At 42.9% G+C, this 71,101-nt stretch overlaps 3 protein-coding genes across 7 annotated transcripts in view; 1 reads left to right on the forward strand and 2 right to left on the reverse strand.

Moving 5' to 3' along the window:
• Window positions 1-3,690: 3,690 nt before the first annotated feature.
• LOC310839264 (uncharacterized protein) lies at window positions 3,691-10,924 on the reverse strand. Of its 2 annotated transcripts, none has more exons than XM_083727867.1 (4): window positions 10,740-10,924; window positions 8,619-8,697; window positions 6,401-6,601; window positions 3,691-4,299 (listed from the first exon to the last, which is right to left on the reverse strand). In XM_083727867.1, exons 1-4 carry the CDS (start codon window positions 10,794-10,796, stop codon window positions 4,130-4,132), a joined length of 507 nt encoding a protein of 168 aa, XP_083583993.1. In that variant the 5' UTR covers window positions 10,797-10,924; the 3' UTR covers window positions 3,691-4,129. The 2 variants fall into 2 exon arrangements, with proteins under 2 accessions (XP_083583993.1, XP_083583992.1); XM_083727866.1 differs by having other exon boundaries at window positions 6,401-6,610; window positions 10,740-10,892.
• Window positions 10,925-13,303: 2,379 nt separating this feature from the next.
• On the reverse strand, window positions 13,304-32,461 carry UTP6 (UTP6 small subunit processome component). The gene is made up of 19 exons (XM_083727574.1): window positions 32,258-32,461; window positions 31,066-31,150; window positions 30,216-30,257; window positions 30,040-30,132; window positions 29,053-29,100; window positions 28,473-28,536; window positions 27,937-28,055; window positions 26,156-26,233; window positions 23,925-24,006; window positions 22,319-22,400; window positions 21,523-21,704; window positions 19,535-19,614; window positions 19,339-19,416; window positions 19,013-19,192; window positions 17,539-17,619; window positions 16,363-16,472; window positions 16,179-16,245; window positions 14,731-14,803; window positions 13,304-13,564 (listed from the first exon to the last, which is right to left on the reverse strand). The coding sequence occupies exons 1-19, from the start codon at window positions 32,347-32,349 to the stop codon at window positions 13,407-13,409; spliced, it is 1,794 nt and encodes a 597-aa protein (XP_083583700.1). The 5' UTR covers window positions 32,350-32,461; the 3' UTR covers window positions 13,304-13,406.
• Window positions 32,462-47,847: 15,386 nt separating this feature from the next.
• The window catches only part of SUZ12 (SUZ12 polycomb repressive complex 2 subunit), a 30,513-nt gene continuing 7,259 nt past the window's right edge, over window positions 47,848-71,101 (forward strand). The window contains exons 1-12 of one of the 4 annotated variants that reach the window (XM_083727513.1): window positions 47,848-48,370; window positions 50,006-50,052; window positions 50,136-50,200; window positions 57,531-57,599; window positions 59,449-59,498; window positions 60,653-60,738; window positions 61,385-61,616; window positions 62,412-62,514; window positions 63,994-64,099; window positions 64,802-64,949; window positions 69,891-69,982; window positions 70,112-70,255. In XM_083727513.1, coding sequence (XP_083583639.1) covers window positions 48,025-48,370; window positions 50,006-50,052; window positions 50,136-50,200; window positions 57,531-57,599; window positions 59,449-59,498; window positions 60,653-60,738; window positions 61,385-61,616; window positions 62,412-62,514; window positions 63,994-64,099; window positions 64,802-64,949; window positions 69,891-69,982; window positions 70,112-70,255 — 1,488 coding nt within the window. In that variant the 5' untranslated portion in view covers window positions 47,848-48,024. Of the gene's footprint in view, window positions 48,371-50,005; window positions 50,053-50,135; window positions 50,201-57,530; window positions 57,600-59,448; window positions 59,499-60,652; window positions 60,739-61,384; window positions 61,617-62,411; window positions 62,515-63,993; window positions 64,100-64,771; window positions 64,950-69,890; window positions 69,983-70,111; window positions 70,256-71,101 lie in introns of all 4 variants that reach the window. The other 3 variants (XM_083727512.1, XM_083727515.1, XM_083727514.1) reach the window with 3 other exon arrangements.

Below are 71,101 nucleotides of genomic sequence, written 5' to 3' on the forward strand. Positions count from 1 at the left end.
CACCTCCACACAAAAAATACAATATTTGGCAGGTGCTTCACTAAAGCGTGCATCACTTACAAGTATAATTTAATTGTATCCACAATGTTGATGCTGTTCCTTGGATTCTACCACATCAGCAGCATTTTATTATTTGTACCCCGCCCATCTGACTGGGTTCCCCCAGCCACTCTGGGCAGCTTCCAACATATGTATATAAAAACATTTAAAAATTGCACATTAAAAGACTTCCATATACAGAGCTGCCTTCAGATGTTCTCTAGAGGTTACACAGTGGTACCTCGGGTTACAGACGCTTCAGGTTACAGACGCCACTAACCCAGAAATAGTACCTCGGGTTAAGAATTTGCTTCAGGATGAGAACAGAAATCGTGCAGTGGGAGGCCCCATTAGCTAAAGTGGTACCTCAGGTTAAGAACAGTTTCAGGTTAAGAACAGACCTCCAGAACGAATTAAGTTCTTAACCCGAGGTACCACTGTATAGTCAATCATCACCTTGGGCATTCCACAGGGCGGGCGCCACTACTGACAAGTCCCTCTGCCTGGTTTCCTGTAGCTTCCATTCTTGTAGTGAAGGAACCACCAGAAGACCCTCAGAGCTGGATCTCAGTGTCCAGGATGAATGATGGGGGGGGTCGAGACACTCCTTCAGGTATGAAGGGCCGAGGCCATTTAGGGCTTTAAAGGTCAGCACCAATAACAGACCCTCCAAGTGTCCCTGTTTTACAGAAGCCGTCCCGGTTTCTGATTTGATCCGGGAATGTCCTACTTTTCCTTAGGACATCCCTATTTTCATTGGAGAAATGTAGGAGGGTATGGAGTTATCCAACCCCTGAGCCGCCTGAAGGCAATCCTGTATAGGGAAGGTTTTTACTGTTTAATGTTTGACTGCCCAGAGTGGCTGCAGCAACCCAGTAAGATGTGGGAGCCAGTGAATATCCTTTAGGGCTGGTGTTATATGGTCCCAGGGGCCACTCCCAGTACCAGTCTGCCACATTCTGCATTAGTTTTAGTTTCCAAGTCACCTTCAAAGGTAGACCAACATAGAGCACATTGCAGTATTCCAAACAGCAGATAACCAGCACCCGTAGCACTCTGGTAAGACAGTGCACAAGCAAGTAGGGTCGGCCGGCATACCAGGTGGAGCTGATAGACAACCGCCCTGGACACAAAATTAATCTGTACCTCCATGGACAGCTGCAAGTCCAAAATGACTCCAGAATGCACAATGGAAGGGTTGCCTCTTTGGAGCATTCTCTCATCAAATTAAATAAGCTGCCAAGAGTTATTTTTGCTTCCTCTGCAGCTTCCTATTCTTGGGGAAGGTGATCAAGCATGTGGTGGCAGGACAACTCTGGAGACTGTTGCATAATACTGATTGCGATAATTTATCGGTCTGGCTTCTGGCCCAGTTTCCGCGTGGAGTCTGCCTTTGATGACTATCTCTGGAAGAAGAATAGTAAACCCCAAACCTCTCAGTAGCTTTTTCTCCCATCAACCATAGTACCCTTCAGGACTGGCTCTCAGAGTTAGGGAACAGAGGCGTCTTTTCCCAGCCATCCCTTTCTCACCTGTTTGACAGGTTCCAGAAGATGGTGCCTCAGGTTAAAGCAGCTCCATCTCTTAAGCGTTGTCTCAAGCAGTGCCACAAATATTCATCTCCCGCACCATCTTAACATTTGCTTCAAATCCCCAATGGAGATTTGCCAGAGGTTTGAGCTCAAGTGCTACTGTGCTGGTGACACCCAGTTCTGCGTCTCCTGATAATAATAATAATAATAATAATAATAATAATAATAATAATAATTTTTTTTTAAATGGGGGGATGTCTGCATATGACAATTATTTCCAAGTAAGGGGGAGTGGCAACAAAATGTTGCAGTGTGGGGTGCTCCTGGTCAGGGTTCTGACCAAGCAGAGAGCCAGCAACACTTTTCTGAGATACTTTGTTCCATTATTCTTATCCCTGGGTCCACACCCAAAAGTCAGCCGGCATTTTGTGGCTACTGAGTAGGCTTCAGTCCTTATGGGGCTTGGGGTGAGGGGCTCACCCGGTTTTATTTTTTTCCTAAGCATTTATCGTACTTCTGCAAACGTGGGGTTTTCCCCAAATGAATACTTCCTTCTTGTGCTTCAGCTATGTAAGATCCACACGCAGATACTGAAATCATTGTTAGCAATGGGATGGGATAGACCAGGGACGGTCAACTTCCAAGAGACTGCGATGATCTACTCACACAATTATAAACTGGCAGTGATCTACCCCTTGGGGGGGGGGGGGTTGGGTCAAAGTTGTTGAGCTTTTTTTATGAGGGAATGTGCAGTCTAATTCTCTATGTATTAATTTTGATCCCTTGAAAATGAGAGTAAGGGCAAGGCAATATTCTTTCTGAGCTCATAGGAAAGGGCATCTCAATTTGTTTTCAAATATGGCAGGTGCAGCTGGATACCAATTAAACTGAACTAGAAAATATAAATCATTATTGGTTTTTAAATTATTATTCTGATAACTGGCAGATAAAATATGCGAGTTTCAAGATGTTACAATTTTGGGGGTGGGTGGGGGAACCTCACTGGCCCAATTAAGCACAATTTCACCTGCACAGTATCACCTGATCAACACTTAAACATGTCTCGGACTATATCACTTTGCCGCTGCACCCTGTAAGAGCCTATTGTCTGAGGAAACAGGCCATAAACTATGGGCTGGGTTGGTGCTGCCCTCTAGAGGCTGTCCTGCATGGACTGCAATAGCAGGTGTCACTCAAATTAATCCTCAAAGGAGGAATCAGCCTTCACACACGTACACAGAAGTGTTTCAAGAGTTTCGGCATCAACATCAAACACCAGGTCACAATGTTCTATTTGTATCTCTGGGAAATAACCAGAGACTCAAGGCAACAGCTGACAGGAAGCATCTGGTGAACTCAATTCAGTGCCAAAGTGCGATATACGGAAAAGGTGCCACGTTGCACAGATTTCTGTGAACGTTTTCACCATGTAAATGGCACTGCATATGCACAGGCAGCAATTGCTATGAACTACAGGAACAAAGGGACGCGGGTGGCGCTGTGGTCTAAACCACTGAGCCTCTTGGGCTTGCCGATCGGAAGGTCGGCGGTTTGAATCCCCGCGACGGGGTGAGCTCCTGTTGCTCGGTCCCAGCTCCTGCCAACCTGGCAGTTCAAAAGCATGTCAAAGTACAAGTAGATAAATAGGTACCACTCCGATGGGAAGGTAGACAGCATTTCCGTGCACTGCTCTGGTTTCACCAGAAGTGGCTTAGTCATGCTGGCCACATGACCCGGAAAAACTGTGCGGACAAACGTCGGCTCCCTCGGCCAAAAAAGCGAGATGAGCACCGCAACCGCAGAGTCATTCATGACTGGACTTAACTGTCAAGGGTCCTTTACCTTTTTACTGGGGAAAGGCACAGGGTCAGCACAGGAGCTCCTTGGCTTCTAGGAAATCAGGTGCATGGAAGCAAGTTTGAGGCTCAATCCAAGACAAGGGGATGATAGCTCTTGAACTAATTGGGGATTATCTTGTGTTTGCTGATAAGAGCCCCATTGTGTTTGCATATTAAATCAATGGAAGGCAAGCAAAAGAATTCAGGTGCTAGAGCAGTATGTTGCATCAGCCATTTCTCCCACATTTATATTGACAATCACATTAAATGAAACACACACATTGTACACACTCAAAAAGCCTGTATTCTTCAGGAGCGACCCTGTCAGAACACCAAAGTCTAATAAATAACATTTACAAGAAAACTGAAGTGCAACAGTTACGATGTAGAGTTTGTAACATGGATACAAATATGGATTGGCAGCTCAATGAGGTCATCCGTGTCAAATCAAATAACTAAAATTGCACACGAGACAAGGGGAAAGTAATAAGCAGCTCAAAGTAACAGCATGCTAAACTGAAAAATAAAACCTATACCATTTCCAAGCCAAAGCAAAAAGTGCTACAAAATTGCCATCCACCTAGTTTCTGATCTTCCACTTCTCTAGTTTCCAAGTTTTATAAACTATTCCATAAAATACAATAGGTGTTCATGTTGAGTCTCAAGTAAGTTTCAAGGAGATATAAGTTTAGAAGTCCACATTTTTACCCCAGTGTCACCTCAGTCAACAGCGTCGTCAAATTGGCCTTCCACTGGCATAGTCTCTACCTGTCTCCAGGTCACCGGTGCTACATGGTGTAAGCTTGGGTCATACAAAGGCTTTTCTCGAACTGAACATGCCACTGGCTCTTGATCCAAGAAACCTCCGCAGTGAATCACATCTTCAAAATCTAAAGTGTTGAGTGATTTTAAATCAATATGATTATGTCTATAAAGCTGTTTTCAACAGGCTGCAATTCTAAGAACCCACGCTAGGGAATAGGGCCCTCTTGACATCAGAGCAAATTATTTTTGATAACAATTATTCCTCTCATCCCACCCTTCCTCCAATAAACCTAGGGCAGCATACATAGAGAGGATATCATTTTATCTTCCCAACAACCCTTAAGGCCATGTTGTCAGCTTTCTTCCTTGAGCCAAGAGAACAGAAAGCTAAATACAGTGGTGCCTCGCAAGACGAAATTAATCCGTTCTGTTAGGCTCTTCGTATAGCGGTTTTTCGTCTTGTGAAGCAAGCCCATTGACAGCTTAGCGGATTAGCGCTATTAGCGGTTTAGCGGCTTTTAGCGATCAGCTGTTAAGCGGCTTATCAGCTTAGGAAAAGGGGGGTAAAGGGGGGGAAACCCGCAGGAACTCGCAAGACATTTCGTCTTGTGAAGCAAGCCCATAGGGAAATTCGTTTTGCGAAGCGCCTCCAAAACGGAAAACCCTTTCGTCTAGCGGGTTTTCCGTCTTGCGAGGCGTTCGTCTTGTGGGGCACCACTGTACATGCACAAAATTTGATCTCAGAGTGTTTATCAATGTGTGCTTATTCTGCAATACAGTTGCAATCCTCATCAAAGGATATCAACTTACTTAAGCAGTATGTCAACCACTTTAGCCTTATAAAGGTCTATGCTGAACACAATGAAATTTGGATCCAAGTTGTTAAGTAAAATAACATGGCAAGAAAATTTGTTGTTGGTTGTTGTTGTTGTTGTGCCACTGAATAATTAATTTCCCCTTCCTTCACCACTCCACACATATTGCAATAAGCATGTCAGCAAGTCATGCAGAACAAATGGGAACTTCCTCTATTGATTAGAACAAGTTTCAGGAAGATAATATTCTCCAGCGCTACTGCTCACAAACTGCTCAAACCAATGCTGTAATCCAGAAGTGGTAGCACCAGAGTACATCATGTTGAGTAGAGCAATATGTGCATACGTCTGATGGCTGCTAGACTACAAGCCCTGGCCTGTTTCCCTCTCTGCTTGCTTTCTCGGGGGCTTTTCCCAACCATCTGTGACGTACTGGGAGAAGGTAACTAGGCAAGACAGTCAGCCAACCCAGACCAACAGCAAAGAAGTATCGCTGCTTCCAGAGCACCAGTTCAGAATGTGAATGGCCAGAGGGTTCAGGAGAAACGGCTCAACAAACTGCTGCTGCCGCCACCACCCTACAGCACCTGCTGCCAGAAGCGGCTGATTTACTCTGCCTCATGACAGAGCTGGCCCTACAAGGAGATGGGATGTACGTTTTGTCAATGTAGTCTCGACAACCACTGCATCTAGGTGCCAAGTAGATTTTGATCTTTAGCTGTCTTACAACTACTTTTTCAAAAGACTGGTGCATATATCCGGCCTACTCTCTTCTCCCAGACTGCTCTACTCTCTCACACATCTAATGCTGTTGCTATGAACTGAGTGACACATGTAGTCTTAGACTGTGTATCTCCAAAGTTTCACAGATTAAAAGAGATACCTTTGTGTTCTTGAAACATCCCTATTTTTACACCACACTTTGTCCTCTATGGACGGGTGGGTTAAAAAAAACATGTCCATAGTAGCTTCCTTTTAAACACTCACCCACACCCCTTAAGTTTTAATCTCATACTCAATTTGGCACAACTTATTCAAAGAATACTTTTTAAAAAAATTCATGGATATGACTATGAATGGCTAATAGTCATGAAGCTATGTACCACCACAGGCATCAGAGCTGGTATACCTCTGAATACCAGCTGCTGGGAATCACAAGTGCTACTGAACTTACGTCCTGATTATGGGATTCTCACAGACATTTATCTGGCTGGTCGCCATGAGAACAGCATGCTGGACTAGCAATACAACAGGCTCTATTTATGTTCTTATGACACTTTTATTGGCCTATTGCAAGAGCAATTCTAAAGAAATCTTCCCACAATGCACCTCTCCCTAGACACCTGGCTTTCTAGCATTTCTTTTCTTCTTTTCTTTTTTTAAAAAGAACCATGTTGAAGCATCCACCTACCATAAGGATTGCTATTGTTTTCGTTGTCTTCCAACTCTTTATCCCAGTCCTCTTCTACAAAGTGAGATACAGTTTTCGTCTCAATAAAAGCTGCATCTGTGGGCATGCTTAAGTCTTCGCCATCTGACTCAGAGTCTTCGTAGGGTGACTCAAAGTCTTCCAATTCCTCAAGGGCACTTTTTGCTTTCTCCACCACATGTTCTGCCAAACCTATACAGAAAGAAGCCTTCGTTGATTTATTTGAAAAATTAAACAGCAAAATGGATCCAGAAACCTAGGGAGTTTGATAGGTTAAGGCAATAAATCAGCTTAGCCATTTTCTCACTTCATTGTACGTGGCAGCAGAAAACAACTGCTGTTGTTTGAGGCGATCTTTGAATATTACAAATTCCCACCTGGTACAGTGGTGTCCCACAAGACGAATGCCTCGCAAGACGAAAAACTCGCTAGATGAAAGAGTTTTCCATCTTTTGAGGTGCTTCGCAAGACGAATTTCCCTATGGGCTTGCTTCGCAAGACGAAAACGACTTGCGAGTCTTGCGAGTTTTTTCCCTTTTCCCCCCTTTTTCTAAGCCGCTAATAGCGCTAAGCCGCTAATAGGGGTGCTTCGCAAGACAAAAAAAACCGCAAGACGAAGAGACTCACGGAACAAATTAATTTCGTCTTGTGAGGCACCACTGTAATCATTTAGTATCAAATATTGTCTGAGGTTTCCCTTTCAGTTTTAACGGATATTATTTCATAAAGCTAGTTGACTGAGGAAAACAAGGTAGTAAAAACGTAACTAGTTGGGAGGCAGAAGCAGTTCAGGGCAGCATTGGCAACTGTTGCGAAGGGAATCTGAATGTTGGTCAAGTGGCGGTTGGGGCAGTTAGCGCAGAGAGAGGAAGGGATGGTGCGGTTAAGTGAAAAAAAAAGAAAATGTTGTCATGGGTTTGTGAAGCACATCCGTGGAGGGAAGACTGGTCATTCTAGGAATGACTGTGGCAGAGAGACGGAAGAATGATGGGGTGCAGAATGACTGTGAGGTAGCCAGCAACTTCCATGGAATAGTGTGAAATGCTGGGTGACACCGCGTCATCCAAAAGGGATGCAACTGGGGGACAGAACAGAAGTGTTAGTCTCATTGTACAAGAGTGGATCAGGGGTACCAACTTGGAATAAAATATTGCGGGGGGGCAAGTAAGCCTTGCATAATTGATCACATTGCCATGGTGCACAGACACCATTTGAATGGAAATGCCCATCAGCTGGGGGGGGGCCTCAAATATTTTATGGGGGGGGGAGATGCAAAGACCCCTTGGCCCCTAGGAGCTAGGGGTTACTCCATCCAACATTTATAACAAAAGTTGTTTCAGCTAGCAAAGGTGTTTGTGTAATCTTCCAAACTCCCTTCCCAGGTTGCAAACTTGGGAGCATGGCTTTCCAGCTCTCATGGTAGCACTTCCTTGTTCAGTTTATAGCCTATCAGCTCTCATTGTAAGAGTTGGAAGGGTCCCCAAGGGTCATCTGGTCCAACCCCTGCTGTGCAAGAATCTCAACTAAAAGCTCTAAGGAAGGAGAGTCCACAACCTTCCGAGACAGACCATTCCACTGCTGAATGGCTCTTACTGTCAGAAAGTTCTTCCTGATGTTTAGTCAGAATCTCCTTTCTTGGAACTTGAAGCCATTGGTTTGAGTTCTACCCTCTAGAGCAGGAGAAAGCAAACTTGCTCCATCTTCCATGCGACAGCCCTTAAGATATTTGAAGATGGCTATCATATCTCCTCGATTCCAGGCTAAACATACCCAGCAACTTCAACTGTTCCTCAAAAGGCTTGGTTTCTAGACCCTTGATCATCTTGGTTGTCCTCCTCTGCACACGTTCCAGTTCATGGAGATAAAAACATAGCCACAGCAGGCTCCAACAGTTTGACTTCACCCCCCGAAGGCGCACTCTTCCACTGTCTCCCGAGAGGGCAGATCCCAGCAATATATGTATGTAATATTATAAGGAGCTACCATCTATTGAACTAGACCAGCAAGGACTAGCAGTGGCTGTCCTCTTTCCCAGTTCTGCTACTCAAAGTCTCTTACAGGGATTGAGAGCTTGGGAGATATACAAGGTATGTATTCTACTACTGAACTACAGGGCCTTCTCCCAGGAATATGCGAATCTCTGGTATTCAAAGCTAAGATTGTACTTCTCAGCCATTTCCTCCCCACCCCAAAAAAGTACCTTTTCCAGGCCTCCAGCTTAAAGTCTTCACCACTTCAAATTCCTCCTGTCCAGCAAATGCAGATGCATCAGCCTTTTTCTAGAGGGGGAAAACATTTAAGAAGTCAAATGATCCACATCTTTGATTGGATTCCTCATGAGACTGGCTGTTACTGGACAATAAATTATCTTATTATTGAGCTTTTGGTAACCATCTCTTTATTTTTGAAAGATTGTGTTACATTACCTTTTACAGTGAGCAAAATGTTTGTGACCTATTTGTGTATATTTTTAATGCTGATTTCACTATTATGACCTATTTAGTTAACTAAATTGTCAGATGATGATTCCTAACGTATGTTATGGAAATTATTAGCCTCCTCGTGTAACCTCACTTGTCTTAAGAAAATGTTTCCTTCTACCACAATATACAATATTCCCTGGAATCAAAAAAGGAAGCCATATAAAGAGGTACACTCTCCAACCCTCCTGCTCAGAGGTTGGAAATTTTATTTCTAAAGAAGGGTGTCAACAAGTTTATCCAAATGAACAAAAAACCTCTAAATCTCCACCCATTTGTTCACCTGATAATGCTCATTCTTTGTCTTTGTCAGGAGCAGAACAACAGAAGATATAGGATCAACCACAGGGAAACACTCTACAGATTTTTTTTAACCCTTCAGAAAGTAAATAATTTATCCAGCGATCCCCAAAACAATACAAAATGCCTCAGATGCAGAAAGGCCCATATTAATTTCCACTCCCTCCCTACAAAACACAATAATAATTCTGGAGTACTGTATAGAAGTTTGAACTCCACCTTACTTCATCCAAGAAAAAGTCAGTACCCTGGGAAGCTGTTCTTTACAAGAGCAGAGGAAATGTGAGTCTGCAGCAATAAAACCACTAGCACATTTGCAAAGCTCAGCAGGGTCTGGTATGGTTTCAAGTGGGATGAGGAACCTCATGTTCCTGCATTTTAGGGTTGCCACCTGTCCTGTATAATGCAGGACTGTCCCATATTTAAATGTCAAATGCTAGTCCTGTATTGACAAGAGTTTTGTCCTGTATTTCAGGGCTCTTTCTCTGCCCAGTTAGGGATCCTCTCCAAATGCATGTGTTGGAAAGGGTGTGCGAAAGGTCATGCATTCAAGTTGTGCATAGCCAAGCACAAGGCAGATTTACAATTTCATGTGTATGCGTGTGTGCACGTCTGTGCGACAAACTTCAGAGCAGCCATCCTGTTAGGCTGCAACAGCTTGCAATGGATTGCTTTGAAGAGTGACAACTTGAATAAAACATTGGGGGACCCACATAATCCATCGCTAGACACGGCACATACAATCTGAATGGCAATGCCCAACAACTTTGGGGTAGCCCGGCCCCCTCAAATATTTTATTTGGGCGTGGACCTTGACCTTAGGAGTTGGCTCCTATGCTTTGAAATCACTTCAGTATCATTTTTTTTATTTAAAAATATTTTAAAATATAACCTCCCCGCCCCGCATTTTGCCAGAACAAAAGTAGCAACACAATGTTGGACTCGATGACCCTCACAGGATTCCTTCCAATTCAGCAATTCTCAATTCCCCCATGTTGGGGGACATGGGCATAACCAAGGAGGGGCAGTTCCCCCCCCCTAAAAAAAAGTATTAAAAATTAATAGAAACACTTCAACAAACTGAAGTTCTGCTCTTCCTAACAGAAGCCTGCCACACCCCCACCTAATGTGCTCTTTTTTGGGGGGGGGGGGGACAAGGTTTCCTTTTACATTTTAAAGCCGTGGTTCCCAACCACAGGGGGGCAATTCGAAAATAATATCTCCGTGAATGGCATTTTAGGCTCCCTCCACGTGAATAGGAGTTCACCTTTTGAATAATAAGAATTTGGGAAGCATTAGGATATGGGAAGAATTAGGATTTGAGAGATGCTTAGGTGGGGCATGACCAAAAACAAAAGTTGGGAACCACTGTTTTAAAGGACCCGCTCGACAGCTGTTCGTGAGACCTCCCTTCCTCACCCTCCCCAAAAAAATAGCTGGACATTTCGAACGTGAGCACAAGTTTAACACGTGTTTCCTCCTGCACGTGAACTCCAGAGCCTCTCTCCCTCTCTCCCAGCCCGTGGCCGTTTTCCCCTCACCCGCTGCTCTGGGAGGAGGAGGCGCCCCGGAGGCTCGCGCTGCCCGACCGCCTCCATGCGCGCGCTGCCGCCTCCCCCCCCGCCCCGCGCGGCCAGAGTCCGCCCCTCAGTCACAGAGTCATCCGGACGCAACCGGCGCCTGCCCCGAAATGCAGCAGCGCCGCCACTTACACCGCGGCCGCAGGCGCGCGTGTGTCACGTGGTCTACCCTCGGGGCGCTCCCCTTGAGCAGCCGACCAATCCGCTCCCGGAACCGAGAAGCTGATCCTTTGGGAACCCTCCCCCGCGCGCGCCCCTGCCGGCGTCTCGCCTGCCCACCGCGAGTGTGGGCGAGGGCGGAGAGCAGGTTGTGCGCTGCAGCTCGCCTTATTATTATTATTACTATTTAGAAGTTTGAACTCCACCTCACACCATCCACTATTATTATTATGATTATTAAATAAGTTTGAACGCCACCTCACACCATCCATTATTATTATTATTATTATTATTTACTGTATAGAAGTTTGAACTCCACCTCACATGATCCATTATTATTATTATTATTATTAATGTGTAGAAGTTTGAACGCCACCTCAAATCAACCATTATTATTATTACTGTATAGACGTTTGAACTCCACCTCACATCATCTATTATTATATTACTGCATAGAAGTTTGAACGCCACTTCACATAATTTATTATTTATTATTATTATTATTATTATTATTATTATTATTATTATTATTATTATTATTACTGTATAGAAGTTTGAACTCCACATCATCCATTATTATTATTATTCCGGTGAGTATTTATTTTTGGGTATGCACGCGTACTCAGGAGGAATTCACTTTGTCCCGTGTCCGAAAGGATTGTTGGCATGCGAGCCAGCACTGCACAAGTTTTGCCTTATTATGCTTTCTAAACTCGTGTTTATGCTTAAAACCTATAAAATCATTTACCGAGAGCACACTACAGGTTTCAATTGGGCAGTGGTGTTATGACACCTGTTTGAAAACATGGGCCAGTGGAAACATTTTATTACATTTGGAGTCTTGACACAGGACAGTGGCACAGTTTTGTTTTTCCCCTAAAATAATGGATGCAAGAATTCAAGACTGCCTGGAAGTCATAGTAGTACCCTATATTTTGTATTTTAGCTTTCAACTGTATGCCCGCAAACTTTGGGTTGCATCTATTGAAATCTAAATGCAAGTGCACTGATGAGCATGTTCTGTTAAATGCATTCTTGTGCAAACTCTTATGCTAGGACTTGGAAGAATGTGGAAGTGCAGCCAATATGCCTGCAACTGCATGTCTGTTAGTGGAAAGCAATAGCTGGAGTGCACTTTCTCCCTTAAAATATGTTTGCAAGCAGAGTCTCTTGAGATCTCAAGACTTGGGCAAGCCAACGTTGCTTTCCAGCATGTGTCTTCCAGCCACTGGGGTATCGTTTTGCAGTGTGCAACTGCATGGGACCCAGCTATTTATTTGGGCTTGATCTGCCCTAGACAAGGTGTTTATAAAATAATCAGAACAAAATAAATCCAGACAGGAGGAAAAACAGCAAAGGATTTTGTGCAAATGGATGTACAGCGGTATCTCTGGATGCAAACGGGATCCGTTCCAGGGCCCCATTCGCATCCTGAAGCCAACGCAGCCCGGGTCTGCGGGTTGCAAGTCACTGCTTCTGCGCATGCGCGGGTGGCGTAACCTGGAAGTAATGTGTTCTGTTACTTCCGGGCCGCCGCAGAGCGCAACCCACAAACGCTCAACCCGAAGCTACTTCAACCTGAGATATGACTGTACTTGGATTTCACATTGCTTTTCAGTGCAATGCTAAGGCAGAAGTTTGAACTGGAGAGGCTTTCTGCTTGCAGAAGGACATCTTTAGATTCAATCTATTGGCACATTTTAAATTTAAAAACTTCATGAAACCAAACTGACCAGTCAGTCTTAAATCCCTTGCAACTTGAGTAATATCAACGCATTCCAAAAAAATCACTCTGATTGGATATTAGATTGTTAATGATACTTTGGACACCACTGTTACTGCTCTATATGCACTGCTAACTAGTTAATGTCCAAGAGTTAGAAATCCTATTTATTTAAATACTCTTTATTATTGTACTTGTAGACCACTCTTCAGTGTATGTCACAAGGTGGATTTGAAAATTGTGACAACGCAAATGAATTTTACAAAAAACACATAGTAAAACCACAAAACAGTGTTATGGGATGGGGGGGGATTTCTCTTAAGCACATGAAAGCTTATACTCAGAACAAAATTAGTTGGTCTCTAAAGTGCTACTGGAGAATGCAATAAATTTATTTATTTGTTTGTTTGTATAGCGCTCTTCATCCAAAGATCTCAAGGTGGTTCATAGCAATGTCAGCTTTTCTTTCTGTGTCTTCTGTTTTATGGATCAACAGAACACACACAACAATGTGCCAACTGTTTCCTCTAACTCCACTCTCATGTTCTTATAGTTCTTTTTTTTTCCATTGGAGTACGCCGTATGAACGCCAGTCAGAATCTTTGATCCACCCATCAAAAAACCAACAATGAAGAGAGAAGGCCCCCCCAAAATATATATTTATTTGCCTTTGGGTTTACAAATTTACAAACAACGTTTAAAGTAGGTTTAGCTCTTGAGATAAGACACATCTATGATTACATTTCTCACAGGTGTCCAGTTTGCAGCAATGTGTACTTTGAAATAAAAGTTTCCACTTGTTCTCCCTGCAACATTTTCATCGCCCTCCAGTGAATGCTGCCGCAGTTCTCAGGTTTGCCTTGGGACTGAGTCAGTTCCTCTCTGATGTAATCCAGCCAAATATCTTCAAAGGAAGAAAAAAGGCTAGTTAATATTGTGATAATGGAAATGCCCCCGTGAGCCCAAAACTTAGCAACACATGATCCTATGTATGTTCCACCATTGGGGTATATGTGTGGAGTGTTTTTTTTTTTGTGTTTTTTTTTGCAAAATCTGGGTCTAAAAACTTAGCAGTTGCTGTAGTACTTACAATAGCTCCTTTTTAAAGATTAGGTAAAGGTAAAGGGACCCCTGACCATTAGGTCCAGTCGTGGCCGACTCTGGGGTTGCAGCGCTCATCTCTCTTTATTGGCCAAGGGAGCTGGCATACAGCTGCCGGGTCTTGTGGCCAGCATGACTAAGCCGCTTCTAGCGAACCAGAGCAGCACACGGAAACGCCGTTTAACTTCCCGCCAGAGCGGTACCCATTTATCTACTTGCACTGTGACGTGCTTTTGAACTGCTAGGCTGGCAGGAGCAGGGACTGAGCAACGGGAGCTCACCCTGTTGCGGGGATTCGAACCACCAACCTTCTGATTGGCAAGTCCTAGGCTCTGTGGTTTAACCCACAGCACCACCCGCGTATGTACTCTGCATCAAAGAGGAGAAAGTGGTTCCAGCAGTAGTGACAGCTTTACATTTCGGTATATGTTGAACAATTGATGATGAGCAACCTTTGGAACAAGTCCAGAGCAAAATAACTTGTGCACAACTTTTTAAAAGATTTCCTTTTCCTGTACATTGGATGGCTCTGGCTACCACAGCCTTATGGCCAGCCCCCAGGTTAGCCAGATACTTAATTCTGGGGATTTGAGGGGTGGTGTGGGGATTTCATCTGAGGGACATTGCTATTTGGGCTGCCTGCTTATTTAGCTGCCGACTTCATCCTTATTACCAGGCATAGGCAAACTCTGGCCCTCCTGGTATTTGGGACTACAATTCCCATCATCCCTAGCTAACAGGACCAGTAGTCAGAGATGATGGGAATTGTAGTCCCAAACATCTGAAGGGCCGGAGTTTGCCTATGCCTGCTTATTATAATTCTGGCCTAAGTAGGTTCTCAAGATGATACGCAATAAAATCCAGTTTTTTGTGTGCGTGTGTTTAAATTTACTCTAACCAAAATGCAGAAGGAAGGAACTGAAGATCTCTGGTTATACCCACAACACTTGAAGAAATAAAACTTCTTACCAGGGTCTGTGGCACCGAATTCTCTCAAGGCACGTTCATAATATTCTCGGATATTGGACATTTTACAGGATTCCTTGGAGGTAGAAAAAAAGGGGGGATAACTAAGGATGCTGAGCCAAAGGTTACAGCTGTTAAATATACTTGCCAAGTACATAAAACAGTGTATTGCTATTTAGTCCTTCAGCCCATGAATTAAAAGGACACAGGAATAAGAGCAGAAGCTGTGACAGGCTTGGGCAATAAGGTATTGAGAAGCTTTCCCCTCTCACATGGCACTTTTCCTGACTCACCACCCAAACCCATAGCCTTGAATGCTCCCCCTGCTATTCCTTCTCCACTACACCCCCTGGAGCTCCCTGAAAACTATACGTAAAACACACATACAATGGTACCTCGGGTTAAGTACTTAATCTGTTCTGGAGGTCCGTTCTTAACCTGAAACTGTTCTTAACCTGAAGCACTACTTTAGATAATGGGGCTTCCTGTTGCTGCCGCGCCACCAGAGCACAATTTCTGTTCTCATCCTGAAGCAAAGTTCTTAACCTGAAGCACTATTTCTGGGTTAGCGGAGTCTGTAACCTGAAGCGTATGTAACCTGAAGCGTATGTAACCTGAGGTACAACTGTATTCCTATCCAACCAGATACAACCATGGGCAGCAACTAAAGTGAAAGTTAAAAACATTCAGAGCGCACACAGGGACGGCTGCTTTATTCCAAGACAGAACACAAGTCAATCCAGCTCAGAACTGGCTGGCAGTGGCTCTTCAAAGTTTGGGGCAGGGTTATCTCTCAGCCCTACTTGAAGCTGCCAGGATTTGAACCTGGGACCTTATGCATGCAAAGCAGCTGATCTAACACTGAAGGCAGCCCTGTATAGGAAAGCTTTTAAAGGTTCAATGTTTTGCTATGTCTTTATTACATACGCTGGAAGCTGCCCAGAGTGGCTGGGGCAACCCAGTCAGATGGGCAGGGTAGAATTATTGTTATTATTATTAACTATCAAATAGGCAAAGTAGGCACTGATCTATGGGCCTTTTAGCGCCCCCACGACAATGTATCCAAATTGGTTTATTAAAATTGTTGGTTGATAAAATAAAAAATGTACTGGGCATCCACGTTTAATCTGACACTGTGGAGCTATGACCTTTCCCCCAAACAAACAAAAAAAGTATAAAAAATAAGCAACATCTCTAGCTGTTTAGGGCTTTCAGAAAACAACACAACATTTTGAGTCATGTCAGGAAACAGAATAGCAACGATGCACTTGATATAGGTCAAATCCTTTAAAGAAGTTTCCAGATGTTTTCTAAAAAGGCACCTTATAGTAGTCCAATCCCAACATATTCCAGCATATTAACCACTGCTCCCTTTAGAAAATTCAGTGGCACATGCCTCTAATGATACAGAACACCCTAAAACTAAGTTTGTCCTAAGTTACGTTACTTACTTGCTCCTTTTCAATCTGAATCATCTTCTTGAAGAACTCAAGGGAAAACGGACGGCTTTCATGTAAACTAGGAAATAAAGATGGTGTGTGAGGGATTCAGTTTTTAAAAACCATCAGAGAAAGCAGAATAAATAAATAATTGTATTTCTGTATATGTGTGTGTTTCAGAAGGAGTTCTTCTTACCTGGTAAAGACTTTCTTTGCTTTCTTATAGCCACCAGCCCTGTACGCCCATTCGATATACTTTTCCTTCATGGTTACCGAGTCAGCAGGCAGCGTGGCAAGCAAAGATCTCTGCAAGTTAAAACGTAAAAAGAACCTGAGCACATTCAGAGAAGACCTGTGAAGCTCTTAAGCACATGTCATGGACTATGAGGAGCCAGCATATTTTGATCCGAAGTGGGATATTTCAACCCAGAGAGCTAAGGATTCAAATAGAGAGCAGGACTGGTGTACACAGATGGAATAATTCTGATTCAGCTAACTTTAGCAAATCTGAGTACATCTTGTAATTTCGAGACTGTCCTTTCCAAATCAATATACAGTCATACCTTGATTTTCAATCAGCTTAGTTCTTGAATGTTTTAGTTCCCGAATGCCACAAACCCAGAAATGACTGTTCTGGTTTGTGAACTATTTTTGGAAGCCGAACATCCGACAGGGCTTCCAACTGGCTGCAGGAGCTTCCTGCAGCCAATCAGAAGCTGTGCTTTGGTTTCTGAGCGTTTTGGAAGTCGAACGGACTTCCGAAACATTCGAAAACCGAAAACTCAACAGCTGACAGCTTGGCCTCAGGATCTTGCACTCAGCAGAAGCCACGTGGCATGTTTGACTTCCGAGGCATGTTTGAAAACCGAAATATTCGTCAACGGAGACGTTCGAAAACTGAGGTACCACTGTATTTAGAAATGGAGATTGTGTCTGAATGCATTCATACACACATTTATATCTGGGGTGCTTTCAATAGGTGTGCGCCCCCCCCCCATTTGAGTATTACTGTCTCCAGTCATTCCCCTCCTTCTCCCCCTTTCTTGCACCCCCCTCCTGCTTTGCTTCCACTTCTCTATTGTCAGAGACAACTCACATCTTCAGCAAAGGCTTTCCCCAAGTATGGCAGCCAGATCGGACACTGTCTTCCCTCGCCAAAGCCCTTGAGCCCAACTTAGTCTGGCTCCTGTACTCTACAAGGCTCTGTCTTGGGATCACATGATTTCTTTGACCTGCAGATTACCAAGCACAGTGCTGGTTCTAAAATTAATGCTAACATGTTAATGTTACTAGTAAGACTATTCCCATCCGCTTTCCTGAATAGTTCTACCCATGCTGAGCTGTAGTTGTTTTCAAATAGGATATGTAATACCTGATAGAGTGCTTCCGTTTCAGGAGTGCTATTGACATTCTCGCTCCATTCTGTACATAGAATCCATAACGGCAAGCTGTCCTAGTGGTAGGAAGAGAGAAAAATTAATGTATTTTTTAAAATAATTTTTATTGAATGGTTTTATGTTATAAAAAACAATACAGCCATACTACCACTAAATATAATTAAGAAATAATCATTACATTCATCGATATTTAGTTTGTTATTTGTTATTTACTGTCTTATTTCCTCCCAAAAATTGCATACAACAACACACATATGTGCAGACACCCACACCGAAAATGATAATAATGAAAGTTAATATTTTTTCCCCTTTTTTCTTCCAAAATCTTTTCTTCAACTATGACTTCCTGTCAAGTCCCTTTGCATATGTTTTATCTTACATTTGAATGTACTCAAAACAATAAACCTTTCTAAATACCGTATTTTTCGCACCATAGGACGCATCGGACAATAGGACACACCTTGTTTTAGAGGGGGGAGAACAAGGGGAAAAAATTCTTCCGCTCTCTGTCCAGCGCCCCTTCAGCGAAGTGGCAGGAAGCGCTGTGCAGAGAGTGGGAGAATTTTCCCCCTCTTGTTTTCCCGCTCTAAAACAAGGTGCCGTTCAGGCGTTCTTGGAAGCCTGGAGAGCGAGAGGGGTCGGTTCCTTTCGACCTGCTCTTTGGGGCTGGCGGGGGGAAGCCCACCACCAGCCCCAAAGAGCAGGTCAGGGAGCAGCGGAAAGGCGCAGCGGAGAGGCTGCTGCCATAGTCACGCGTCACTTCTCCAGCTGGGAGAGGATCGCGGGGCTATGGCTTCTTTAGCCCCGCACGTGCTCTCCCGGCTGGAGGTGACGCACGGCTATAGAGGCTCCTGCCATAGCTGCGCCTCACCTCTCCAGCCGGGAGAAGGTCGCGGGGGGCTGCTCCAGCCGGGATGACCCTCCTAGGATGGGTCATAAGGAAAGGGTTAAAATGGGTGTGATGTGCTTGGCCAGTGAGAATGCAAGGGGGGAATAAAAGTTAGACTGGGAGGTTTTGAAAGTCAGTTGAGGTTTGGGAGTTGAGAGTTGAGGTTTGGGAGTTGAAGAAGGAAGAGGGAGGTTTAGGTGTGGGTTGGTAGAATTGTATTGTGAGAGAGTGAGAGGAATTGTTAGGTGGAGTCAGATAGATAGTTGGAATAATCAGTTTGGAGTTGTTAGGAACTAAGATTAAGAAACTGTCAAGAAAAACTAACTGAAACCATAAGCATTTAAAAATAAACTTGATTATTTGTTTATGTTAACAACTGACTGGACTCCGTGTGTCCCCGTGAGATACGGGGTGGTGGCAGCGGAAAAAGCAATCGCAGTGGCGGCACAGGGTCAATAGACCGCCAAACATCCGGGGGCCCTGTGTTTGATCGCTACACTGCCCCTCCACCATGAGGCTTGCAAACAGCAATCCTTTCATTCCAGGGGCTTGTCGCTTACCTTCGCCTTAACTGCTCTAAATGCTTCCTGGAAACAAGGGCCTACTCCATCCGTGTTCAGCTGGAGGAGCAACTTCAGCCTCATCTCCCACATTTCTACCAAGTGGCTGAATCGTCTCGTTGCCGCTGCTGCCACCTCTTCAGCCTTTTCTCGGAGGTCGAGCCCCAGTAAGAGCTGGAGCTGATGAGATGCAAATCAAAGACAAAACGGAAGCCTTTATTGAGAAATGTGTCAAGACCCAAAGTCAAGTCTTCTCATTTCATGCGATGTGGTGCTTTTATATATATATATTTTAAAAACCCAGCAAGAGCCATATACATCCTTACCCATTGCTGATAGAGAGAAGCTGGCAGCAACTGTAATTCATGAGCTCGGCTGCAAACACTTGATATCCTTTCCAACCTCTAAAAATACAAGGAGAGATAAGGAAAAAAGAATGAGCTTCACTGCCATGCAGACTAGCCTCCACAAAAACAAAAGTAAACTTCTGAAATTGTCTGCAGGAATACTTAAAGTGTTTACCTTCTGCTTTAACTCTTCACTGTTTGTCTTCCGGTTATATCTTTCTAAGCAAAAAGCGACGTACCGTTCCCACATGGCCTCTGGAGGGTTAAAAATGTTTCATTAAATAAAAACAGCAGTCACTCCTTCTGAATGAAAACAACAACAACACTGCTTTTCCAAGACCCGCTAAAGAAAAATTCAACTCCTAAGCAAAAGCTATCAAACCAACAATTAAAAGGGGGGTGGAACCACCTATTCACAAGATTTGCTACAAGTTTCTTTCCTCCTTCAGTCTCTTTATTTAGAAATTTTATAAGCACTTGATCAAAGAGCTCACCGAACAGTGCACGAATAAAATCGTAGATAAAACACAGCTAAAATCCACACGGTACAGACACCGTATAAACCTCAAGGCAGCTCTGGTGCTTTCTCCTGCTTCTCTGAGTCAGCTGAGGATGAAAACGTACAAAATCTGACTCTCTTGGAGCACATCATGAGGGAAAAGTGGATTGCAGGACACCAGAAAGAAGACACACATATTCTGCCCACCTCATGGCTCTTTTCCGTCACCAAAGCAAGACAACGGTAAGTGGGCGGTACTGCCTTTTGAATATGACTTCTGAGGCGTTTCATGGGAGGCCTCTGGGAAGGTTGTGCATGAAATAAACCCTTGCTAACCAGCCTAGCCGGGTTCACTCAGCTGTTCCCTCCTCCATGCAAATTGCACGATGTACGTTAAGTCCCTGAGGTGAAGCGGTTAGTGGCGTAAGACCCGCAAACCCTTGTGCTACATGAAGGTACAGGAGGGCCCTGCTCCCTCCTGCCACTGACACTCTGGCCGCCTTCTCAAATTCGGCCGAGGTGGCCATGAAACGGTTTTGGACCATACCACTTCAGACTGCAGGCAAAGGTTCTGAGGAAAAATCACTCTCTCGTGAGCAGCAGTACACTCCCAAGCATGGAATATGTCCTGTAAAAGTTTAGCCTGGAAGCTTGCTCCTTAAAATCTAAATTTCTATGTGAAGGGATTTTATATGAAGGTGCTGAATGGGGGAACATTCAGTCATGCGAGTCTCTACCTGCAGTCTTGAGGTGGTCAAATCCAGACATGGCTTCATCACTTCATCTGCTCTTAGAACTAGGCCAGCAAGCCTCCAGTTCACCTTAATAGCTTAATTAGTATTTTTGGAGGACATAAATCACCACTGTTATTATGTAAAGGTAAAGGTAAAGGACCCCTGGATGGTTAAGTCCAGTCAAAAGTGACTCTGGGGTTGCGGCTCTCATCTCGCTTTTCAGGCTGTGGGAGCTGGCATTTGTCTGCAGTCAGCTTTCCAGGTCATGTGGCCAGCATGACTAAACTGCTTCTGGCACAATGGGACACGGAAACCAGAACGAACGGAAATGCCATTTACCTTCCCACCGCAGCAGTACCTATTCATCTACTTGCACTGGTGTGCTTTCGAACTGCTAGGTTGGCAGGACCTGAGACAGAGCAACGGGAGATCACCCGTCGCAGGGATTTGAACCGCCAACCTTCTGATCAGCCAAGCCCAAGAGGCTCAGTGGTGTAGACCACAGCGCCACCCGCATCGTGAAACCTGATTAACAATTGCAAGCGGATGAGAAGGACAAATGGACAAGCACTAGGAAAGCTTGCTGCCTCTCTTGCATTTCCAGATGGGTGTTTAAGCGTGGGAAGGAGGCTCATCGCGCATGCAAATTCTTCGCAGCATCTGCATGACATCATTGGCAAAAACAAAAGTATTGCCTTCCCATTTTCATTCAAATATACCCCTTTTGGGGGAAATCTGAACACTTAAAAATTAAAAAATAACCACACACACATATTGAGCTCTTCAAGTCCATCAGTTCATAATTAATTTGGGAATCATGACTACATACATCTTCAAAGCTCTACCGCAAGAACTGGAAGTATCGTTTATGTTTTAGAGATTTTAAACTTTATAAATGCTGATATATATATTAGAGGCACAAGTTCTAACCTGTGGGAAGGGAGGCGACTGCTTCATCAAACACCATGCAACACCGTTCTTCTTTTAGGGCTGCTTCCTGTGCCTTTGACTGTTTGGACCGATGTTCTGTTGTGGGCAAGGAGTCCTTCTCCAGCTCCTGCCGTGCTATGTAGTCCCACATAAGAGGATCATTGGCGTATTCTGCCTGCAGGCTAAGAGGAAAACTATCATGCTATTGTTCCATGTGCTACCCTCTTCTTAGGAGGGAGCATTAAGAGTGCTTTGCTCTCCAAACAGGTGGCTATATCACAACAGTGACATTTTATTTATCCTGAGATACTCTTGGCACCACTTCAGGTGAAGCCACGTCAGACATGCCAGAGTCTGCCAAGTCACAGTCTGGTCTACACAGGCTGAAGAACAGAATGGGGATGAGGTGGTAGACTGAGGAGATCACACCTGAATGCTTTCCATGTTAAACAAAATAATACTTCTAGCACAGTGGCTTCCAAACTTTTCTTTCCCACAGACCACTTGGAAATTGCTGAAGGTCTTGGCAGACCACTTAATGATTTTTCTGCCTGTTGTAACAATTGCAATGCACTACGATAGATGATGATAATGATGATGATAATTTATTATTTATACCCCGCCCATCGGCTGCATTTCCCCAACCACTCTGGGCGGCTTCCAACAAAACAGTAAAATGCAAAAGATGCTGTATGATTGTTATTTTTAAAAACTGTATTTTTACAGACACGCTGCAGACCACCTGAATGGACCACACTAATTGTGCTCTAGTTCTCCACACCCACCCCAAACTTACTTTTCCAAAATTTCCTTTTGAAGGTCTTGTGTAAAATCAAAAAGTTTTGCAATTGACAGCAGTGACAGAAGAAACTCGGCACCTAGAATGGAGTCAGACAGACAGACAGACAGTAATTTGGGGGGTCCAGAACCTCATAAACAGTCTCTCTTAAGCCAGAAAATATTTAACAAATAAAATATATGTACTCTATAACAAGAGGATTAATTTTAAAAATAAATAAAACCGTAAGAACTCTCCAAACTTTGCTTGAAATGCATCTCTTTAATGTGGAGTCAAATTTTGCTGCAAGGCTTGGATTGACTTGTATGTGAACTTGCCTACACAATTCATGAATGCTCAGTACAGCAGCTGGGACAGATCAGTCTGTAGATCACGAGGCTCTTAACCTCAGGGTCAAAGGGTTCCGGGCCCCATATTGGGCAAAAGATTCCTGCATTGCGGGGGGTTCGACTAAATGACCCTCAGAGTCCCTTTCAACTCTTATGATTCTATGCAGGTAATACCAGGTCAGAGACAGCTATCCCATCAACACTAGCATCCTGAGAGCAGCCAAATCCAGACGCTACAAGAAAGCTGAACAACTCATCCTACATACTAGTAGTGGTACCTCGGGTTACATACGCTTCAGGTTACATACGCTTCAGGTTACAGACTCCGCTAACCCAGAAATAGTGCTTCAGGTTAAGAACTTTGCTTCAGGATAAGAACAGAAATCAGGCTCCAGCGGTGCGGCAGCAGCAGGAGGCCCCATTAGCTAAAGTGGTGCTTCAGGTTAAGAACAGTTTCAGGTTAAGAATGGACCTCCGGAATAAATTAAGTACTTAACCTGAGGTACCACTGTAAATATATTTTTTAAAAACCTAGGTGCCACTTTTGAATTTTAAATCAGTCACAATATTCATAAAACCATTCGAAACAATAAATAACAGTGAAAACATCCATATAGTCAATTTAATTTCAGCAACCTCAGCAGCCAGAACCAAACCAGAACTCGGTTATCAACAGTTGTGGAAAGCTAGGGTGAGGAGAGGTCTTTTAACTGTCTGTGAAAGTACCCCTTTGTCAGTAACACCTTCAGGGTTGTAGCCATCCCAAAGCCATTCTGTTAGAATGGGTGCCACAATATTCACCCCAGCCAACCAAACTTCAGTCACCAGTGGCCTATATTTATTTTTAAAAACCTAAGGCAGGTTGCTGGGACGCGGGTGGCGCTGTGGGTTAAACCACTGAGCCTAGGACTTGCCGATCAGAAGGTCGGCGGTTTGAATCCCCGTGACGGGGTGAGCTCCCGTTGCTCGGTCCCTGCTCCTGCCCACCTAGCAGTTCGAAAGCACGTCAAAGTGCAAGTAGATAAATAGGTACCACTCCAGTGGGAAGGTAAATGGCGTTTCCGTGCGCTGCTCTGGTTCGCTAGAAGCGGCTTAGTCATGCTGGCCACATGACCTGGAAGCTGTACGCCGGCTCCCTCGGCCAATAAAGAGAGATGAGCGCCGCAACCCCAGAGTCGGTCATGACTGGTCCTAACGGTCAGGGGTCCCTTTACCTAAGGCAGGTTGCTACTTAAAACACACACACACAGATGAGAAACACAACATGCAGTTACCTTTGATTTTCTGAACAGCATTTCTGTAGACAACTCGGGCCATTGCACCATTCAGTATTTCCTCAGAATAGCTGAATTCACCCTAAAATTGCAGGCAAAAGTCAAGCTTTCATGTCCTAGACCCTTTTCAGATAAAAAAACAATTCATGGCACACAACCAACACTTTTTCTTCCACAGGAGTTGCAGCTGGAGCCCCACTGCACATATGAGCCACTGCACTGCACTGTCAGAGAAATGCTCCACATATATTGATAGGTGGACATTCCCCAATATTGAAAAAGCAACAATAGTGTGGCCTCTGGTTAGCTTTGTTGGCATATATTTTCCATAAGGCACAGGTCACAAGAAACTTGCAGCTTGTCAACGTCTTCTAGAAGCAACACAATACACTTTGGCGGGCAGGGTCAGGGAAGGTCAAGATGGAATAATTTAGCTTTTTCCTACCCACCACAAGCCATTTGGATGGGGTGGGCTACATGTTCAACAGAATACATAAATTAAAAAGGAACTTGGCAAAGAACCTTTCATAAGAGGCGTGTGATCTCTGGAAGAGTGCAGTCACTCAACAAAACACAATCCGGTGTTCGCCTTGCGTTTGTTAACAGCTGTACAAGTTACTAGAACTGTTCCACAGCACATGTCCCAAGTTGATGACTCGCCACTATTACAGGAGCACAGAAACATTGCTCCACAGGAGAAAGCTGCCCCAGCGACGTTCCTCGAGTCATGTAGACTCTGAGCTGCACTTAAAGGACAAGCACAAGACCAATTAAGGGATAGCTGTTTTTGCTTCAGATGTCTCAAATGGACACATAGCACAGTGGACGCTCGGGTTGCGAACGTGATCTGTGAGGGATGCACGTTTGCAACCCGCAGCGTTCGCAACCCACAGCTGCGCACACATAGTTGTGATTTGGTGCTTCTGCGCATAGCGTGATTTACTGCTTCTGCGCATGCGCGACGACCAATTCCTAGAAGTAACCCGTTCCGGTACTTCCGGGTTTCGGCGGTTCGTAACCTCAAAAAATGCAACCTAAGGCGTCTGTTAACTCGAGGTATGACTGTACTGTATAAGCATGTCGTAATTTATTGTATCACAAACACTTCAAATGATACAACTTAACTGTCTAAGTCAGAGGCGGGAAAACATTTTCCAGATTAAGGTTCCCCGTTCCCTCCTGGGCCATGTTTTGGGGGATGCACACCAGTGATGGGAAGGGGGCCAGAAGCAGGCGCAAAGTGAGTACAGCAACTGTTGTGACACTTTACCGTACAAAGTTAAGTGCATCCCAGTCGCCAGGGCTGGATTTAGGTTTGATGAGGCCCTAAGCTACTGAAGGTAATGGGGCCCTTTATATGTCCAGCTGTCCTTTGTCAACAACAAATTGTCGCTGTTTTTTGGGTTGAATATATGCTATATGGTAATTTATGGACCTAATGGGTATCTAAAGCCATTTACACGTAACAAAATATGTATTTTATCAAAGTAATTGTTGAACTGAAATACAATTAAGAACAAGTATATTAATAGTGAAATACAATTAAGAAGAAGTATATTGGGGGGTACAGAAGTACTGCTTTGGGGGGACAGGAGACAGGCGGGTGTGGAGGTCCTGAATGGGGTAACTGTGCCCCTGAAAGACCAGGTGCGCAGCCTGGGAGTCATTCTGCACTCACAGCTGTCCATGGAGGTGCAGGTCAATTCTGTGCCCAGGGCAGCTGTTTATCAGCTCCATCTGGTACACAGGCTGAGACCCTACCTGCCCGCAGACTGTCTCACCAGAGTGGTGCATGCTCTAGTTATCTCTCGCTTGGACTACTGCAATGCGCTCTACGTGGGGCTACCTTTGGGCGGGGTATAAATAATAAATTATTATTATTATTACGCAAGAGAATGGGGCTCTGAGCTATAGCTTGTTTAGCTTATATGTAAATCCGGCAGTGCCAGTCACACAACGCTCACAGGTTTCCACAAACACACACCCATCTCCACCCAGGGAGGAAAGAGGCACCTGCACAGTTCAAGGACTTATTTCAGCCAAGCAAAAGCACTTGAGAAGGGTGTAGAGACAGGCAGAAGAGGAGAGTGGCCTGGGGACAGGAGATGTAGCCTGGAAAAAAATCCCAAGGGCTCAGCAGACAGGTCTAGATTTTCCCCACCCCTGACCCAAGAGGAATTGTTTCTGGCACAGGCAGAAATTTTCCGTGACAACGGCATCTCATTTCTTACCAGGTCCATCTTTGCTTGCTCAAATTCTTTCTTCTCTTTCCTTTGCTTTTCGGCATTCATGAGCTCCATCCTGAAATACTGCAGAAACAAAGAAAGGCAAAGAGGGGAAAATGAGGTGGCAAGGGCTTCAAACGCCAGTGGAGAAGGATTCCTTGTTACTACTGTGGTTAATAGTGGTGCTGATGTAAAACGTAACTGGAGTAAAATCTGGAATAGGAAATCAGCCATTTTGTGGCACGCTCCCAATTAACCATGGTTCAGGGACTCCCAGCATTATAACTACTACTAAAAAAAAAAAATTAGCAGTCTTCTTCTTAATACTTTGCATTCGTGGTTCTTTTGACTTTTCCCTCACTACTGTTCTTGAAACTGTTGAAAACTTTGCCCGGTTAAGCGCTTCACCAGAAACTGACGCCGTGATTGTGGATAAAAATGTCTGTTTCACAACAACAGAGGCTACCATTGACACATAAAAATAATGACAACAGTGGCGATCAAGTTGGCATGTTAAAATTTTAGAGAGAAATTTTAAAGCTCCCCTTGACTTTTGATGATTTTAACAACAAAAGCAATACTACAAAATTGCATCACTTTCAGGCTGCAAAGATAAAACACAAAGGACTTCACAACAACGATTGCATATCTTACTTTCCCACCTGTGGTAAAGACAATTACATCTGAAGTTTTTCCTGGCAGACACACTCAGAGTCAATGCCTACCATATTTAACTATAGCTTTGAGAATGAAAAAAGGGCATCATACTATTAGCTCAAAAGTTATACGTATATAAAAAAGCAACAGTATGTCCAACCAGGCACACTTGGCCCATTCATTACATCTCCTTAGGCACTAAACAAAACCATTTCTCTTCAACCAGGTCTTTGACTGATTAGCATTACTGAAAAGCAAGGGAAAATGTGTGTGCGTCCTATGGAGCGAATGCAGGGGGGAGGCAGGCGGGAAAAGCCCCCAAGAGCTGCACACAAGCTCCGTGCACTCTTGCGGGCTTTTCCACAGGAGGGAGAAGGGACTGACTGGCCGCATCAGTCCCTTCTCCCACCTCCCAGAAAAGCCAGGAGAAGCCGCGATCTCTTTAAAGGAGTTGCGCGGCTTCTGCCGGTTTTGCGGGAGGTGGGTGAATCCCCCCACCACCCAGTAAAGCCAGGAAAGCCCTGCGCAGCGTCTCCTGGCAAGGAGAGACTGCACGGGGCTATGGATTCTTTAGCCCCACGCAGCCTCTCCCAGGAGGGAGAGGCTGCATGGGGCTAAAGGGGAAGCCAAAACAGTGAGCGGGATCCATCCCGCTTGCTGCTTTGGCTTGCTCCATAGCTGCGCGCAACCCCTCCAGCAGGAAGAGGTTGTGCGTAGCCTGTACGCTGCTCTTTGGGGCTGGGGGGGGGGATTTTTTTCTTGATTTCCCCCCCTAAAAACTGGGTGCGCCCTATGGTCCGGTGTGCCCTATGGTGCGAAAAATACGGTATATGGCTTTTTAAATGCGTCTGAGGGAGAGCGGTTACTGGTTTGTTCTGCTTTCGTTTTATTACGCATTTTGTGTTTTCGTTTTGTATTTTTCTGTTGTGAACGGCCCTGTGATCTTCGGAGGAAGGGCGGTATACAACTAAAAAAAAGAATAATTTGCCAGTGAGGATGGAAAACCAGAATGGCATTCTGTCCTTCAGTTCAACAAACCAGCAGTCAATGAACAAGCAGATCTTAGCTGAAACGAACTAGTTAAACATTTGCAGCGGAGGGAGTGGGGAAGCATCAGAATCACATATTACCTCTTGATAGAGTTTGGGACATTCTGGATGGAAACGCAACGCACGAAGGAACAACTGCCGGGCACTTTCAGATGAGAGACGGTCCTCCATTTCCCATTTTGCAGCCATGATCCAGAGAGCTACAACAGAGAGAGAGAGAGAGAGAGAGAGAGAGAGAGAGAGAGATATGCATGGTGCTGTTTAAGACAGCCACTGCAAAACCAGCTGACAACCAAGAAGTCATTCCAAGTAATGGTTCTTATGCCTTGTTCTGCTAGCCTCGCCTCCCCCAAATTGGTACCTTCCAGATACTGCTAGACTACAACTCTCATCATCCCTGGACATTGGACACACTGGCTGGAGCTGATGGGATGTGGAGGCCAACATCTGGAGGACACAACATTGGGGAAGGTTGCTCTAGTATAGCAACGTAACCTGTTCCATCAGCTTAAATGAGCCAGATCAGGCAAACAAATTGTGCCACTGCCAGGATATCCCATCCATCACTCCAAGACTGTCTACCCTACTCACTTCATTTACAAGCTTAAGTACCGTACCTGGTTTGTTGGGATGAAGAGCTAACATGGCTGAAAAGACCTTGCTCAGCTGTATTTTCCTGTTCTATAAGGAAACAGAAAGCATCATATCACTCTCTTATATTGTGTACCTTTTCAAGTGAAACAGATTCACCTTCATTACAGAGGACTTTGATACTGTTTGGTTTGCCATCTTACAGGGAAATATATCTGGATCTGCACAGAGGGAACTTAGTTTTTAGCACCTGCATTCCCCTTAACAAAAGCTTGGGGTGGTCAGGCAGAACAACAAAGCTCAAACAGCAGCAAGACTGTGAATATTTATTTAGTATTTATTTATTTATCACAAACTCCGGCTGTTGTAAACTCTGTCATGCATACTCATATATAAGAGACAGAGACTAACTCACAGTCCTCTGATAGTACTGGCAGGTAAAAATATCAAAAGCAAGTCCGGTCGTTCCAACAAATCCGGTCATTTCAACAAGGTTCTTCCAAATTATCACCATGCAAAGACCACATCCCGTGGCTCCCTTGAAAGGAGGTTCAACTGCTTTATAAGCTCACAGCTGAAATGAGGAAATTACACTCCAATACTCACCCATTTCTTGCAAAAGGCCACATGAGACAACCACAGCTGAAGATCATCCTATGGAAGTGAAACAAAAAGGAGGGTACGGGTAAGCTAAGAACACAACAAGTACCATTAATCCAGAATTGTTATCCTTTTTACAACAATGGCGTAAGGAGCAAGATATGGGAAAGTCAAAGCTTCCACAGCCAGCAATTGAGAAAAGAAACTATGGAATGAAGAAGTGTCTCAACTAGCAGTCAGTGATGGACCTGTCTTTCAGGAGGAGGAAGAACCAGTATTCTGAAACAAGCATTTTAGAAACTAAAAAGGTAAAGGTAAAGGGACCCTGACCATTAGGTCCAGTCGTGGCCGACTCTGGGGTTGCGGCGCTCATCTCGCTTTATTGGCCGAGGGAGCTGCTGTACAGCTTCCGGGTCATGTGGCCAGCATGACTAAGCTGCTTCTGGCGAATCAGAGCAGCGCACGGAAACACCATTTACCTTCCCGCCGGAGCAGTACCTATTTATCTACTTGCACTTTGACGTGCTTTCGAACTGCTAGGTTGGCAGGAGCAGGGACCAAGCAACGGGAGCTCACCCCGTCGCGGGGATTCGACCTTCTGATCGGCAGGTCCTAGGCTCTGTGGTTTAACCCACAGCGCCACCCGCGTCCCTATTTTAGAAACTAGAAAGCTACAAATTGCAACTGGTTTGTTCTTGGCTTACCACTCATGGTTTGTTTGGAGCAAGACAACCCATGAGCCCAGGTTTGAACATAACACTAAGCCAAACTCTGTCACAGCTCCAAGAAAAACAGCAGCAGCACCAGGAGAAGAGTGAAACAGTTGCTGTTTTCTAACTATGTCGCTAGCACACCTGCTCATTCATACTTAGCTGCAGTTTGGACAAATTATGGACAAATAAGGTTTGGAATTATGGACAAATAAGGTCAGCATCATGTTACACAAGAGGTTATACAAAATCATCCAAGTGCTATAGAATAAAACAGTCTTACACTCCATTTTGTTGTGGCCCGTTTGAAGACACCATGTATTCTCTGCAGAATGGAGTACTCAATCTCATCTTTCTTGAACGAGTAGCCAGTGCGCTATGGAAAACAATGCACAACTTTACAATCCTTGGTAAATTCCATAAGGACCCCTTCAAGTTTTCAGTTACATGTCAACTTACCGCTCTTCTTTTCTTAATCAATTCCAACAGATTGATTTCATACTGAAGGGGAAGAAAATATTTAGAAGGTCAACAATACTTCAAGGATGATAAAAACTGAGCAATAGCTAGCACAGAAAAAGCCATGCATTTATTGCTTTATATAGATTTTATATGCTATTATATAATAACAACTGCAATTAAGGCCTTTAATAATGAGGTGAATAAATCAAAAATTATCCAGTGCCCATTCATCCTAGCTACTAAGCATGGAGAAACTCTCCTCCCCACTCAATCAGTGGGCTGAATCCTCTTGGATTTTGATGGAGCCAAAACATACATTTACCTCTCTCTCTCTCTCTCTCTCTCTTTCACACACACACACACACACACACACACACACACACACTCATTTCTCTATGTAGGGTCCAGAAAGACTTCTGTCTATTCTTAAGAGCTGCTGCTAACCAGGGATGGGGAACCTGCGAACCTCCAGATGTTGGTAGTCCAAACCCCATCAACCTCAGCCAGCATGGCCAATTGTCAGGGATTATGGGACCTGTAGTCCAGCAACATCTGGAGGGTCAATAAGTTATCTACTCGTCTGGTGATATAAGGCAGCTTCCTCCGTTTTTAAAAGGCCCTCTCTACATCTTTATAACTGCATTGTATTTAATGTATAGATCTGCTGCATCAAAATTTAGAACCAAGAGATATACCAGACTGTGCATTTGACAACTAAGCCATGCTTTATTGCATTATGTTTTCAGTTCACATTTTTAAGAAACACCACAAGATATAACGCTTGTTAACTGAGATAAATATCAAGAGATGAAAGCATACTGAAAATGAATCTTCTTAAGAAACCTACCTGAATGTAACTGATAAAATTCTCCTTATGGAGTGCTCTCCGTTGTATTTTATATTCAAGGGCTAAGGTCTTCTTAATAACTGCCCTGCATAAATACAAAAAGGCAACACCCTTCCATGGTTCCCTATCCACAGAACACACAGGTATCACAACATTTTTGGGACAACTCAACTTTCTCCTTATTGTCCATGTCTGGAGAGGGACATGCAGGTTCTAGATGGGTGCCTGGCTGCTAGAATGGGCTGGGTGGGGGGCTGATAAAATCCTGAAAAGATGTTACTGAATATATGGAAAGTAACTGTGTACAGCTGAAAACACTGGCAGCATTAAGATAAATTCCACAGTGTAAATAAGTTTTGATGGATACAATCATGGAATACTGAATGGTACATTGTAAAATATGCAGGGATATAAGATATGTAAAATGAACCATGGAAAGAGAAGAAGAGAAGTCACTGATATCTTAAGTATATTAAATGTTTCTCTGAAATTGTAAAAATTTAATAAAAATCATATATATGGTATGGCTTGGCTGCTTGCAGGTCTGCCAAGAACAGCCTGTTTCCTACTGCCCTTGAAAGAGTAGGACCAGGGCCGGATTTAGGTTTGATGAGGCCCTAAGCTACTGAAGGTAATGGGGCCCTTTATATGTCCAGCTGTCCTTTGTCAACAACAAATTGTCACTGTTTTTTGTGTTGAATATATGCTATATGGTCATTTACGGACCTAATAGGTATCTAAATCCATTTGCACGTAACAAAATATGTATTTTATCAAAGTAATTGTTGAACTGAAATACAATTAAGAAGAAATATATTAATAGTGAAATACAATTAATAAGTACATTAATAGTGAAATAATTATTAAGCTCTAACTTAAAATGGTTGGGGGCCCATTACTTACATCACAGGAGCCTACACAACACAAAAAACTGTTGCTGTATGTAGGTTTTATTTGATTTGTTTTTTATCTTACATTTTGGAAATGTACATCCTGGTTGTTGTTTTTCCTTTAAATTTTTTAGGGGCCCCCAAGAAAGTGGGGCCCTAAGCTAGAGCTTGTTTAGCTTATACGTAAAACCGACCCAGAGAAACGAGGCTCCCTTTCCCCACCTTCCTGCTTCCACCCCCAATCCATGGGGTCGTTCCCTCCGTAGATCCCCGGGGATCGCGGAGATCCCGCCTCGCCCAACCTGATCTCTTTGCTGGTAAGGAGCCCGACCCTCCCCAGCTCCTCTAGCTCGGGGATCCGGTCCTCGATGCGCTGCTCGGTCCTCTCCGCCATGACCGGGAAAGGCGACCAGCCTCCGAGCGCCGGTCTCTAGCTAAATGCACAGCAGCAGCGAGCAACACATGCCCGCGCCAGGAGAGAGACTCGGCTTCCGCTTCCGCCGGGGGGGGGGGTCGCCGCGTTTCCCTTCCGCGCAGGGCTCGCTGCCTCCCTGCGGCTCCCAGGGGAACTGCAGCATTTCTGGCTCCGGCCGGGAAAAGGGGTCAGGGCAGATCAGGGCCGCTTTGTCAGCCTTTCCTCCTCCGCTCCTTTGAAAGGAAAGCCTGGTCCAGACGTGAGGTGGCATGAGGGCCTGGTGACAACCTGAGTTGCTAAGATGTGGAATATACAATTCATAAATTCAAGGAATATACACTTCATTAATTAGAATTTACCAATTTCTGTGACACCCCCCCCCAGCAAATTCCTACTAATCTTGTCTTCCAAACTACAAATGCTGTCATTCAGGATCTCCCTCTTTGATATATCATCTGCAACACTCATCTAAAATCAAAGCAGTTGCATTTATCTGGCGCAGATAGTGTGAAATATCACGAAAATAGTGGCATTGAGTGCCAGCTATAAAATACTAGATGTACCTTTCCCACAGAAGCACCCAATAAAACAAAACAAAAATCCAACCTGCAATCCGAATGTGTAAAGGTAAAGGGACCCCTGACCATTAGGTCCAGTCATGGCCGACTCGGGTTGCGGCACTCATCTCGCTTTATTGGCTGAGGGAGCCGGCGTTTGTCTATAGACAGCTTCCGGGTCATGTGGCCAGCATGACTAAGCTGCTTCTGGCGAACCAGAGCAGCACACGGAAACGCCGTTTACCTTCCCACCAGAGCGGTCCCTATTTATCTACTTGCACTTTGACATGGTTTCAAATTGCTAGGTTGGCAGGAACAGTGACCGAGCAACGGGAGCTCACCCTGTCGCGGGGATTCGGACCGCCGACCTTCTGATTGGTAAGTCCTAGACTATGTGGTTTAAACCACAGCGCCACCCACGTCCCAATCTGAATGTGTAGGATAAATTATTGTTCACAATACTATCTATATTCAGGTAGGTAGCCGTGTTGGTCTGACGCAGTCGAAATATATAAAAAAAATTGTCCAGTAGCACCTTAGAGACCAACTAAGTTTGTTCTTGGCATAAGCTTTCTGAAGAAGTGTGCATGCACATGAAAGCTTATACCAAGAACAAACTTAGTTGGTCTCTAAGGTGCTACTGGACCATTTTTTATTTTTATATATATTAATACTATGACAGCAGATGTTCTCCACTGGGGTCAAAGCTAGGTGGAAATGTATCTATTTAAAAATTATTATTATTATTATTATTATTATTATTATTATTATTAATTGAATTTATATACTGCCCCATACCCAGGGGTCTCAGGGCAGTTCACAGAATAAAATCAAGATATAAAACTATTTTTTCTATAAAAAGAGGTGCCAGAGCTCACCTAAGAATGCCTCCCTCTTTCTCTTAGAATGGCAATGGCGCCCACCTGAGAGGGGCCAGAACTGAGTTCTGCCAAGTTCCCCCTGAGAGGAAAAAAACCCTCCTTTTGACCAATTTTGAGAGCAGCTGCACCAGGAATTCCCTTCATCCTTCGCAAACTGCAGTTTGTTTGTTTCCCCAGCATGTTTTATTAAATTTCCACAAATTTCCCTCATACATTCCAATACACAATAGATTTTTTTCTTTGTCGACTTCCCATCCCATTTTTCCATGATGTTTTTTCAATTTCCCTCCTTGCTGCACTCTGTCTTCTCTCTCTTATATCATGGCAATAAGACAATAGTCTCTGAATTCCTTCTGTTGCTCATAGTCCGGCTCGCAAATTCGTCATGCTATCATATTTCTTTAAATTGTTTGAAAAAGACCTCCATCCTTCCATAAAACAATCAGCATTAGGTTCTCTTTTTTCAGCTGTTAATTTTGCTGATTCATCACTTTACTTATTGGTTCTTCTTTGGTGAGAACTTCAGCCTTCCACCAAACTACAGTTTCTCTGGATTCTTTGACAGAAGGCACTGCTGTTAAACAATATAGAAGACCAATATAACAAACAATATAGAAAACCAATATAACAAACAATATAGAAAACCAATATAACAAACAATATAGAAAACCAATATAACAAACAATATAGAAAACCAATATAACAAACAATATAGAAAACCAATATAAGGTTTGTTTTAGATATGCCTTAAAAGGCTTTTTGAGTCTATAGTAGGAAGGCTAGAAAGGGAGTAATTTCCATGTCACAACAAATACATCTGGAATTTGAAATGCTCAGATTGAGCCAGAGTTTTCTAGGGCTTTGCTCCAGAGTCCAGAACCTACCGTACTTTCAATGCCAGGGTTCACTAACCAGTACATATAAGAGAGGTGATGGAGCTTACATCTTCTTGGAAACTATATCCCCTGACCTGAAATATTTTCCCTATCTGAGTACAGTATGTTGAAGATGGGCTGTAATTACTTTCAAGTTCCACTGAACACATGTCTAAGTAGGATCAGACTGCAAGTACTGTGGGAAATGCACTTTGAACATGGCTCAGAGGTACTATACTATCATTAAATCTTGTTCCAGGATTAAGCCTGACACAAAACTAGGGCTTGGCACCTGAGCCCTGGTTCCAATTAAGCCCTTAGGGACTATTTGACTAAATGTTTGTGTAAAACATTTTGCAACTTCTCAAGCTCAAATCTTATTGTCATTTTCAAAGCACACATTTGTTTGTTTGAATTGATCCTGAATAAAACCAGCCTGAGATGAAAGGGAAGGGGCTTGCAGATTAGAAGATGTGACTGCTTGGCAAAAGGGGAATAATAAAGGTTCATCCCTGACCCAGAAAGTGTGCTTTGGCCAGGATAACATCAAATGTTTAGCTATATTTCTGTCGAAAAAGACCATTCCTGGTACATGGTTAAACAGCTAATGCAAGCTCTCTTTAAAGAGAGCGTCCTTACTGCCAGTGCCATCCCCATGCAGATGGGGCAGCAGGACAGGATAAATACTTAAAGCTCCCCGCCCTTGAGAACGCCTTACATAACAAACAGGTTTCAAAAGGTGCTCTCACATTTTGTGACTCACCCTTGCGCCAAGGTCAGGCTGAGAATAGTTGCATTTCTGTATTGCTGCAGGCCCTGAGAAGGGATGTATTTGTATGCTGTGCTAGGAGGAGTTCTGGCCTCGAAGAGCCAGCTGCAGTACAATGTAGCTGCTACAAACTGTAGAGATGTTGACGAATGCATATGCTCCAGTGTGTGTGAAACAAATCCAGATTTTGTGATAGGAATTTTCTGGTCTTAGATACAGTGGTGCCTCGCAAGACGAAATTAATCTGTTCCGTGAGGCTCTTCGTATAGCGGTTTTTCGTCTTGCGAAGCAAGCCCATTGACAGCTTAGCGGATTAGTGCTATTAGCGGTTTAGCGGCTTTTAGTGGCTTATCAGCTTAGCGGATCAGCTGGTAAGCGGCTTAGCTGCTTAGAAAAGGGGGGGAAAGGGGGGGAAAACCTGCAGGAACGCAGGAACTCGCAAGACATTTTCGTCTTGCGAAGCAAGCCCATAGGGAAATTTGTTTTGCGAAGCGCCTCCAAAACGGAAAACCCTTTCGTCTAGCGGGTTTTCTGTCTTGCGAGGTGTTCGTCTTGCGGGGCACCACTGTATATGGTAATGTTCATAGGTGTACCAACCAAGCACATACGTAGATCAGCACAGGAAGGCCAACCTGGAACTATTTCGATTCCTAAACTGACCAAATGTTTTCTCTGCAAGGTCAAAGTGGGAAACCTCCCCATTGTCTCTTTCCTCACAAATCCTGTCTTAAGGACACATTTAAGATACAGTATTAATAGGGTGTGAGCCTGTGACCTGGCCCAGGAACCACTACAAAAGAATGAGCGGGCTCTCCAGGCAATCCAATCAAATAACCTGCCAGACAGGAGATAAACAGGAGAAAAACAATATTAAAATTTCTGTTTTAGACCGCCTTTTCTGTGATGTAGGTGTGATGTATCTGAGGGGTGGTCTTAGGTTACACCCCTTCTGTGATGTATGTACAGTATGGTGTTTCTGGGGGTGGTCTTGATCTACAGGGTTATTCTCTCCTATCAATAGGGAACCTATGTAAGGACTCTATATGGGCTTTTGGATACCCCATAAGGGAAAAGGGCAATTTTTGTTTACAATACCGTGTATATGATAGGCAATTGAACATAACCACTTAGATCCTAAATTAACTTACGAAAGTCAATGGAATTAAGGCGTCCTGCCTCACCCTTCCACTACAGCTCCCTTAAAAGTCTAGATAGGAACAATGTAGTCTTATGGGGTAGAGGGGGCGGCTGCTGTTAGGGGGAATCACCCTAAGTAAATTTACTTAGGGAAGTTCACAGAAAGGTTTCCTGTTCTCTTCTCCCAGCAGCAGACTCCCATGCCTCTGTCAAACATTGCTCAGAAATCCTCTGACCCTGCAGGGGGGCTTTTACAGTGCCACACAGGGAGAAGGAAATAATAAATTTGCCTTCCATGAACTTCGTTAACTTTTCTTCTGTTGCAGGAATTTATGTATAGGTTGGGGGGGGGTTGCCCCTCCAGCAGATATCATGCACATGCAACCCACTACCAGAACCAGCACAATCACTTTTGTGACTTTTATGATTTGTCCCCACAAAACACTTCATCACAGTTTCTTCCTATCTATTCAAAGGGCCTTTGCTGCACGATACCAAATGTAACAATTCACTGATAAATGTATCTATGTACTGACTCACTGGGAAAATTTCAGAAATTCATATACAGTGGTGCCTCGCAAGACGAAATTAATTCATTCCGCGAGTTGTTTCGTATTGCGATTCTTTTGTCTTGCGGAGCGCGGATTCCCTGGGTATTAACGGCTTTAAGAAAAAGGAAGCAAACTCGCAAGACGTTTTTGTCTTGCAAAGCAAGCCCATAGGGAAAATCGTCTTGCGAAGCAACTCAAAAAACAAAAAACCCTTTTGTCTTGCGCGTTTTTCGTCTTGCGAGGCATTCGTCTTGCGAGGTACCACTGTAGACATGTGAGCTCAGCTACTCAGCAGCCCCTCTGCCTGAGTGATAATTCCTGGCATCCTGATACCTGAGTGCCAGACAGGTAGCCATTCCAGAAATAACAAACCCAGCTGAAGACAAAAGGGTGTGATTAACTTGGCTGGGAAACAGGGAAATGTAAATATCTCTTTTGTTACACTTGCTAGGTGTTTGGTGGAGGGCAAGGAGAACCATGGGGCAGGGTCCAGGATGCTCAGATTACTGCCACCAGACCTCCCCTTTCATGATGTAACCGTGATGTATGAGTGTTGTAGTTTGGGGGGGGTGTAACATGGGGATTAGCAGCCAATAAAAGTTTGGGGGCTCTTTTGTTTGGGGCTTCCATCTTGTTCCACCTTGTGGCAGGTGGGAGTCCTGTTGCAACAGTCTTCAATAAAGACCAAGCCTACTGGCTGCTGTTTTGCTCTGATATTCCTGGTGCTGGTGTCCTTGTTTTTTGTCCAAGGGAGCCCTCAGATTTCTCCGTTAACACTTAGGATCCAAACCCATATAAAAATCAATTATTTTGCACATACATTATTTCTACCAGACGCTATAAAGTATAATCAGGTTGTGTTCGTAGACTACATTCCCCTGTTTTCCTTATCATTCTTCCCTTACTTATATGTGTGCAAAGAATATGGCTTCATGAATATAATTAAGCAAGTCTGTATTTTAACGTTTTTAACACACATCTGAAGCATTCTTTCTAGATCCGTAGCAACATCCTTGATTTCCTAGCATTGTTCTGAAATTTTGATTCTTGGCTTGTCCTCATTTCTCTGAACCTTGAAGACTGACATTAATTGAAACGCAATGTGTGTGTGTGTGTGTGCCAGGTTTTGTGATAAGTTTTTTTTCTGACCATTCTTACATGCTTCTGCATGTTTGCTTTGGAGGCACTGAAACCTTCACCATTTTGGATCTACAGAACAATATATACTTATGTACCATTTTACTGGGACTCAGGTGGGGTTGTGGTCTAAACCACTGCACCTCTTGGGCTTGCCAATCGGAAGGTCAGCCGTTTGAATCTGCACCATGGGGCGAGCTCCCATTTTTCTGTCCTAGCTTCTGCCAACCTAGCAGTTCGAAAGCATGCCAGTGCAAGTAGATAAAAAGGTACCACTGCGGCAGGAAGGTAAACGGTGTTTCCGTGTGCTCTGACTTCCATCACAGTATCCCCATTGTGCCAGAGGTGGGTTTGTCATGCTGGCCACATGACCATGACCACTACCTGCCTTAACAGCATTTTCTTCTTAATATATCAAAAGACTATTCAGGAGGAGTCACAAGAGGAGGACTCTTCTCCTCTTACTACATTATTACTACATTATATATTATACATTAGCGTCACCTTTCTGTGACTACAACACCTCATCGACTATCCTTTATAGTAGGGTCTATTCTCCAATAGCTACAGATCCAGTTGTTTTGTAGCTCACACCCATAAGGATGCCCATCTTCTGGTGCAACGATGATCATCATATTCCTTGTAAATCTGGAATTCATACATCTGAAGTACAGTGGTACCTCGGGTTAAGTACTTAATTTGTTCCGGAGGTCCATTCTTAACCTGAAACTGTTCTTACCCTGAAGCACCACTTTAGCTAATGGGGCCTCCTGCTGCTGCCGCGCCACCAGAGCCCAATTTCTGTTCTCATCCTGAAGCAAAGTTCTTAACCTGAAGCACTATTTATGGGTTAGCGGAGTGTGTAACTTGAAGCATATGTAACCTGAAGCGTATGTAACCCGAGGTACCACTGTATATATTTATATTTGCTACTCTACTGCTCAAAGGAATTGCAGAAAAGTGGATTGCACTGTCACCATGTGCAGCTGCCTCAAATGCCTTTCTCTGTAGTTCATAGATTATATGAAACACTTTATAGAATATCAGTTAGAAATATCCTTGATTGCAAAACCAGAACTATATTACAGTTACATTAAGGTAGTTATTTACTATAATAAAAAGGGGTGATATCACTAGAAAATATAACTTGTTTTCACCCGCTGATGCAACTCCAAGCAGGTTTACTTGGAAATAAGAATCACTCAACACATTAGGACTTCCTTATGAGCGAACATACCAGAATTGAGCTGTGAAGAGGAAGCAGTGGAGAACAAATCAAGGCTCTGCTTAGCAACCACTGTGTTCTGCCCCCTTACCTGGAAAAATAATTATGCTCTCTGGAATTTTATAACCCAGTCAGTGAAGAAACGGTGATGACAGAACCAGCCACAATACCATAAAAAGCAACATGAGCCCTAATGGCAGCCGTTTTTTCAACTACAGGTGCTCAGTGTTGCAACTTGGAAAAGCAGTTAATACAGTGGTACCACGGGTTACAGGCGCTTCAGGTTACAGACTCCACTAACCCAGAAATAGTACCTTGGGTTAAGAACTTTGCTTCAGGTTGAGAACAGAAATCACGCAGCAGTGGCGCGGCAGCAGCAGGAGGCCCCATTAGCTAAAGTGGTGCTTCAGGTTAAGAACAGTTTCAGGTTAAGAACGGACCTCCAGAACAAATTAAGTTCTTAACCCAAGTTACCACTGTACAAACATTGGTAGTAGTGAGCAAGGTGGTGGTTGTAAGAACATTGCATTCACCATTGGAAGAATCATCTCTGAGGCAGGTCTACTGACTTGGGAATGGAATGACTTCAGCATCTTTGCTGTATCAGTATGCTGGTAAAATGCGGTCTTGACTATGCTACCACTCAGTGGATTTGTAACTGGCTGACTGACCGAACCCAAAGGGTGCTCATCAATGGTTCCTCTTCATCCTGGAGAAGAGTGACTAGTGGGGTGCCACAGGGTTCTGTCTTGGGCCCGGTCTTATTCAACATCTTTATCAATGACTTGGATGATGGACTCAAGGGCATCCTGATCAAATTTGCTGATGACACCAAACTGGGAGGGGTGGCTAACACCCCAGAGGACAGGATCACACTTCAAAATGACCTTGACAGATTAGAGAACTGGGCCAAAACAAACAAGATGAATTTTAACAGGGAGAAATGTAAAGTATTGCGCTTGGGCAAAAAAGATGAGAGGCACAAATACAAGATGGGTGACACCTGGCTTGAGAGCAGTACATGTGAAAAGGATCTAGGAGTCTTGGTTGACCACAAACTTGACATGAGCCAATAGTGTGACGCAGCAGCTAAAAAAGCCAATGCAATTCTGGGCTGCATCAATAGGAGTATAGCATCTAGATCAAGAGAAGTAATAGTGCTATTGTATTCTGCTCTGGTCAAACCTCACCTGGAGTACTGTGTCCAGTTCTGGGCACCACAGTTCAAGAAGGACACTGACAAACTGGAACGTGTCCAGAGGAGGGCAACCAAAATGGTCAAAGGCCTGGAAACGATGCCTTATGAGGAATGGCTAAGGGAGCTGGGCATGTTTAGCCTGGAGAAGAGGAGGTTAAGGGGTGATATGATAGCCATGTTCAAATATATAAAAGGATGTCACATAGAGGAGGGAGAAAGGTTGTTTTCTGCTGCTCCAGAGAAGCGGACACGGAGCAATGGATCCAAACTACAAGAAAGAAGATTCCACCTAAACATTAGGAAGAACTTCCTGACAGTAAGAGCTGTTCGACAGTGGAATTTGCTGCCAAGGAGTGTGGTGGAGTCTCCTTCTTTGAAGGTCTTTAAGCAGAGGCTTGTCAGGAGTGCTCTGATGGTGTTTCCTGCTTGGCAGGGGGTTGGACTCAATGGCCCTTGTGGTCTCTTCCAACTCTATGATTCTGATTCTATGCTAACCCCCCAAACACTTTTGTGTTCTAACCCTGGTTGGCATGATATAAAGCTGGAGACAGGCTGTGTGATTCATTTTCTTACAGGCAGTGTTAGAAACCTCCCCAGATGCCAGGCACGTTTTGCAACTGGCCTGAGTCCAACTGTGACCATGTGGATATCTCTGGATGCTAGGTTGGCGACTGACATCTCCATCTGGCTGGCCCCTCCAGCTTTCTTAAGCAGGTAAGCAGAAGAACTTATTTGTTGCATTTACCCACCTTTTCTTCCAAGGAGTACATGGTTCACCTGCCTCCTCGGTTAATCCCTACAACAACCCTGTGAGGTAGGTTGAAAGGCTCTGAGTGGCCCAAGATCACCCAGTCAGTTTCCTGACTGAGGATTCGAACGCTAATCTCCTGTGTCCTAGTCTGCCACTCTTAACCACTACACCACATTGACTTCCTAGAGCACTTCTGCTATGGAGCAGCTATATAAATAAAGTAGGTAAATAATTATGGGGAAAGCAATGTGTCACTTAGAGAAGGATTTTAAATATTTTCCTTGAATCTTGAATGGGTTTGTTTCTGGATTGTTTTATCTGATGTTTTAATGTGTTGCAAACCGCTCTGAGATTTTTTCTTTAAAATATCAGATGGTATAGAAATAATAACAATAACAACAACACCGTACTGCAAAAAAGGTGTTTACACATTCTATTGTGGTGACCATAAACTAGGTTTAAGGTACCATTTGGTTATTAGTTTATACAGTCGTAACCTGGATGCCGAACGCCTTGGTACTCGGACGTTTTGGCTTCTGAACGCTGCAAACCCAGAAGTGACTGTTCTGGTTCGCAAACATTCTTCGGAACCCAAATGTTCGACGGGGCGTCTGCGGTTTCTGATTGGCTGCAGGAACTTCCTGCAGCCAATCAGAAGATGCGCTTTGGTTTCTGAACGTTTTGGAAGTTGAACGGACTTCCAGAACGGATTCCGTTCGACTTCCAAGGTACGACTGTATATCTACCTGTCTAACACTGCCTATAGTTTCTAACACTGCCTTCTGAAAAAAAGGAACAGAAGGAGAGAAACAGTAGGTTCTTCCTCTTTGTTGTCACTTCACTAGTCACCCTTAGGCCAAAATACTAATCTGCTCACCAGCTTTTGAAAAGTTATCCAGATGCTGTCCACATAAGAGCAACAATATAAAGCAAAGCTGGCTAACTGGCCATTGTCATCAAGGAGGACCAAGTATTTTTTTTCTTACGTAGTTCACCCACTCTAGATCTATTGCATTGATTTTTGCCCTTGAAAAGCTCTTATTGAGAAACTGGTTTTATTCCAGAAATAAAAGCTTGTTGAGGATTGATTGTGCATGATACAATTACATGTCCATTTGAAAACAGATGTAGGCAGTCCTGTCAATGGGGGTGGTGTGTGTATCCATACCTGCCCACTGATGTTGTGAGTGGGGCACATGCAATAATCACTTCTAAATTAATTTGGGGCATGTGCAGAGAGGAAAACACATGGATAACCTGATCAAGTGGAAAGCTTTCAAACATGTTTCAAGTAACCACACCCACTCTTGCGGGTGGCAGGATCTAGAATCAATCTAGATTACGTTGTGGTTGAGCACGAATGATTACAGATTTAGAAAAACTTTATTTTTGCGCTACAAACGGGTTAGGGTGTATGCAGCCTTACAATATTGCAACTGATATGAGAACACAGACAAAGCTGAAACCATTCTGCATGACCTATAGCTGTTAGGCTCAAAGCAGAACAAAAAGAACGCAGTACAGCAGGACAATGGAATTCCAAAGCTTTTATATTTCGGGAGTGCCTGAAGTCTCTTTGCTAGAAACACAAACATTGAGGAAACAACAACAAATATATTTAAAATGCTGACGTGTGATGTTAAATTGCCAGTCTAAGTATAACCCATAACTGAAAAGAATATTCTGTTTCTGGGGTGGGGGAAATCATCAAAATAGACCTCATTTCTAATTCACAGTCTAACAAAGTGATCCTTAGAACAATTAACATTATGGACTGTCAGAAGTATTCAAACCAAAGTAACAAATGCAGCGCATGGCAGGCAAGCAAAGACCAGACCCAGGAGAACAGTGCACAGTAGATTTGGAATGCAAATCAAAATGCAACCTGACATGTCCTTTGTTCTTTCCCCCATGGAAAATACACTTTAAATGCTTCCCACATGCCCTTTTTGTAAGCTTATCATCTGAACGGATCACGGAAAATTAGGCAAAAGGGATCTATTACACATTTTTAAGAGTAGGGGAGAGACTGTCTCAGAAATGCTACAACAGGATAATCAGAGGGAGGCCCATTACTCTCCCTCATGCTCTGTTGCTGCTGCAATCTTTTAATCTTTTATTTGCTTAAGAGCAATTTTCCCTTGAGCACATATATCAAGTACCATACACTCCTCTCCCTTCTCATGGTAAAAGTTATTTTAAGTCACCCAAATGAATGCTGCTAGCTCCCATCAAAACATGGGGCATTGACCAAAAAAAAAAATATGATCGGGGTTTATCAGTGTAAGGATAATCCGCTTAACCCATTTAAATGTAATTTATGGAAAGGTATGTATCACATTTTAAATTGTTTAAGGAAACAAAATCTGAGCAATTCCCTCCACTGAAAGAATAGTGACCCAGTATTTTGAAATAAGCACTTGGAAATAGCTCTGTTACCACTCTGTATACCTCCCCCACCCCCCCAAAATGGAAGGCTTCTATCCCTCTTTAAAAGCATCACTATTCCACATGTAATGTCTGGTCAAGCATAATATGCCTCTCTGGAGATTCACCTGCTGGTATTCAGATGTTCCTATAGCTAATATTAATGGGCTCAAGCTGAATATAAAACCTCAGCAGATTTCTTTGTAGCTCCTGCAGCCAGTAGATAAGCTACCTATGGTTCACAATGTGAGCTGTATTTCAGTAATATTTAAGGGTCATGCCAACCCTATCACTTACGGAAAATGTCCTGCCTACAGATGTTCAAATTCAGAGCTAACTAAAAGCTGTTAATTTTGTTCTGAATATGAATAGTAGGCAATTATGACTCATAAAAAGTTTAGATTCAGAATCATGATTCAGTAGCAGGTAATGGAAAGTGTAATGCTGGTGATCAACAAAAGAGGTTTAAGGACTCTCTCAAGGCAAATCTCAAAAAAAATGTAGTATAAACACCGACAGCTGGGAAACACTGTCCTGCAAGCGCTGCAACTGGAGAACAGCCTTTATCAAAGTGGACTTTGAAGACACTCAAACTTGGGGCAAAAGGGAGAAACGTGCCAAGAAGGAGGCACGTTTGGCAAACCCTCACCATGATCAACTCCCGCCAGCGCTAGATTTATGTATAGGCTAAGTAGGCTGAAGCCTAGGGCCTCTAGATCTAGGGGACCTCACCAGCCTGTCCACTCCCTAGCACTGCAGTCTCCTGCCCAGAAACCCATGTCCCTGCTGTGTAAGGATGTGTGGATCCAGAATTGGCCTCCACAGTCACTTACAGACAGACTCACTGTTAAGACAGTGTTCATGGAAGACAATCTTACTCGGCTATGCGTGATCACCAAAGAAGAAGATCTTCTATAGTTTTGCCTTTTCAAAGGAGAAGATAGATAATACTTATTTGGACTCAGGAATTGGGGAAAACCCAGTTTTTAATGAGTTTAGAGGTAGAATTTGAAAATGTCTCATGATGGAAAGTGGTCTGCATGTTTGGAGTAAAACAAATGTTTCTTCCAAAACATCTGGAGAACACCAAGAAGTGGGGTTTCATCCTAGAAACTACCTAGAACCTTTAAGTACTAAAGTTGGACGGGGGACACCATATGTCAAGGTCCTGCAAGGCAAAATAGGTTGCTGCTACACAGCACTTGATACTTTAAAAAACAAACTTCCAAGAGATTACCAAAACCACCACATTGTTTATTATATACTTTATAAATGCTGCTGTTTTGGGTAAGCTGGCAAATAAAATTTACCACCATTGCCCTCTTGTTGCTTTCACCCTTCTCCCATGGAGAGCTGAGGGAATCAACCTTGAAGCATAAAGCATGCTGAGAAGAGTCTTCTTCCACGCTGAACTGTGTTTATTGCTTGCCCATTAATTTTTATTTTTATTTGTGCTTACATATAAAGCCTGGGTTGATTATCTGCAGTAATGAATTGTTTGTTGAATTGTTGATATTGTATTATTTGAATTTATTAAACTTTACAAAACTAGTTTCTCTTCCCACCATGTTTTGAATTCTGAAGAATGGATGTCTGTTGTTAGCTGCTTCAACAGCAGTTCCCTGTGGAAAGGTGGCATATCAAAGCTACAAGGGTAATCACACAGTAGTAATTCTGGAAGTTTATTCTTTAAATTGCCTTCTGGGTTACCTTTCAAAGATGTTGAAAAGAGAAACACTTTTTGCCGTTATGGATATTATTGATAAATCCTCTTCACTGAACATTTCAATCCTCAAGTGGTGAACAGTGAAACAAAATAACAGTAAGATGATACAAAAAAAGCAATATACAAAAACGGCAAAACCTATAAAAAAACCTCCAGTAAGTAACAATCAAATTAACAGCTCCATTGTAAAGCAAAACAAGAGTTAAGAGTTTGCATTTTAACAAAATACCTAGGTAAAGAAAATACGGCATTTAACCACAGGTGTCTGCAGGAATAAAACACCAAAAAGGGAAGCAGCCCAATTTCTAAAAAAGAAAAGGATTATTAGAATATGTACATCGTGTTTTAGGTTCTACAAATGCTAGCAGCTCTCTTTAAAAAAGAAAGCAAGCAGGGGTGGTGGGGTGGTCTGCAGATTGTGATTCACTGAAGAGCTCCCCCCTCCCCTGTGGACCATCATTAAAGGAAGCAAATGGCCTTAACAACAGTTCTCACCTCCTCTGTCAGCTAGTGCACCCGAATCACCTCTCCTCAAGAAGGCCACACTCTGTGGTTTGTGAACAACTGAATACCTTTCACCTTTAAAACCTGTGCAAGTTCTCACTCAACAATATCAAGCACATTGTGTCAGAAGTAGCTGCCAACCTGGGAGAGGCAGACACTAGGAGTCAGCCTAGCAGATAAGTAGTAAAATATTAGTCTCCTTCACCCTTTCCCTTAACAAAAACACATACTGTACTGTAGTTCCTGCCATTTGAACCTAGGCTGCCCACCCCAGGTAAAGGTAAAGGGACCCCTGACCATTAGGTCCAGTCGTGACTGACTCTGGGGTGGCGGCGCTCATCTCGCTTTATTGGCCGAGGGAGCTGGTGTACAGCTTCCGGGTCATGTGGCCAGCATGACTAAGCCGCTTCTGGCGAACCAGAGCAGCACACGGAAACGCTGTTTATCTTCCTGCCGAAGCGGTACCTATTTATCTACTTGCCCTTTGACGTGCTTTCAAACTGCTAGGTTGGCAGGAGCAGGGACTGAGCAACGGGAGCTCACCTTGTCATGGGGATTCGAACCGCCGACCTTCTGATCGGCAAGTCTTAGGCTCTGTGGTTTAATAATAATAATTTATTATTTATACCCCCCCCATCTGGCTGAGTTTCCCCAGCCACTCTGGGCGGCTTCCAATCAAGTGTTAAAAACAATACAGCATTAAATATTAAAAACTTCCCTAAACAGGGCTGCCTTCAGATGTCTTTTAAAGAGAAGATAGCTGCTTATTTCCTTCACATCTGAAGGGAGGGCGTTCCACAGGGCGGGCGCCACTACCGAGAAGGCCCTCTGCCTGGTTCCCTGTAACTTCACTTCTCGCAATGAGGGAACCGGCAGAAGGCCCTCGGCGCTGGATCTGTGTCCTGGCTGAATGATGGGGGTGGAGACGCTCCTTCAGGTATACAGGACCGAGGCCGTTTAGGGCTTTAAAGGTCAGCACTAACACTGTGGGTTTAACCCACAATGCCACCTGTGTCCACCCACCCCAGGCAAAGGGGTATAAAACAAGAGGGCCATGACCATCTCCCCATATGCTTGGTTGCGGCCATGGGCATAGCCAAGATTTTTTTTGGGTGGGGGTGTAGTTATCTACGATGCAAATTGTCATTTATTTACTTTATTTAGTGGGGGGGCAGTTTCCCCCCACTGGGCTAATGGGAGTTGCAGAGAGCACCTGGTGCTGCAGAAGGGGAACAGACCAAGATGGCAGCCGACACCTTACTTTGCGCGGGACGTGTGGACGTAGCCTCACTATCGCGCGACTGCGCCGCCCCCCTTCCCATCCTGTTTCCGCGCGCTCGAATTCTGGCTCCAGTGGGAGCGCGTTCCACGGAACGCAGGCGCGCGCCTCGGAGTCCCCTCGAGCCTCGACGTGAGCCGTCGGTTAAAAGAAGTTCCCTAAACCCCACGTCCTCTCCCGTCATGCACCGCAGCGGCGAAAGCGTGCGGGTGGGGGGGGAGGAAGGAGCAGCTCCGCTTTCCCGCGAATTCAGTTCAAAGGAAGCAGGAGGGGGAGGGGGGGAGGCGAGCTCCCAGCGGCGAAGCGCGCGGTCCAACCAAACTCTCGCGGAATCATTCTGCCGTCACTTCTGGGCGGGCTCTGGGCCGGCCAATGGAGCGGCGCGGCGCCAGGGCGCGGGCCAATGGGCGCTCGGCGGAGGGGGCGGGAGCGGCTGGCGGCGGCGCCGTCGGGTTTGGCTGGAGCAGAGAGGGCGCTTGAGGAGAACCGATCGGCGGCGGGGCGAATTGGCGGAGTCGAAGCGCTGCCCACTTCCCCCGCCGCGCCGCGCCTCCTGGCCCTCGCGGGCCGCCGCTCCCCGCGTCTCCCGCCACGCGACCCGGCCCCGTCGGAAAGGGCCCTCTCCCCCCCTCCCACCATGGCTCCTCAGAAGCACGGCGGCGCAGGAGGCGGCGGCGCGGGGCCCAGCTCGGCTGCTCCTAGCGGAGGGGGAGGCGCCGTCGCGGCCACCGCCACGGGCGGAGGCGCGGGCGGCGGCAGTGGCGGCGGGTTCGGCGGCGGCTCGACCTCGGCCGCTGCGCCGGGCGGCAAGTCCGGCGGCGCCGTGGGAGGCCTGGGCAGCGGCTACTCGGGGGGCGGCAGCGGCTGCGGCTCCTCGGCGTCGTCGGCAGCGGCCTCCTCGGCTGCGGCCCTCCCGCCGGTGAAGAAGCCGAAGATGGAGCAGATCCAGGCCGACCACGAGCTCTTTCTGCAGGCCTTCGAGAGTGAGCTTCGTGGGGGGGGAGGAGGGAGGGGGGTCCGAAAATAACAACCGTTCCCCTCCCTCCCCCCTCCCGCCCGAGTCGAGGCGTGATGGGCGGAGGAGAGGGAGCAGGATCGGCCGCTTATTGTGGGGCGGCGGGGCTGCCTTCCTTTCCCCCCTGGCGCGCGCGGGTCCTTCGGCGGGAGGTGGTTCCCCCCTTCTTTCGGTTGGGGAGGGGTGCTCTGCAAGCAATGCTGTTGCTCCTCTGGCAGGGTTGTCAGCCCCCAGGGCTGCCCGTGGGGGGAAACCCGCGCCCTGCCTAATTGTTATATTAATGAGGCCGTGCCACACACGCTCCCCCTCGAAGGATTTTAAGGAGTAGTCAGATTGCGCCTCTCGGTAGGATTACCTTTCGGGGCTCGGGAGAGCCGCGGGGGGCGTTGTAAGTTGATACTATGTTGTTACGAGTGTCTTCATCATCTCTCCCTCCCTCCCGACCCCTTGAGAGCTCATTGGGAAGCTGGTCTTCCTAAGCGATTGAAGGACTCCTTGCCCCACAAAAGATCATTTTCGAAGCTGAGGTTTTATGAACTGTAAGGAAAGTCAAGGGGGGGGGGGGAGGTATGGAGGGTTAGGGAACTGGTCTCTGGTTTTGAACCTTAAAAAGGTTGGTTATTCTATTTGGGGCACAAATTGCAGACTTGGTATTTTGAATTGTGTGGTGAAGGCTGAAGGTATGGATAATGCTGGTCAAGGAGGAGTGGAGAACTCGAAAAGGAAACTTGTGATCAGGAATTAGTCTGAAGAATGTGGCCGATTATTTGGTAGCCTTGCAAAATTGCCTTATTTATAGAAAAAGGTTTTAATTGCCACCCCTTTTTAAACATTGCAACAACTAGTTTTTAAAGTGAAAAGGTTCAGCCCCTAGAACTTTCATCTAACAAGACAGCAGCTTAACAAAAACATGGGGGGGGCAGCAGTTGTTCTTAGAACAATTAAAGCACATCTTCTGATTCTTGTAAAATGAAATTGTGAATGATAAATCTGTACACTTTACAGAGTAAGATTTTAAAGTTGGATTAGGAAGGAAATAGTGTGTTAAGTATTTGAGATGTTTTCTTCCACTTAAGTTATATATTTTCAGAAATGTTGAAGGGTTGTACGCTGACAGGCATAACTCTGGTTAAGCATCTGAATATTCCTCCTCCTTTGTGAACTTTGTGTTTCATAGAAGCCAAGTAGTCAAGACTTTGCTAGCAAGATGGAATGTATTATATCCAAGGGCATAATGCTGCTGTTGGTTATTCAAGTGTCAGGGATGCAAAATTAGCTTCTGGAAATACTCCATTCCACGAAAGTATTTTTAATCTATCTTATTGGATCTACTGCTGTATGTTGCGGGTGTTTATTTTCAAATATATACTGCCATATTTCCCTGTAGTAGATGGGTAGTGGTCACTTGGTTGTAGCTGATAGTGACTAGGTTGCTGCTTGAAAGTGCCCACTTTCTTCATTACAGTCTAGGTATTTATGTACTACACATGTTTGGTATGAATGGATAATGTTGTGTATTCAAAAATTTAATGTGTTGCAGGGAAAACCTAGTAAAGTGTCAAATTATCTGCTTTGTAAAAGACTGCTCTATTTTCTCTCACAGAACCAACACAAATATATAGATTTCTACGCACCCGCAATCTCATAGCTGTGAGTAACTGTTAATCCTTTATTTTAATTTTTTGATCCTCTCATGGCAATGTTGAATTGACTTTTTTCATTTTCTGTTGCAGCCAATATTCTTGCACAGAACTCTCACGTATATGTCCCACAGAAACTCTCGAACAAATATCAAAAGGTAACTTCACATATTAAAAATGTTTGCTATTTAATATGTTAGCGTCCTCCCCTCTTTAGCAACTGAGATTATGATAATAGTAGGGTACTGCCTATGTATAGTATGAATGATAACTTTCTCCAAAATTGGGACCTAAATTCTTTTTGTAAACTTCACTTGGAAATGAACTTAATGACCACATAACATAGCCTTGTATTTGTCTTAAATTTTCATGTGGTTTGGTTTGCAATGTGAGCTTGCAAGTGGTAGTTTTCAGAGATTCACTTTGCTGATGCATAGCAATGAAAAATATCAACTGTTTGCTGTCAAAGATGAAATTACATTGCAGAAAAAATGTATATACTACATAAGTAATGGGGAGTGTTTGGTAATTAACATTGTATTGTGCTTGCTATTTAGCTGTTACTGCTTGTGGTACTTCCATCTTAAGTCACAATGCTATGTTTCAGGTCAATGTGGGTAATACTTTTATATTTTTTTTAAACTTAGCCTCTCAGTGAAAAATAATTTTAGACAATGTCTGTGGGAAAGTAAAGAAAAATGGTAATCCAAACTAACTTCATTTTTGAGCTTCTGCAGTGGGTTTAGCAATCAAGAGCCTTGAAATACTAATACACTTCAAAATAATTAAAACTGCCTTTAGCTTTGAGTGCTTGCAACGTAATGTTTTTATCTCAGATAACCTATAAAGATTAAATTTGTAACTCCACTTGAATGGAATTAGCGGTGCAAAACATTGTTTGAGTCAACAAGATACGCATAAGATACGTCAGAGGATGGAAAAAAACAGAGCGATAAAATGTACACTGAAGGAATGGGGTATGCTTGCCACGGAAAAGGGAACTACAATGGGAATTAATTCTTAGGCATATAGCATTGCTGTTGCCCATTAACATGAATTGTTCTCCAAAGCCATTTAAAATAAAGCAAGAACCAACAGATTTAAATAATGTAAAAATAGGTCTAATTAGTCAGAAGACTGTAGTGGAGTATAGGTCAGTGGACATCTAGGATAATCTATTCTTGGAGATTTAGGAGTTAGGTTTGTGTGCTGTAGGGTGTTAGTGCAAACAGAGGGATGAAGTCTTGATCATGTTCTGAGTCTGGGACGTTTTGTCAAATAACTTGTAATGGTCAGTGCTGCTACCGGATGATAGGGAGCATCAGCTACATATAGGTGTATTTTTTTGATATTTCTTTGTTTCAATGTAGTTGCGGTATTGAAAGAGTATGGCTATTTAAGGACTCATAGAATTCCTCAAACTAAATCTGTTTTCTTTCCAGAAATATCTTACATTTAACGACAATATGGGAGCCTGCTTTTTCTGCTACTGCAGATAGCCAAGGAATATTTTTTTACTGCAACATCTATACTTAGTATATATTTCTGCAGTGTGATGGAGAAAGATGAAATTGGCTGTGTTTGCACATCATGGTAAACCATAAACCATGGATTGCCATGTTCAAATGAATTGTGCTTGCTTTACTCCTCAGCCACATTGGGAGGAACCAAATTGTGATCACTAGCTTAGCAGTCCAAACAAGTGATCATGGTTTGGTTTGGTTTGGTTTGGTTTGGTTTGCTCTTTAAAGAAAACCATACCGATAAGCCAATGTTTCTTCTTGGCATACCAGTTATAGCTTGAGCAAAATAAACTGGTTCCTAATTGGGCTGTAACACTAAATTGGGGGTCATGGATTTGTTTTCTCCCATCCCAAGAGGGAAGTAGCAAAATAGCTGCTATTCTCCTGTACATAGTAAGTCATAGCTTACTGTGATATGCAAAAGCTGCCTTTGTGTATGTTTCTACTGCTGCTAATTGGTAGACAGCATTGGTAAATGCCACATTTCACTCTGAAAAGGCCTAGATTCTTAGCTTTAATCTTTAATTCATGTTTGCATATAGTTAGTTGACTGGTAAACATTTGGTAAGAAAGAACTGCATCCAAGAGGCCAGGCAGTGAAGCTTTTGTAAATGAGATCTGTTGGTTGTTTCCAGCAATGTGGTATAAATGACAGTGTGACATAAATGACTATTAAAATGTGTTAAGGGCTAGTAACTATGTGTAATATTCATAAGAATATGAATGTGCAAGCGCAGCCATGAGAATTGCAAAATAAGGTCATCTGAATTGTAGGTGAATGATGGTCTTGTCAACTATGTTCTGCGAGAAGCAAAAAGAACAATGTTGCTGAAAACATTTTTATTCTGTCTTTTCCTGAAGTGTACTCTCAAGGCAGCTCACAGCTACAAATAATAAAGTACAAAGAATTAAACTGTAAAAGCCATCAGTTTAAACAGGGAGACCAAATTAGGAGAATGCTTGCTGAAATAAAATTGTCTTTACCACCCGCCAAAGGACAGGATGTATTATGGGGGCCAAACCATACCTCTGTAAAAGAGCTATTTCACAATATGGATGCCACAGGTGAGAAGACCCACTCTTGTGCTTGCCCACCATTCTTCAGATAGCAGGGGAACACGGAAGAGGGCCTCCCATTATGGAATCTAGAGGAGACCCATAACAGACTTTCTGGACAGATTCATGCAGGAGTCAGTGTTTCCTCGCCTCACTGTTTAGGACTCCAAAAATCAAAGGCTGGAGCTGGTTCACCACAACATGGTCAGGTATCTTAATCAAAAATGCAGATTAGAAACTGGGCAAAACTCATTCATATTGGAGAGAAGTGCAAGGATATCTTCAAGAGTGTCTTCACAATTACTTAAGTGCTGTCAAACGACCTCTGCAACCCAAACCCTGTTCTGGCTGCATTTACAAGCCATGATGAACAAAGATCATGCTGGGTCTTTCAGTTTCAAGAATCTTGTCCACATTCTCACATTGTGCAAAATTAAAAGTATAAGGCATGGGGAGGTCTGAAAAGCTGCTTTAGAGCAAACTGCAGGACTTCTCACAGGCATCTGGTTAGACATTGTAAGAAACATGACAATAGGCCTTTCGTTTGATCCATCAGGGCTCTTATGTTTGCAAAGGGCAGTGCAAAGCAGGAGATCCCATATAGATTCTAGCGAGAAAAGGGTTACTTAGCAGAGTTGTACACACCCACCCTCCTATTAACAAAACGTATCACATTTCCCTTCGCCACGAACAAATGACCCGCAGGGAATGATACTTAAATTCCACAAAGTCGAGAGTTCTGTGCTTTAAGCTGGATCCAACCAAGACAAAGGTGCTTTAGGGGACATGAACAAATGACCTCGCGGGGAACGATATTTAAATTCTACAAAGTCAAGAGAGTCAAAGTCGAGAGTTCCAGGGAGGAAGGAATGTGTTTGGAGCATTGGAGGGACTTGTAAACAAGGGTGTTTATGAGGGAAGTTTGAGGGGGAAGCCTGCAGTGCTGTCTCATGGTGCATGTAGGACCAAGAGACATTGACAGCAAGGGAGCTGCTTCAGTGACCTGCAACACCAGTGCCATGTTTGTCTTCCTGCCTGAGAATGCAAAACTGCACCTGCAGTGAGTACAAGCTAGTTGCCTTGCTGGAAGAGAAGCTACAGCAACTTTAGGCAGAAAACCAGGACTGTCAGGAGCCATGCTGTGTCTCTGGAGCTACAAAATCAATTTCATGTCCTCACCTCAGATACTGATTCTCAGCCTGAGGAGCAAGAACAGCAACTGCAGGCTTTGGAATACATTGAGGTAGTAGTGGACAGTGGACAGAATGATTTCTGCCACCCCCCAGAGAAGAAAAGATGTGTGGTGGCGGAGGACGGGGCAGCAATGTGTGGAGGAATGACTGGTGGTTTTAGTTGTCCCTACCCGAATGTACAAAGTACAGGAAGCAAGCAAGAAGAACTTGAGCTCTTCTAGGATGACAAATATGACCCAATAAGCATTGCTGAAACTTGGTGAGATGAGACTCATGGCTGGAATGTAGAATCTGAGGGGTACAACCTGCTCAAAATAAATGATGTGTACACTTTTGATGATATCTAAGATTTTGAGCATGGAAGATAGATTGTGTAAAAATTGTAGGAGAGGGAAAGAACAGTGATCTTACTGGAGGAGCTTTTGGATGTAATCTCAGAACCTCTGTCTATAATCTTTGAGAATTCTTGGAGAACAGGTGAAGTCCCTGTAGATTGGAGGTGGGCAAATATTGTCCCCATCTTAAAAAGGGGGGGGGGGGAGAGAATACCCAGGTAACTACTGACTGGTGAGCTTGACAGCAGTGCCTGGAAAGGTCCTAAAAAAGATAATTAAATTGTCATGCTGTGATTACTGAAACCCATCCATAGGTTTCTCAAAAACAAGTCATGCCAGATGAATCTTATTTTTCTTTTTTTTATAGTTACCAGCTTAGTGGATTAGGGGAGTGCTGTGGACGTAGTGTACCTTGATTTCAGTAAGGCTTTTGAAAAAGTCCTTCATAATATTCCTGTGCAGAAGCTGGTAAAACGTAGACTGGACAAAGTAACTTTTAGGTGAATTTGACTGACCAAACCCAAAGAGTGTCCATGAATGTTCCTTGTCATCCTGGGGAGAAGTGACAAGTAGGGTGCCGCAGGGTTCTGTCCTGAACCCTTTGTTGTACAACATCTTTATAAATGATTTGGATGATGGAATTGAGGGGATGTTAATCAAAATTGCAGATGAGAGCAAACTGGATTGGGATTCAAAATGACCTTAACAGATTGGAGAGCTGGGCCAAAATTAACCAAATTAATTTCAGTAGAGAGAAATGCAAGGTTCTATACTTAGGCAGGAAGAACCAGCTGCACAAATATAAAATTTGGGACAGCTGGATTGCCAGTAGTATACAGTGGTACCTCAGGTTACAGACGCTTCAGGTTATAGACTCCGCTAACCCAAAAATAGTACCTTGGGTTAAGAACTTTGCTTCAGGATGAGAACAGAAATTGTGCTGTGGCGGCAGGCGCCATTAGCTAAAGTGGTGCTTCAGGTTAAGAACGGACCTCCAGAACAAATTAAGTTCTTAACCCAAGGTACCACTGTATATGAAAAGGATATTGGGATCATAATAGACCAAAAGAGTCAACAGTGTGATGCAACAGCAAAAAAAAGTCAGTGCTATTTTAGGTTGCATCAACAGAAATATAGCGTCCAGATGAAGGGAAGTAATAGTACTGCGCTATTCTGCCTTGGTCAGCCACACTTGTGTCCACAATTTGAGAAGGACAAGCTGGAATGCATGCAGAGTAGGACAGTCAAGATTATCAAGTGTCTGGAAACAAAGCCTTATTAGAAGTGGTTGAGGAAGTTGAAGATGTTTCGCCTGGAAAAGAGGAGACAGGAGATATTGAAAGGGCTGTCACATGGAAGGCGGAGCAGGCTTGGGACCTGAACCAATGGATTCAAGAAAGGAATTTATGAGTAAACATCAGGAAGAGCTTTCCGACAGTAAGAGCTGTCAACGGAACTGATCCCCTTGGAAGGTGGCAGATGCTTCTTTCTTGGATGTTCTAAAGCACAGGTTGGATGGCTATCTGTCAAGGATGCTTTAGCTGAGATTCCCGCATAGCAGGGCTTTGTACTAGATAACCCTTGGTGTCACTTCCCCCATCTTCCCTCCGTGTGTGTGTTTAGATTGTAAGCCTGCGGGTAGGGAGTGTTTTGTTTTGCTCATGTAAGCAGCTCTGAAAGCCTTTTTGGCTGAAGAACGGGGTACAAATTCTATAAATTTAGTATCCTGTCTTTATAAATCCAGTTGTAAGGACACACAATGGAAGCTAGCAGAGTGTTGGACAAGGCTCCTTGAAAAAGGGTATTGAATCCTAGGGTCACACGCATGCTCATCTGATTCAGGAGATTGTTGCATCAATCAGCCTGGTGGGCAGAGATAGGGGATTTATGCTTCCTTCCTCCAAACAGATACTCGTAGTATGCAACATGTCTATTTTCTCACCCAGAATCAAATCGTGGATGAACTTTGTTTCTTTATTAACTGACCCTGTATTCACCCACAACATTTGAAGACTTGGTGGATTGCTAGCGAGGCTACCTCAGTTCCCAGGACTGAAGGATGGATCAGGAGAGACACCTGTGTGATATCTCAGCTTCCGATTACCTGGCGTGTTCTTCCCTATCCCATACACCTTCCTGTCTTACACATATCCAGTAACATGGCCCCATCCGTCTAGCTTCAGAAACATACTTCCAATATAAACAAATATTTAACAATGGTTCCACACATAAGCCTTCAAGTGCTAAGAACAACTAAACCTCAGCAGTTCTGCATGGGCAGAGACTAAACTATATATTTTAAGCCCTAAGCTGCAGAGACGTCAAAATGTTCACAGTTACTAGCTTTCTGAATATAAGGCGGCTGAGTGAGTTTGGCGTGGATTGTCTTGTATAAATATATATTCATGTTTCCGTTTGAGTAAATTATTTACAAAGCAATGAAAATAGCATTGCTTAAGCCTTTAAGGAACTTGCACTATTCCTTTTTCTTTTTTTACTTTTGTTCTTTGCCTTACAGATGTACTTAGACTTTATTTGAAATTTCCTATCGTTGTTTTAAAAAGTAGGTTAACTGTAGCCTAACATGGATGTTGCATGAATGTTCTCTCATATATATATATTTTTGTCCTTAGAATTGGAAAGGGAAGTACCTTCCAATTATATATACTTATTTAATTTCTCAGTCTTTTACAACTTGAGAAATAAAAGTATTAAAGCTTGGTGCGTGCAGTCAAGTATAGGATTTCAAGATCTATTTGATAAGAAACCAGCTTTTCTCAATTGTGAATTATTTTCAGTTTGACAGGCTGATCTAAACTATTGTGTAACCTTTTTCACTTACCTTCTTAGAGAAATGCATCTAGCAACCACTTGCTGATGACTGGCCTAAGTCCTCCTTGTACTATACCCCAATATTCAGTAAAGGGCTGTCATATGAAGACACTGGCACACTGCCAGACCTGAATGTTTTTATACAAGGAATGTCGCTAGTGTTCAGCTGAGCTCCCACAAAGCAAAAACAGCTTTTCTGAATTCTAGTTCTGTAACTCTAGAATTCAGTTTCTGATACCTTTGTCTATTTATGCCTGTGGTGATTCTTAAGTGATAGTACATTTTACTTCTGTAAGTGTTCTTGAGCTAAGCGTAAATATTGAAACGTTTTGAAAATAGTCATGATTGAAAGACAAAATATTTAGGGATTAACATCATGCGGCTAAACACTAGCTTTCTGAGTCATATTGTGAAGTATTTCACAACTTGGTGCACCCGACTCCCTTCCAGGTCCTAAAAAAAAGCTATTGGAACAAATCTTTATGAAGCAAAACTTAACAACATAATGGAGATCAGTGAAATTTGAAAAAAACACAACTTTTATTACAGGAAAACATTCAGAGTAGACGGGATGCTGACGAAAGTAGAGAAAAAACAGGGAGAACACGACTTGCAAAGGTAACATTCATTTTATCTACCGAGAATGTTTCAGTAACAGTGTTTCAAATGGGATTATGTATTTTCTATGTCAGTAGAAGTCATACTGAAATATGACTGGAAGTATAATGAAATTCTGCTCCTCCCATAATAAAATACATGTGAACTAATTTTACCGGAGGTGTTGTGTGTGGTGTCTGTTTGTTCTCTGGTAAACTTGCGCTATAGTGTGGATGAAATAAAACATACATTCACTTCCTGAAAAGTGGCAAAACATGCAAACCAGCTCTAGTAATTTATTTGTTTTTGAAATTTCATTGATTTCCATTATGTAGTTGAATCACGGTTTATTCTGTAGTGCATGTGCGGAAACACACCTTTCCATCTGTTGCTGCAGATTGCTTGTTGTTGTTGCATTTGTGTTAGTGAACATGACGAAACCTTGCCAGAAAACCTTCATAAAATGCCTGTGCTATGTTGTAGATAGGAATAAGTTCATTGATCATCATTATTTAATTATTTCTATGACTCCCAAGTGTCAACATATCAGTTGATAGATGGGGAAGTATCTTCTTGAAATTGCAGCTTCACATTTTGGGAGTAATTCTGGACCCAGCCTTGACCCTGGGTCTGTGGTGGAATATGCTTTTGCCCAGCTCGGGTGATCACATCATGCTTGAACTACTTCATGGGGCAGCCTTTGAAGAGTGTTCAGAAAAATAAACTGTGACGGCTAGGATATTAATTAGAGATGAATGCCAGGGGTAAATTCCATCATTGTTGGAACAGCTGAATTGGCCTCCAGTTGGTTTCTGGGCCCAATTCAAAGTGCTGGTTAAGACATGTGAAGTCTTATATGGTAGGGGACCAGGATTCTTGATGGACCATCTTCTCCATTATGAGTCTGCTCAAGTATTAAGATAATTAACAGGAGAAATTTTGTGCTCCTGGGACCAGAGTGATGGTCTTTTTAGTGGCCTTGGTCAGACTTTGGAATTTCCTCCCAGACACATGTACCTCACTCTTTACCTGACATGTCTTCCACCGCAATGTGAAAACCTTCCACTTTAGGGAAAACCTTGGTTTGTTAGTTATTTTAGTGCACTTGGTTGACCATCCTTAAGGTGTTTTTTGTTTTTTGTTGCTGTACAGTTTTTAGTTATGTGTTATCGTTCATATCTTAATTTAATGTTAATTTTGTTGGCCACCTTGAACTATTTGGAAAGATAGGGTATAAATGACCGTGTTTAAAAACCTGAATTGAATACAAAACAAAGAAAGCTATTTTGAACTTGTTAATGAATCGGTGACCCTATTATCAATTATTTATTGTAAGAAAAAAATCATAGGCTGCTTAAGCATAAAACTCCTAAGAGGACACACAATAAAAATAAAGGAAATTAATAAATTAATACAATTAATAAAGGAAGGGAAGCATTGTTGCACTTGAACGCATTCCACGTGCACAATCATATAGTTGTGATATGATCCAAAATATGAGTGAAAAACAGTGATTTGACCCTTAGGTATAGTCCCTTCAGGAAATTCCTGGGCCAATGCTTTGTCCCATGATGTTGCTAAAGGGAGGCATGTTTCATGTTTTCATAAGAACATGAGAAGGACCCATCTGATTAACATCCTGCATTGGCCAGCCAGATACTTCTAGAAATTCCTAAACTGTCTAAAAAAGCAGCCACGTGTGAAGTGCATTGTTGTAACATAATTTGGGTGCAATTATTGCATGAATGAGGCCAGGTTAGATTAAGAAAATAAATGTTAAAAAAGATTATTTGTTGTCGTCTTCTCTCACATTTCTTAAATGTGCCTAGAATGTCTGAAGAGTGAAACAATATTTGTTTCCTTATTTTAGCTTGTCTGCTCATCTACAACTCACCTTTACTGGTTTCTTCCATAAAAATGGTACGTATTTCATCATACACTTTTTCTTTCAATGTCGTTTACTGATGATAAAGGAATGTTTTGGTGTGTAACTGAGGTTCATAGACCTCTGCATTTTCACTGGGTAAAATAGCATTTTTGGTGGTTTGCTTGTAGACCGCAAAATGTGTCCTTATAAAATCATTTCATTATGACTAAGCTGAATGGTATATCCTTATATAGTACACTTAACATTTTGGGATGATATGTTATCATGGAGAAACAACCAAGATCACTTAAAAATAACAGTAGAAATGATCTAAGCTAGAATCAAGATGCATTTAAATTTTAGTGCTGTAACCCATGTAATTTTATTGGGACATGTGCAGGCAGACAACATTAAAGACTGGCCTCTTGGTTGAATGGTGTTAAATTGTCAGAAAGTGTTGAGCTCTACATGTCCATGAAAATGGCAACAGTCCTCTTTCTGCAAATTGCTGTTTGCTTGCTCCCCAAAATGAATAGCTGTTGCAGGGTTGGAATCAGCTTTCGGGGGACATGGTCCCAGTGCCCTGTTGGAGCCCTTGCTCTGTCCTATGGGATTTATTCTCATTAGCTAACCAATAGCTAATGAAATTGCTTTTTTACAAAAAATAGTTACTAGGAAGGTGGTGAGCTGGCAGAAGTAAGGCCCAGTGCTTTGATAGAATAGACAAAGCAGCTGCATGTAATCTTCATTTTCCTGGAATTACTCTGGACCTGGTAGTGGGTTCATCCTCACCTGACACGGCACTTTATAGTGCTGGGCTGAGCACTGCCACCCTAGCAGCAGCTTGAAAAAGAAGAGGGGGGACATCAGGGATCCACTATCAGCCTCAGTGGGCCCTGTCATTTGCCCCATCTTGTGGCTATTAACCCTGGGCTTCAGCAGTGGCTCCAGTGATAACAGCTAAGAGTTAACATGCGCTTCTCCATTCAACTCTCCCCTTGATCTCTCTCCTCCTCCCCGCCCTGCACACAAATTGGGTAATGCAGTACAGGGCCTGTGCTTAAGGTTCTCTATATAGTTTAAAGGGCCAGTGACTCATTAAAGCAAAAAGACAGCACCTAGACTGGCAGATATGTATCTGGGTTGCACTGGGGTAGAACCTCTCTTTCAGAAGTTTAAAACATTTTCCCCCTTGGGCTCTTTTTAGATAAGCCATTGCAAAACTCAGAAAATGAACAAAGTTCTGTAACTCTGGAAGTACTGCTTATAAAAGTTTGCCACAAGAAACGAAAGGTAAGTTTAGGCATGGTTTAGCAATAGCAGGAGAAAGCAGCTTTTAACAGTCGAGTTTCCTAAAAATATATATAAACCATTTTCTTTATTAACGAGACTCTGCAAAGGCGTTTAAATATAATATAATACAACAGTGCACAGTTAAATTCAATACTGTAAGATCTCCAAAATGCTGCTGCTTCTATTATTATTATTATTATTTATTAATTATAGCCCACATTTTCCCTGGTGGGAAATCAATCATTTAAGTATTACTACAAGTCATAAAGAAAAAAGTAATAATCATTTTCCAGTTGATTTTAATATTTTGTCTGTATTCCCTGCTTTTAAAATCCCCCCAAACAATATGGGTTCACAGAATCTTGTGCTTTGTTGCTCTAATAAAATAATGAATTCAATAAATGTTGAAAGAGATTACTTGCTGTCTTCTCTCTCAATTTAAGCAGATTTGTTAACTTCATCATATGTGTCATATCCTAGATTTAGACTACACAATAATCTATAGAAGAGGGAGTTTTACAGTAACATATTCATCATTTATAAACTGTTTCCCATCCCCCCAATGGGTCTTCGTTAAACCTCACAGGCATTTCATTTTCACTTTATCCAGATACTGAAAAGTATTAAATATGTTCTATGTCTACAGGATGTTAGTTGTCCAGTAAGGCAAGTACCTACTGGTAAAAAGCAGGTGCCCTTGAATCCAGACCTCAACCAAATGAAACCAGGCAGCTTTCCATCACTAGCAGTTTCCAGCAACGAATTTGAACCCAGTAACAGCCATATGGTGAAGTCTTACTCATTATTATTCAGAGTAACGCGTCCAGGAAGAAGAGAATTTAATGGGATGATAAATGGTGAAACTAATGAAAACATTGGTAAGCATGAAGTATATCCAGAACTTACTCATTTAATCGGGGGAAATCAGCTAGCTGCTTAAAAGAAAAATATTAAGCAGGCTTTTGAATGTGTGGGCGTTAATTGCTTTATACTTCCAATCCTATACTCAACAGTTTTTCTGGGTGAGTGGTTTTAGGATGAGACAAAGTGTTCCTGACAACCCTAGAGGTTTCAGATCCACTGCCTTGACTGTAGATGTATGTGTCCATGGAAATTCCCCCACGTACTGCAGACAGGCTCTGCTGGTGAAGTGGGTGGCACAGAGGAAGAGCACATCTATGCCTATTCATTCCATGGATAAATACACCCATCAGGAACTGGTGTAAATAATTTCCCATTAAAAGGTTAAGGATCGACATGGGAACTGTTTGGACGTCACACTGGCATACACGATTGCACAACCACCACTACAGCTGAAATTTCAAGAAGCCTGCACTCCTTGCAAGAATACTAACTTTGGGGTTTCTATATTCATTTTTTCATGGTAGAATCGAACTTGATTTTTCGATGTCCTTGGAAGATTCTTAACTGAGCCTTATTCTCATAATGTAATATTTACTAGGGGTTGAACAAAGAACTTTGTCTAAAGTTTGAAACAATTGTTAAAATAAACCCTCATTGAGTCTAATTCAGTGACTCTTACTGAACAGCTATGCCAGAAAATTTGTGTATATTTTTTCTTTACATAATATTTAGTGTGCTTATTTACATAATATTTACATAATATTACATAATATTTAGCTTTACATAATATTTAGTGTGCTTAAATGCAGATGTTAACGAGGAGCTTCCAGCTAGAAGAAAACGCAATTCTTCCAACCGTGAAGATGGGGAGAAGACTTTTGTAGCACAAATGACTGTATTTGATAAAAACAGGTAATACTTTTAAAAAAGAGACTTCTCCCAGGGCATGTATTGGATTTGCATTTTCTGCGTGAATTTCATTTTAATCTTTTAAATGTCTTCTGTAAAATAAATCCTAATTTTAGAGATTCATGTTTCCCAAAACAGCATTGAGAAATTCTTTGTCATGGCTAGAGATGTGAAATTTTGAAGCAATAGGAGGAAATCAGAAATTTTGGGGGAAATTGAAAAAATGCAAGATTTACTTTTAAACCACCTTTACAAGTCAACCATCAATTTAGAAGCATAAAATGTATTGTGTATGAATTGGTTAGCCATAAAATTATCATGTTTGGTATATTAAAAACAGTTCATTCAAACAAATGAGCAAATTTCCTTTTTTAATATTTTGCTACAAATGAGCTACTATAAGAAGCCACCACATTTTTTATTTGCACCAGTTTATGAGGAACAAGCAAAAAATAAATAAAAGAAACCATTGGCATTATAGTAAAACAAAGAAGAAGATTAAGTATTCCAGAAACTATTTCCTCCAGTACATAACCTTACATAAAAGTCTTCCTCTCGCATAGTTTTTAGAAATCATTTAGGGGGAATAAATATATTGTTCTGAACATTTTATTCCTCTCCCTAGTTTTTCTCTCTCTCCACACCCCAAGCCTTCACATTTTTAGTAGTGGCATAGTAAAAAGAATTGCCTGAAACATGCCTACTGCCCCATTCTATTTAAAATGCAAGCTCCCCATGTGTACATAATAGTATCAAAATAGTGTCAATAAATAAACCCCACACATTTCTGACGTCTGTGTTTGTTTTAAAACATGTGACTGCTGGGGTCCTGATCTGGTGGAATGCTTAAAATATTATGGGAAATGGTAGAGCTTTCATCCTTCAAGTGGGCTGTGCTATTGTGATTAAACTCTAGGATACTGAATTTATACATTTTTCACAAAAGTTACAAACTTGCAGCTTTAAGTTCCTGGCTAAACTATAAGTAGCTACCTTTCACTGTCTTTGTACTCTCCTTTCATGGATTATATTGGAACTTGATGTCTAGAATTCATGTGCCATCAACATAGTTTTTAAGGGCTTCCTGTGGTGGGTTTAACTAGGTATTTGCTACTTAAGTAATAAATTCCATTGGGTGAACAAGTGCAGCTGCTGTTCTAATGAAACTATACACTTTATTGTCATGCTGCTAATTTTCAGGGAGGGGGGTGGAATAAATAGATTTAGGAATATTTGTATTCAGTTGTCATGTACGTTGGACTATTTAGAGAACTGGCTGGGATTCGCATAAGCCCTTGCTCAGGTGTGCTTTGGGGCAGGTATGTGACATGCAACTACAACAGGAAGGGGAACTTTTAAAAGCCCTAGTGTGCGTGCAGCCCAGCCGTGATGTGGATGATGGATTCATGCAAATTAACATGACTTGTTATTGAATACCAGCTAATGAAATTAATTTCTCTTTACATATATTTTGCGCAACAGACGACTGCAGCTTCTTGATGGGGAATATGAAGTAGCCATGCAAGAAATGGAAGAGTGCCCAGTCAGCAAGAAAAGAGCAACATGGGAGACAATACTGGATGGGAAGGTTTGTGCCATTGGCATTTGCCAAAAAGTCTTCTTGAAAAGTGTATATAAAGTGAGGAGCTTCAAAACACTCAAGGACCTTGAAAATAGTGATGCTTCTTGAAAGCTGTAGGACGGAAGCCTAGAAGCGAAATAGACTATTTAATTAACAAAAATTATTTACAGTGGTACCTTGGTTTACAACCATAATCCGTTGCGGAGGTCTGTTTGTAAACCAAAGCAGGTTGTAACCTAAGGCACGCTTTCACCAAGGGGGCCTCCCCCCAAAAAATTGTTGGTAAGAAAATGGGTTGTAATCCAAAAAAAGGTTGCAAGCATGCACTTACGGTTTTGATGTGTTAGTAATCCAAAACGTATGCAAACCAAGGTACCACTGTACTGCATAATTGTAATAAAGCCTCAAAGCAAAAACAAACAAAAAACAAAACACCCCACAAGTCATTAAATTTATCAGTAAAAACAGTTAAAAACTGGTACTTTAAAAATAAACATGAAATCAACAGTAAGCTAAAAACAGATTAAATGCATAAAACATCTGTACGTCTGGATACGCTTGCTGTTTTTTGCAAGCGCTGAAAAGGTGCCTGATGTCAGTAGCTGGCGGTGGCATCTGTAACGGTCCCAATTTGAAGCTCCTTTGAAAATCTCTCAAAGCAATATATTTTTGTTTCAGAGGTTACCTCCATTTGAAACATTTTCTCAGGGACCCACACTTCAGTTTACCCTACGATGGTCAGGAGAGGCAAATGACAAACCGACAACTCCTACTGCGAAGCCGCTTTCAACACGGAATTCGGAGAGCTTCCCTCAAGAAAACAAGCCCAGCTCTGTGAAACCTACACAGACTATAGGTAAGGAAGTGTTGACATACAGATAGTGCTGCTTGCATACATTGGATTTTGTTTTCTTTTGTTGCCTAGTTCTGAAAACTGTTCTAATGTGTTTTGTACGTACGCTTCAATTTGATTCCTGCATTCCAGGGGGTTCGACCAGATGATCCTTGGGAGTCCATTCCAACTCTACAATTTTGTGATTCTATTACTAGTCTAGGGACGCAGTTGGCGCTGTGGGTTAAACCACAGAGCCTAGGACCTGCCGATCAGAAGGTCGGCGGTTCAAATCCCCGTAACGGGGTGAGCTCCCGTTGCTCGGTCCCTGCTCCTGCCAACCTGGCAGTTCTAAAGCACACCAGTGCAAGTAGATAAATAGGTACCGCTCCGGCAGGAAGGTAAACGGTGTTTCTGTGCGCTGCTCTGGTTCGCCAGAAGTGGCTTAGTCATGCTGGCCACATGACCTGAAAGCTGTACGCCGGCTCCCTCAGCCAATAAAGTGAGATGAGCGCCGCAACCCCAGAGTCAGCCACAACTGGACCTAATGGTCAGGGGTCCCTTTACCTTTATTACTAGTCTAGAATCAAGAGAAATATAAATGTTTATGGGGATTTGTCTAAAGTTGGGTAGGATTAACGTCTACAATGCTTAAATGTCTTTATCTGGTGGAAATCTCTGTTTGGAAATCTGTGGGAATTTGATCCTGTTGTGTCAGAGCTCAGGATGTGCTTGTTTGCTTCCTAGCTGGCTGCCCGAGAGAGAGTCTATCAGTCGGGTGCTTGTCCAACTCCACTGTTCTGGATTTGTTCCTGAACCCAATTCAGTATGATCATGTTGACCTTTAAAGCCCTTAACGTTTGCATCCTGCATACCTTTGGGAACACCTGCTTCTGTACTTGCCTCATCACACTGTGAGATCAGCAACTGAAATTCTGCATGTACCCCATCCCTTTTCGTTGGTGTGATCTGCAAGAGTTTTCTTTTCCCCATCATGGTAACCTCTTAGGAATTTCTAAGCCTAGGGAACTCCAGTCGGTCCCTTCTTTATATAACGTCGTTGCCCATTATTGCAGTTTCCTTATTTTCTAGTCTGTTTTCTGCTGCCGACTGTGGCTTCAACTTATGTTGTTTTAAGTCTATTGTGTTAATAGCTTTTTTTCCTGCTTACATTTTTATTTCTATGCTGTTTTTTAATGTTTACATGAGTTGGATATGTTCAGTATGGAATAGATAAAAAGTTGTTGGCGAATGCTCTTGTTACCTGTTTTTGTGAAGCTTATAAACGCACAGTATATCTTGGGTGGGGCTGGAGAGGACAATCTGAGAAGGAAGAGGGGAATTGCCAAAAGTCAGACGGAAGCAACCCCCTCCATCCATAAGCGGAGCTCCACTCCCTAATGAGCCCTTCACTTAAATCTGCAGCTTGTTTGTGGTTGCTTTTATTTCTATCTAGGTTGATTAATTCTGTAAGAGTTTCCATTTTCATCTATAGCAGTTCATATGTGATAGAAGAAACGAAGATTTCTGATAAATAAAAAAGATGGGTGATTTGGGCTTATTTTGGTTGGTGGAATATGGTTTTGTGAATTTCCCCTCAATGCTCACCCTCTGCTCTTGGTGGTAAAACTGGGATATTCCAAATGCTAGCGTGTTTTGGAATGCAGGTGTCTGTATTGTGTGGAAAATAGTTATTTGCAAAGTGTTTATTTTCTTAAATTGGTCAGATATATCTTGATGAACACAAGCCTATTTTTTAAAAGGAAAATACTCTTGATAGGTACAGCTTTTTAAAACATTGAAGCTTTGTTCCCTTTGGTTTCAAACATTCTCTTGACACTCTTTTTCCTTCTTTGCAGTCTGTTAAAACCTGCTGTAAAGACTTCTTGTAATGAATCAGGAGTCGAGATTCAAACTGTAAAAATCTTACTATTTTAATTGTGTCAGTAGTTTCAAGGAACGCTGGGAAAAGTATTCTTAGAACTGGTTGATTCAGATTCTTTTGAATCTTAGGGAAGGCTCAAATTGAATTTATTTTCAGTTATTTTTTCCAGGAGCTAATACAAATGTAGAGGATTAATGTTGCCATGCATTTGAAGTACAGTGGTACCTCTGGTTAAGAACTTAATTAGTTCCGGAGGTCTGTTCTTAACCTGAAACTGTTCTTAACCTGAAGCACCACTTTAGCTAATGGGGCCTGCCGCTGCGCCACCACTGCACAATTTCTGTTCTCATCCGGAAGCAAAGTTCTTAACCTGAGGTACTATTTTTGGGTTAGCGGCATCTGTAACCTGAAGCGTCTGTAACCTGAGGTACCACTGTACAAAAACCGACTGAAAGTGGTTTTAAAAACGATGCAATATGAACATCTAAGCTTGTCAAAACAAAAATGTCCTCAATTATTTCCAGAAAGTACAAATAATGGATGCTTTACATTTTCAAGTACAATTCAAAGTGTTGGTGCTAACCTTTAAAGCCCTAAACGGCCTCGGTCCAATATACCTGAAGGAGTGTCTCAACCCCATCGTTCTGCCCGGACACTGAGGTCCAGCTCCGAGGGCCTTCCGGCGGTTCCCTCACTGCGAGAAGTGAGGCTACAGGGAACCAGGCAGAGGGCCTTCTTGGTAGTGGCACCCGCCCTGTGGAATGCCCTCCCACCAGATGTCAAAGAGAAAAACAACTACCAGACTTTTAGAAGACATCTTTAGGGAAGTTTTTAATGTTTAACAGACCATTGTATTTTAATATTTTGTTGGAAGCCGCCCAGAGTGGCTGGGGAAACCCAGCCAGATGTGCAGGGTATAAATAGTAAATTATTATTATTATTATTATTATTATTATTATTATTATTATTATTATTTCTTGTCGTATCGTATCTCAACAGAATTGCTGTTCCATAGAATGGCGGCTGCCATAAAATAGCGGGGGGGGGGGGGGGAGAGACACACTGACAATTATAACACTTAGAAATTGTTTCATTGAGTACTCCTACCTCACGCAAACAAGCACATTGTTCTTACAGATTTTAACAGTGCTGTCTGTTAGCAAAGTCCAGTGAAGAGAAACCCTGGCTAATATTAAGCAGAATCAGGCTAGCAGAAGGCAAGCAAGCAAGCATCTCAGTAATGGTTAAAAGATCATGACCTGCATTAGAAGTGTATGTCAAAATAACAACAAAATGTGACTGCTGAGGTTTTTTCGTTCTGCCAGATGAAATTTTGCGTAGTTCACCTTTCACCAAGGTACAGAAGGTGAAACATCGTATTTTTGAGCTTTCCAAAGGTGGTAAGCACATCACATGGTGGGTTATGCTGCCCTCTAGTGCCATAAGACTGGAATCACATGCTTTCCTTCTCATCTTGACCAGTCCTTTCCCTGTCTTGACTAAGGTTACCAGATGTCCCCATTTCCTGGGGACAGCTCCCAGTTTTACAAATCAGTCCCTATACACAATCCTATCATTCCTACTGAAGTTGAAAAGTGTGCCTTGATTCATTGAAAAAAACATGGTAACCTTAGTCTTGACCCAGAGCAGAGTGTGTGTGTGTGTGTGTGTGTGTGTGTGTGTGTGTGTGTGTGTGTGTGTAATGGGCAAAGAGCTCTGTTTTCTGTCATCTCCCAAGAGGACAGTATAACCACCCATGTCACCTTTTAGGTGAGAACCATTCTTAGTATAGTGGTATTGGATATATTGAATGAATGAGTGAATCGATTTATTTCGGTCACTGGCCAGAATGAATTGGATATATTGGTTCTTATATCTGCAGAGAATCAATGTGTGGATCTTGAAGACCTTTAGTGCTGTCTTTAGCTGTACGACTCTTAAGCCAGCGCCGAATTTAGGGCAGTGCAAGCAGTTCCCTCACACAAGGAGCCAAAGCAAGGGGGTTCAAATTAATAATATTGAGAATATCCATTAAAAAGCAACTGTACTGCTTCCAGTTCCTTTCATCAGCATGTAGCAGTGGCACAGGTACAGGGAAGATTTAGATGCAGAGCAGTTTTCACTCCAAAAAAGATTGGTGGTAAAAGTGAAATTGATGTTGTGGCAGTATTATAATGTATGAAGCATCGTTTGCCTTTTATTTCTGAGGGTGGAAATACTTTTTTCTTCTTATCAAAAGGTTCTCGAAAATCATGGTATGCTGCCATGCAGATGGGTGAAAAGGAGTGATCTACCATGAGAAATTATAATAAAGGTTTTTTTTTTGTTCAGCCAATTGTTAAAAAGTTCATATACTGACTAGGTTCTTGTGTGATTTAGTAGATGGTGTGTTAGACATAGCTGCTCAGCCATGAAGCTTGTGGATAGCTTTAGGCGAGCGTTTAAGATCATAGAATGGGATAATAAGCTGCATGGAAGGAAGGGCTGATACAAATGTAGTATAGGCTTGAAGTCTGTGTTTGTTTGCAAGATTAAAATAATTATTCTCCAAGAACAAATCTATGTAGTATGTCAAGTAGGGGTGATTGCATATACGCTTGTCTAATACAAAAGTATATAAGTGGAATTATTATTTTAATACATTCATTTATTCATATATTTATTTCCTGCTATATTTTTTATAACTGCATTCCAATTGTCGGTGTATTTGTCCATACACAGTCTGTGTCTGCATTCGAAATGTCAGTATATTTGTCTATACACAGTCTATGTTTATCAGCAATTTGTTTTCTTTTTCTTTTGTACTTTTTATGCACTAAAAATGGAAGTTGTTGTTTTTTTAAAAAAAGGAAGAGAGGTTGAAGCTAGTGCTAAAAGCATACTATGCTCTCCTACTTGTTGTCTTAATTAGGAGCCTTGTGTTCTGAAATGTGTGTAACTATTCAATGAGACCACTCAATTCCCTTTTGCTAAGCAGCTACTTATAACAGAATGGTGGCACTTTACTTACAAAACATTGAGTCCTGTAGAGGTTTGTTTCGAACAGTAGTACAGTTAGTGACATCCATGTTCTTTTGCAGCTGTAAAAGAATCTTTGCCGCCAGACCTGCAAGCGAGAAAAGAAAGGGATATTTCAAATGAGCCTCGACAGAAACTGAGAATATTTTATCAGGTATTGAAAAATCTAATATTTGAGACAGTGCATGATTAGACCTGACCATTACCAAGCACTGCTTCCCATCTGAATAGCAGAAAAAGAGGAGACAACTTTATACTAATAACAAGCTCTTGTTTTTGCCAGTTCCTGTATAACAACAATACAAGGCAGCAGACTGAAGCTAGAGATGACTTGCATTGCCCCTGGTGCACACTGAACTGCCGTAAACTTTACAGCTTACTCAAACATCTCAAGCTTTGTCACAGCCGGTTTATTTTCAATTATGTGGTAAGTATTTTTCCTTCTATCTCTGTAACTTTTCTGGTGTGGAGGGAATCCAGTTGCTGCTCCTATGCTCGCACAAGGACTCTTGATCCACTAACGAGACAAAGGGAGAGGATCTGCTGATTTCTCCCCTGGCACCCTGGAAGATCAGCTCTAGAGGGTTGGGGGATCCTCCATAATACAGTCGTACCTCCGCTTACGTATCCCTCTGGATATGTAAACTTCGGGATGCGAACACTGCAAACCTGGAAGTATTTTTCTGGGTTTAGCCGCATGCGCAGAAGTGCTAAATGCGCTGCATGCATGCGAAGAAGCAGTCCTCTGGTTGAGAATTCCTCTGGATGTGGCTGGACCTCCGGAATGGATCACATTTGCTACCGGAGGTACCATTGTAGGGTAGAATGAGGCATTGCGGGGGGGGGGGGTGCAGGGGAAATGGAATTTGGGAAAATAGCCTCCCCACTAGTTCCATTGGCAGATGTTTTCACTGGGTCAAAAGCCCTTCTGTGAGCACAAGGGCAGCAGTTGATATTATTACCTTGGCAGAGGACTGCTCTTGGTATGATACCGAGTCAGAAGGTCAAGTGAAACAAATTTGATACTTTCAAGGCAGAGTGACAAAAGTGCAGCTACTATAACTTTTATAAATAACCTGCCCGAAAACAGACTAACAGTGGTTGAGACTTGGTTTCTAATCATTGTGTGATAGGACTGGAAAATGTTATTTTAAATTTGGTTAACGATGTTGTTTCTGTGTTCAGGGGCTTTAGCCAGATTAAGAGATGTGTCAAGAAAAGCAGAGTTTTCACGGCGCGGAAGGAATGTGTGGTTGCAATTAACACTTACGAT

The sequence above is a fragment of the Podarcis gaigeae genome, assembly GCF_964106915.1.
Source record: "Podarcis gaigeae genome assembly, chromosome: 2".
Lineage (NCBI taxonomy): Eukaryota > Metazoa > Chordata > Lepidosauria > Squamata > Lacertidae > Podarcis > Podarcis gaigeae.

Excerpts from the sequence above, each read along its gene's own strand:
- LOC310839264 (XM_083727866.1), bottom strand. The coding sequence starts at position 10,796 with ATGGAGGCGGTCGGGCAGCGCGAGCCTCCGGGGCGCCTCCTCCTCCCA. Across the intron at positions 6,611-8,618 it reads AAGCTGGAGGCCTGGAAAAG|GTTTGGCAGAACATGTGGTG; the intron begins GTACTTTTTTGG and ends CTTTCTGTATAG. Across the intron at positions 4,300-6,400 it reads AAACAATAGCAATCCTTATG|ATTTTGAAGATGTGATTCAC; the intron begins GTAGGTGGATGC and ends TCAACACTTTAG.
- UTP6 (XM_083727574.1), bottom strand. The coding sequence starts at position 32,349 with ATGGCGGAGAGGACCGAGCAGCGCATCGAGGACCGGATCCCCGAGCTA. Across the intron at positions 30,133-30,215 it reads TGATTAAGAAAAGAAGAGCG|CGCACTGGCTACTCGTTCAA; the intron begins GTAAGTTGACAT and ends TGTTTTCCATAG. Across the intron at positions 22,401-23,924 it reads TGCTGTTCAGAAAATCAAAG|GTGCCGAGTTTCTTCTGTCA; the intron begins GTAACTGCATGT and ends ACTCCATTCTAG.